General features: G+C 33.2%; 4 protein-coding genes and 2 long non-coding RNA genes across 6 annotated transcripts in view; 4 read left to right on the top strand and 2 right to left on the bottom strand.

The window, feature by feature from the left end:
• Window positions 1–1,037, top strand: part of LOC145564037 (uncharacterized) — a 2,846-nt gene extending 1,809 nt beyond the window's left edge. The window contains exons 2-3 of the long non-coding RNA XR_014094724.1: window positions 213–354; window positions 708–1,037. This is a non-coding gene — a long non-coding RNA (uncharacterized LOC145564037). The remainder of the gene's footprint in view (window positions 1–212; window positions 355–707) is intronic.
• A 5,463-nt stretch (window positions 1,038–6,500) lies between these two features.
• Window positions 6,501–7,225, bottom strand: LOC145565329 (protein DOG1-like 4). Its single transcript, XM_081625370.1, has one exon. It carries the CDS (start codon window positions 7,212–7,214, stop codon window positions 6,501–6,503), a length of 714 nt encoding a protein of 237 aa, XP_081481496.1. The 5' UTR covers window positions 7,215–7,225.
• A 21,944-nt stretch (window positions 7,226–29,169) lies between these two features.
• LOC145565328 (uncharacterized) lies at window positions 29,170–29,946 on the top strand. The gene has a single exon (XM_081625369.1). It carries the CDS (start codon window positions 29,170–29,172, stop codon window positions 29,944–29,946), a length of 777 nt encoding a protein of 258 aa, XP_081481495.1.
• A 2,460-nt stretch (window positions 29,947–32,406) lies between these two features.
• Window positions 32,407–33,243, bottom strand: LOC145565326 (uncharacterized). Its single transcript, XM_081625368.1, has one exon. The coding sequence runs from the start codon at window positions 33,241–33,243 to the stop codon at window positions 32,407–32,409; it is 837 nt and encodes a 278-aa protein (XP_081481494.1).
• Window positions 33,244–46,074: 12,831 nt separating this feature from the next.
• On the top strand, window positions 46,075–48,328 carry LOC145564036 (uncharacterized). Its single transcript, XR_014094723.1, has 3 exons — window positions 46,075–46,311; window positions 46,580–47,334; window positions 47,903–48,328. It is a non-coding gene; the product is annotated as an uncharacterized LOC145564036 (long non-coding RNA).
• A 19,456-nt stretch (window positions 48,329–67,784) lies between these two features.
• Window positions 67,785–72,089, top strand: part of LOC145564035 (protein FLOWERING LOCUS T 1-like) — a 7,516-nt gene continuing 3,211 nt past the window's right edge. Inside the window, exons 1-3 of the mRNA XM_081624397.1 lie at window positions 67,785–67,991; window positions 68,131–68,192; window positions 68,456–68,496. Coding sequence (XP_081480523.1) covers window positions 67,785–67,991; window positions 68,131–68,192; window positions 68,456–68,496 — 310 coding nt within the window. The remainder of the gene's footprint in view (window positions 67,992–68,130; window positions 68,193–68,455; window positions 68,497–72,089) is intronic.

The raw sequence follows: 72,089 nt of genomic DNA, 5'->3' as shown, positions 1-72,089 counted from the left end.
CCCCTGCTGGTAGTTCCCCCTACTGCCTAATGTTTGCTATTTGTTGTCACTCTCTACTGTTGTTACCACTGCTGTCACATTGTCATGTGACATGACGCTATTCTGGTTGTTTATATGTGTACTATGTGCGTGGTTTAGAGGCAAATACCGCTATTAAAAGCATTTTGATTGCTATAAAAAGCATTTATTGTTGTTATGTTGCATTTTTTTAGTGCTAGCATCTTCTTCTAATTGAAGGCAAAGAAAAGGGATGGAGTTTTACCAACTGCTGCTGAAGTTTATGAGAGCACTCCTTTTTTCGATGTGGGCAGTGATGAAATTGAATTGATGGGTGAAAAGACTCATCAAGTCATGGTATGATTATACTTGTATATTTTGCTAAGATTACAAAAAAAGTTATGGTTGTTAATGTTTTGAGATATTATAGTTTGTTTATTTGTTTGTGTGATTGAGTTGGAGGATGAGAATAATTTGCCGGCGTTAATCAAATGATTAACGTGGTATGGCATGATGTGAATTGGAGTAGATTTTGATTCCATACCCTATTGGAGGGAATTGTTCGATTCACAAAGGAGACTACGCCGAAATTTTTACTAATAATTGTTTACATTAATATTATTATAAGTGTGGTATTTTTTTTTTAGTGCTTTAAGTCTTTTAAGTTTTAACAATTGAGACCATAGTTACTAATATGTATCTTAATATAGGGATAATATATGGAAAACTTGAGGAATATAAGAATAAAGATTTTGAGATAAAGCCCCGACAAAGTCTACTTGGAGGTTATAGGTGGGCAAAAAGAAAGGAAAAATTTGCAATTTAGGGAGTGCTACACAAATGTACTACAAGTACGATCCTACTTCTCACCCTACTGCATCATCTACACTCTTATGATTTCTCATCTAAGCTCTCAAGTTGAAGAATTAAAGATGGCGGAAGAAAACCAACTAATCCTTAATTTTTTTAGGCATATTTGTATATCGTCATTAGTTCTTATTGAATTAGTTTTATTTATGTGGGAGGTGATTTTTGAAACAATTAGTCATATGGTTTAAAATATTGTTTTTTAATACATTGATACAAAATTGATGATATTTTGGATATTTGAATAAAGTTAACATTATGGTTATTTGAATTGATGCGTGGGTACCTTTTTTTATTGATATTGGTCGTCGCTTGAATTATGGTCTCCAAATATTGATAGTTAGTTGCAAAAATTTAGCGACTGCATATTTGTTTTAGAGACTGATTGGTTAGTTGCAAAATAATTGGTCTCAGTAGTCGCTAATCCATCGCAAAAAATTAGTCTCTGTAGTCGTAAAAGTTTGGTCTCGTATGTAGTCGCTAATCCGTCGCGAAAAAATTAGTCTCAATAGTCACAAATTCGTCGCAAAAAAATTAGTCTCCGTAGTCGCAAAAGTTTGGTCTTGTAGTCGTTAATTTGTCGCAAAAGTAGTCTTAAAACATTGGTCTCCGTAGTCGCTAATTCGTCGCAAATATTTTACGACGGACGATGATTTAGTTGCAAAAATTTGAAAGTTAGTCGCTAAATGGCAGTTGCTAAGTCGTTGCAAATCCGTCGCTAAATTTGCGACTGTTCAAAAATTAGTCGCAAAAATGGATTTGCGACGGAGCTTTGGCAACTAACCAAAGCAGTTGCAAATCCGTCGCAAAGTCATTTTTGCGACTGATTTGCGACTACTTTGGCCGTCGCTAATTCCCCTTTTTCTTGTAGTAATGTTAGGATTTGTTATTAATCATGTTAGTATCATGCCTAGGATCTTGCTAATATTATGCTTTGAGATTATTATTTTGATGATGATGATTTGTTGTTTCAATATTATTATGTTGCTTGATATATTATTGTTGTTGCTTGATCATGCCCTCTCTTGCAGGTTTAAAGGGAATTTGTACTTTAAATCATGCTTAATAAGATAATTAATAATTTTGTTTAGGCTAATATGATTTTAATTCAAGTGATCGCCAATAATAGATTTATTTGTGCATTAATAATCAACCAACATAGATTAAACAGGTTTAGGGTTAATATATTGATTTTATGTTAATAGAAAAGCGCACATGAATATGAGAAGAACAAAGTAGAGGCCTATTTAGGGTAGGTTCAATCTCTTTTAGATTGGATTTGTACCATCATCCCCGAATATCCAGTCATGGTTCAAGACCACTATGGAGTTAGCGATCTCTATGATCGTGAAGGGGTGTAACCTTTGCCTCGTGAACGGTTTACAAGTTCCTATAAACTTGTTGGCAACTCTTTTACTCTAGCTTCGTTCCCTTTTGGACGCCACCATGCTTAAGTATATGAAGTGGGGCTCAAAGTTGGGTGTTTGAAATATTCCCCGGTGGTGGTGGCGGCGAGTGGCGCTGGTTATGTGGTGGTCTGATGTGGGTGGTACTGGCGGTGGTGGAGTAGTGGTGGTCTGATGTTGGGGTTAGGGTTAGTTAGGGGTTGTTGGTGGTGATACGCGGTGCTGGTGGTGGTGCGACATATTTTTTTTTAATTTCATTAAAGCAATTTCCGACGGAATTTCCGTCGATAATTTCCGACAAAATTGTGTCCGTCAGAACTTTCTGACGGACTTTTCCGGTGCCGAAAAACCTCTTCCGACGAAAGAATTCCGTGGGAAAAGTGTTTCCGACGGTATTTCTTTCGGAAGAAGACGTTTTTCCTATAAAAAATTTTCCGACAACCACAAGCTTCAGGGTGACAGAAATTCTGTTGGAAACGGGTTTTCCGTCGGATTTCAGGGTGTTTTCGACTGAATTTTTCCGTCAAAAATGAGCTATTTTCTAGTGGTCTCTTTATATCATCTCTAAAGCTGGTTTGTTGGGTTCTAAACCTGTTGGCTTCCCAATTGAACAAAACCACAAACTTGGCTTAGCTAATGGTGAAGTACTTTCTTATCTTGAAACCTATCGAAGACTTATGGGCATGTTGATTTAACTAGCAATCACACGACTAGTTTTGGCTTACTCGTTTCATGTCTTATCTCAGTTTAATTATGCAAGAACCAAGAACCGAGCACTGGGAAGCAGCCTTAAGGGTTGTGCGATATTTGAAAGGCACTCGTTCAGGGATATAACCCTATAGGGTTGGTGTGATTCTGATTAGGTCGTGTGTCCTATAACCCGTAGATCTTTGAGGGGATGGTTAGTTTTTCTTGGTCATTCCTCTATTTCAAGGAAAACCAAGAAACAAAATACAGTTTTTTGTTCTTCAACAAAAGCAGAATATCGCCCCATGGCTGCTATAACTTGTGAACTGAAATGGTTGAAAGGTCTCTTACTAAGTTTGGGTGTGCATCATCCAAAGGCAATTAAAATCTTCTGTGATAGTCAATCTGCTCTTCATATTGCAAAGAATCTAGTTTTCCATGAACGAACAAAACACATAGAACTTAATTGTCATTTCGTTCGTGATTCTAAAAATTAAGGATGGTTTGATTGATCCCTCTTATGTTCCTACGCATGCACAACTAGCCAATGTGTTCACTAAGGCTCTCGGCAAATTCAGTTTGATAATTTACTTTACAAGTTGGGCATCTTCATTCCCTATGCTCTAACTTGAGGAGAAGTGTTAGGATAATTAGAGATATTTTTTAGGAGATGTTGTTTCCTTAATTTTAGGATTGATCGGGTATTGATATTATTATGTATATCTTTTGATTTGATCATATCTTTTTAAAATATTGTAGGAAATATTTCAAGTATCCCACACTTGAGCCTCACTTTGATCATATACTTAAGCATGGTGGTGTCCAAAGGGAAGAAAGCTAGAGTAAAAGAGTCGCCAATAAGTTTTATGAACTTGTAAACCGTTCACAGGGTGAAGGTTACACCCCTTCACGATCCATGAGATCGCTAACTCCATAGTGGTCTGGAACCATGACTGGATATTCGGGGATGAAGGTACAAATCCAACCTAAAAGAGATTGAACCTGCCCTAAAAATAGGCCTCTACTTCATTCTTCTCGTATTCATGTGCGCTTTCTGACAAACATACACTCAATAGATTAACCCTAAACTTGTTTAATCTATGTCGGTTGAATTTAATGCACAAGCAAATCTATTATTGGCGATCACTTGAATTATAATCATATTAACCTAAACAAGATTATTAATTATCTTATTAAGCATGATTACAAGTACAAATTCCCTTTAATCCTGCGAGAGAGGGCGTGATCAAGCAATAAAAATAATAATATCAAGCAACATAAAATAATCATCATCTTAATAATCTCATTAAAGCATAATATTAGCAAGATCCTAGGCATGATACTTACAAGATTAATAACAAATCCTAATATATCACTAAACATAAAAGATCAAATCTTTATCCCTAACATGATACTAACATGATAGAAGAAATAGGAAGCATAATAGAAACATGCATGATATTAAAAATAGTAATTATTACCCTAAACATGATACTAGGAATCAAAACAATCAAATTAAAGCATGATTTCTATATCAAAATAATAACAATTAAATTACTTACTTGGATGCTTTGTATCTCTTTCTAATAACAAAATACATGCGTTAGTAACTTCAAGGAAAATAATAAATCAAACAATTAAATTGAATAATTGAAATAGGGATTTGGGATCAAACCCTCAGAAATTATCAACCTTTCACGTCTAGGGCGAAGGCAACTTTGAACTTGGTTAGGTGTGTCTCGAACTAATGTATGCAGTATGGTGTTTGTGAAATAGCTAGTTTAGAAAGATAGAGAGAGAAAGAATAAGCTATTGCTTAATAGAGAAAATTAGAGAATTCTGGGTGATTTGAAAACGGAGGTCTAGGACCCTATTTATAAGAAAACAGTCCGAAAACCGATAGAAAGAGTAAGAATTCGAATCGGAATAAAATTGGTTCTATCGTCTTGCGACAATTAAAAGGTAAAACGCGCTTTGTACGGAATCCTTTTCCTAATATAATTAAGTAATTAGAATTCGCGTTAAACAATTTTAAGATCAGATTTATCATAAAACACTTATTTTATTCCAAATAACACTCTTTAAAATAATAATTATCAATCCTAATTCTATTAGAATTTAAAAGAACCTTCTAGATATTCTAAAAGACTAAAATAAATCCTAACAACTTTTGGAATAATAATTAATAGACCCTCCTCTAGATCATTGGGCCACATATAAAATTCATTTCGAGCCCAATTTAGTATTTTGACCACAACTTCCTCATTATTCATCGGAATTGGACTTATAATATATCGTTGGAAACCTCTTTTCCAGCCCGATCCAACTACACTATTATTGGACCCTTATCATGGACCAAACTAAATTGGGCTGGCTATTTTCATAAATAGAGTATAAAAAGAAATATTTTCAAAAATAGAAAGAGAGATATTTTAATAAAAACAACCGTATCACTAGACTTTTTACACTTTCACTTCGTTCAATAATCAAATGACGTGAAAGGTATTCATCACTGGGTTTGGTTTTGGGAAGACACATTTGGGTGTCTACAAATATCTTGTATTTTTAGTGCACCTCCAATGGCAAGCTAATTGTCAAATTAGTTCGCCATGCCACATAAACTTTTATACTAATTGTCATTATAGCTAATTTGAACTAGCTATTAGCTTGCTTTTAAAATGACCTCAATTACTAGTAGCTTCTTTTTATTTTTATTTTATTTTATTTTATTTTGGCAAGTATTTTTTTAAAGCAAATTAGCTTTTTAATTAAATGAAGGGCAAACTTTTGAGCCTTTATTAAATTCTACAAAAGAAACATGGTAGCCAGATATGAACATAACTGACCAAATAAAATGACATTAGTATGCAGGTTATGCATATCTGTTCTATGATTCATAATGATACGCATTTACTCGATGAATCCCGGACTCCTTAATTAATTGGTAGTCTTGAGTATGGGAAGAATCGGAGAATTTGTGGAAATTAGCTGCGAATTGAGTATCGACATAGCTTGGAACATTTGGGTACTCTTGAGTTTGCAGCTGTGTCTATTATATTGTTCAGAATGTTATTAAATGTTGTGTCTATTACATTTTTTTATTTTTATTTTTTTGGTTTAGAGAGTAATAAGCACGGGTGAAAATCGATATCCTAGCCTCACACTCACATTTTATTAAATTTAATTGCAACGGAAATTATATAAGACTATTATTACACTAATCCAAAATTATCAAACTTCGAAATTCAAGTAATAGTACATCATCAATTCATTAGAATTGGAAAAAATAATAATAATAATAATAATAATAATAATAATAATAATAATTGCCAGCTTACTGGACTACTGTGTACTAGTCACTAACAAAGCATGCAATTAACCCCCACAATTTTCAGAAAATTTCACTTAAATTTCCTGGCTAAATCAAATTACCACATTAGTTTGAAATTTACTAGCTAGTTTTAGGATCTTACGGTAAATTGATCAAAAAGAAAACATGCATGCAAAACATCACAACTCGATGTGTCACCAAGAGTATCATTATCACCTTTCTTCGCTACGAACCCGATCCTGATGCACACCCCACCGCCTAATCCCCAACTGCAGCTCAGCGGCCGCGATCAAAAACTCGGCCGCTTGTTGTGGGGTCAAAAGCTCCACCACCTGCCGTAACGTCTTCATCCTCAATTCATCCGCTCTAGCCACCACGGAACCAAGCCTAGCCACCAAACAGTTCAGCCCGTCAGGCCCGTTTCCACAAAGCCCAGACCATTCGGGCTCGGACCGGGCCACCTCCTCCTGCCACTCACCTAGCTCATTCCCAATCTCGTTCTCTTCTTTGACGGTCAAACACTGGAGCTCACTGACCCGAGCCAGTTGGGCCGGAGTGAGCTCCCCTAAGTCCCCCGTGCGGCGACCCTGTAGAATGTCTGCTACGTGGGACTCAAACCTAATACTAGACTCAGTATAAACAAGGTGGAAAAGGGTGGTGGGACGAAAACCCGCCACCCAATAAAGTGACCGCTCCAGGGTGGTTGCCCATGGAGCGGCAAATAAAGGGAGGGCATCGGTACGTGCCTCATCGATCTTAGTTTGGTAGTAGAAGACGTAATGAGCGACAACCTCGTCGACGAGTTGTCGAACGTGTTGATGGTCTGAGGTAGAGTTGAGGCGTGGTGTTGGGGTGCTAGCGAGCTCGGCTGTGAATTTGTTGAGTTTTTCCGCCCATGAATCATGAAAGCGGTGGAAGTTCATCATTCTGATATTGTGATTTTTTTATGGGGGGGAATAATACGAGTAATAAAGAGAAATCAGAAATGTATTTGATGACATGAAAATTTTAAGGAAAAAGTTGAGTTGTAACATGACACTTGGGACATAGCATGCTTGAAACGTGTATATTTAAGGGCGTTGATTAGTAGACAGTTCACAATAATCTATACTATATTCTACTAGTGTATCTATACTACTTCTGTAAAAATTCTGAATGAAGCTAAAAGGCACGGTTTGATGAGCCTGCAGAAAACTTGGTTACTGTTGAAATTGAATACTGAGATGACGACCATGACGTGTTTGCCGCTTTGTTCCACGTCATCAATCTGAAGGTGTTATTTATACGAGTTATTAATTGTGATTTAATTGCTTCGTTTAATTTAATTTTTTTTTTCTTTGTCAAATTCAAGCATTAGTGCATTTCATTCTAGTAATTACTTTAGAAATAATCTAGTAAATTTTAGATTATTTGATGGAATAACTTTCAGACTTTTTGTTGTTGTATTTCAAATCAGTTGTTTGCTTATGCACATTTTTCTTCAATGTTAAATTTAAAACTTTTTATGTTAGGGTTATGATCTGCTTATGATGAGTTGATGATGAACCAAACCCAGGTAACAACACTACACACCTTACTACAGTTTCTCATCTAGTATCTTAGTTTTGATCAATCATTCTTTTTTTTATTGTTTTTTTTTTTTGGTGGAAATCCTTCTTTTTTTTTTTTTTTTTTTATTGTTGGCTGTTCTTTCATGATGATTACCATTGTAAGCGGCATGAAAACCCATGAATGAGGCAACTTTGGCAGAGTGGTGGCGAGGTAATTATTTCTTCATTTTTCCGATTCATCAAAAGTTATGATGAAATGTGATTCATCATTGATTTATTGGCAAATTAAATTGGGTTTATAGACTTTTAAACTTTTTTTTATTTAAGCATAAGCTTTTCTTGTTTAATTTGGTCATAAGATACAAATTTCAAATTTGGAAGATTTTAGTGTCAGATTGTGCAATGTGATTCTAAAACACTCATAATAATATGTAGTGGGTTGGTGAGATCATCGGCAGATTTGAGAAGAAGGGTTTCTCTTTGAAATGTTTTTCGGGTATAAACAATTGGACCTTCGGACTGGTTCTTTTTTGTGGGTTGTAGACTGATCTCGATCTGAGTGATGACTAGATTGAGGGTTCCCTGCACAACAAACACACGTAACTGCCTTCGGGGGTTGTACTGAAGAAGGCCCCTCCGATTCCGAAGTCGGTACAGTGTTTTCTAGAGAGAGAAAGCAATGCAAAAGAATTAATTATTTGAGGTTTAATGTGAATGAAGAGAAAGAATAATGAAGGCTTTTATACCTTCCTCAATAGATAAATGGGTCTTGAGGTCAAATGGGCTTGCTATGTGGATTAGGCCTAAACTGACTTGACAATAGTTGGAGAGTTGAACCTTGCTTTGCAATTAGTATTATGTGCACCATGGTGCACCTATGGTCCAATTCGCACCCAACAGAGGAAGCCCAGACAAAAGAAGCCCATGGAGTTCAGTTTTTTTTTTTTTTTTTTAAAAAGAATAAAAGTTCATCCTCTCTCCAACTGTCATATCAATTTTTTATTTCATTTTAAAAATTTTCTCTCTTCTCTCACCATTTTTCTCTCTCTAAAAATTGCAATCTACCATGGCGAAAGACAAAGAACACACGAAAACACCTTAAAAAAAATGATCATCACTTAAACTTCTTTGATTTTCCTACATTTATGTTAAATTTGAATTTAATTCAACAATTGTAAAATTTAAACTATGTTCTACTATATAATTGTCTTTTTGAATTATTTTTATTTATTTATTTACTTTTTTGTAGAAAATCGAAATTATCTACTCCTACGGAAGATGATGAAGATGTGTAAGTAATTTATTGTTTAAATTCGTAATTTGGTCTTAAATTGTTAATTTTTAGAATTGAATACTAAATTGAACCCTAAATATTTTGAATAGTACAATTAGTCAAATGTTGAACGTCAGAACACCAAAAAAGAAGAAATTAGATGATAAATCTAAGAAAAAACTAATTGTTAAAAACTTCTAAACCCCAACCATAAACCACTAAACACCTTACGAAAACCTCTAAACCCCCTACAAAAACTTTTGAACAACCACAAACCACTAAACATCCTACAAAAACCTCTGAACCCCCTACAAAAACCTCTGAACCCCCTACAAAAACTTCTGAACCCAACCACAAACCATTGAACACTCTACAAAAACCCCAACCTCTGAACCCCTACAAAAACTTCTAAACCCCAACCACAAACCATTAAACACCCTATAAAAACTTCTGAACCCCTTACAAAAACTTCTGAACTCGAACCACAAACCACTGAACACCCTACAAAAACCTCCTGCGACTAGTCTACTACTCGCTTACCGAGAGTTTAAAAATGAACTCCGTACAAAAACTTCTAAACCCTAACCACAAACCACTAAACCCCCTACAAAAACTTCTGAACCCCAACCACAAATCATCAAAAACCTCTGAACCCCAACCACAAACCACTGAACACCCTTCAAATACCTCTGAACCCCCTACAAAAACTTTTGAACCCCAACCACAAACCACTAGACACCCTACAAAAACCTATGAGCCCCCTACAAAAACTTCTGAACCCCAACCACAAACCATTGAACACCCTTCAAAAACTTCTGTACTTGAAGACACTGCTCAAAATGGCAAATGTTCAGATATATAAATTATAAAGTAGAGAATGTCAAATTTTTTAATAAAATTAAAAATACATAGATCTAAAACAAAAAAAAAAGTTCATAAGTAATGCATCTCATGTTCAAAATTATAATAAAGATGTTCATAATTTCAAATATACATGTGGGTAAATATATGTATTTATAGGAAACGTTTTATACGTTCATATTTTTAACTTAAATTGTTCAAAATACTAAAATATAATCAAATACAGAACTGTTCATAACAAAATACACAATTATCACTAAAAATTCAAAAGAATATGAACGCTACATATTCTGAAACTCAAACCTAGCCATGGTGATTTAGATAATGAAATCTCATCGGAAAATAATCATCTCCGTCGTCTTAACCACCTTCTCCTCGACGACGACGCCATTTTTAGCTTCACTACTTCATTGTAAAAACTCCATCCATTAACAAAGTTTCAAATCGAAGGTTAAAGAAAACAAAATTTGAATTTAATCTATAATAATGAAGGAATTCAATCTATGGTGATCAACAATGGTGATGAAGGAATTTAATTAAAAGGATGATGAATGAATTCAAGAGAGAGAAAAATAAAATAGAGAGAAAAATAGAGGAGAGAGAAAATAAAAGAGAAAGAAATCATAAATTAGGAAAATAGAGGAGGAAAGAGAAGAGACAGTATATTTTTATTGGTGGTTCACATAGAACTAGATGTACCATGGTGCATATTATAATTTGCCCTTGCTTTAAGCTTGTAATTTAAGCATTTATGGATTGACCCAATTGAAATAAATTGGACCCAAACAAAAAGTATGATCTTAATTTCACAAGTTTCTAATAAGTTGTATGATCTACACTGTAACATAGTAGTATGTCAGTATGTCTAGTATGTAACGTTGTTGCAATAGAAATTTTTTTCCAAACGTAAACTAAGCTACATAAAGTAAAATGCATGACTAGTAATTAGTTGACCACGGAGCAGTATGTCTATATGTGCTGCTCTGCCTAGATGATCCCTTCATTCTCTTCCAAACTTGAGCTTTAGTGTTCAAGATTGGGGTATTGGGGAAGACAACCACTTGTACAAAATAGTCTGTCCCTGATTGAATGTCCAATATAGTCTGTCATTTGAGCAATGTGATAGTTTTTTGTTTGATAAAGTTGTTATCTGATGATCTGTATCTGACATTTTGATGCCGGGTGGTGAATGTTCCCTCTTTCATGGCGAGGGTTGACTCTCAGAAGAACACTGACTTATCGTTGATTCCAGCATAGGAGTATTATCAAAGGAGAGAGCAACTAGCAAGGGTGGTAGGGAATGGGCTATGCATGTGGAGTTGGGCTTTTATATGAGATCCATTTTTCGTGGGTGCAGTTTGCAACTCCTAGACCTTTCTAGCAAAAAGTTTTATGTGTGGCTGGCCACACCGTGTGGCTAACTGCAATTTTTATAATTCTTCTTCTCTCTCTTCACTCTTTCGTTCTCCTTCTTTCTTCTTCTCCAGTTAGCCCACGCATTACCAATCTCAACCTCCAAAATTCTCTATTTCTCTTTCTTCCAATGTCTTTCACCCAATTTTAGCGTCGGGCTGTCAAAAGCCACACCTCCTCCGCTCTCCACTGTCAATTCTCCACCGGGGCAACGCAGAAGATGAAGTTGAATACGCAGAGGTCGATGGAGTGGAATACGTGGCAAGGATGAGGCGAAATCACCATTTTTAAATTAATACTGATTGAAGCTCGCAGAGCACAGAGGATTGAGAAATACTTCGGTTGAATGAAATTCACCAAAAGTTCAGATCAGTGGGTACTTGTAGGTAATGAAATTATGAATGGAGTTTTGGAGTTTGGGGGAATTTTATTTTGTTTATTTAATTTTTTTTATTGTGTTGTGGTGGTTGGAGTTGATGGTTTGGTGGCTACTTTAGCGATGGAATTGGTAATTAGGTTAGGGGTTACTAGGTTTAGGTTAGGGGTTACTTGGTCGATCAAGGGTTACTAAGTCTGGTCAGGGGTTACTAGGTCCGGTCAGGGGTTACTTAGTCGGTCAAGGGTTACTAGTTCGTCGGGGGTTACTAGGTCGGAGGTTTACTTGTGTGTTAGCTGGCCACACACAAAACCCGGTGAAGGTGACAAACTAATCTTTTGCTATATTAGAGCAACACCATTTTATATTACAAATTTTTTCCACATACTCTTGTGTGGGTAACACTATCTGCACCCCTATTCCTTCATAAATACGTTATCTTATATTTTTTTTATGTTCATTTTTGTATATGTAAATGTATAATTTTATACTATTAAATATTCAATCTTATTAATACGATTTGCTATATTAAAATTATTAAATTTTTAATTTTAGATAGTTTTTATTATTTGCCTTATTATTTAGTTGAGTTAGTAGACTTTATTTGAAAAAACATATTTCAATATAGAATAAAAATAATTCAATTACATTGTAATATTATTTTAAATTAATATGTACTTATTGTTTCTTAAGCATAAAAAGAAACATTTTTTTATTTTTCAAATGTACATATGCTTAATTGTAAATAATAATAATAATAACAATAATAACTATATAAAAAAATAACAAAAGTGAAAATCTAAAACTTCTAAAATGTACAATATCATATATGTGTTTTACAAAATGAACATGGTCTTTTAATTTTATACATTTGGTACAAAAGGTATGGGATTCATCCTCTTTCATGTACACTTGTACAGTTGTACCCCTTCTACTCTTATGATGTCTATATGCTTTCCTTGATAAATATTTTTTTTCTTAACGTATACATCATCGTCTTTCACTTTTATTTCAATATCTTGTAAAAGAGCAATTTTTGTAAAGATCGAAAATGTAAGTTACAATCAAAACACACTATAGATAAAACTAGACAATAAAATAAACATTTATAAATACAAATTTGAACAAATTGTTGGAATGAACGTAATTCAATATGAGTATGAACAAGTATTAAAAATTAAATGAACCTCTTTCAATACGAGAATACATGAACAAATATTAATTTAACCGAGTTTTTTTCAATATGATAACAAATAAGTATTAAAATTCAAAGGAATTTCTTTTAATGTGGGAATACCAAGTATTAAACTAATAACTAAACATGTTTAGATATGAGAATGAATATCTATATCTATACTCAGTATTTAAAAACACAAACCACAAATTTTTTGCATGACACATGTCATCATAAGTCACTCATTACCCCGTATGCCACATGTCACCTCCCTTAATATTTTTGTTTAAGTCTTTTTTATGCATTCTATAACTTGCAAATTCAAGGAAGAAAATGAAGCTTTTCATTTCCACCATAATTAGTACACATTACATAAACATAGGAATTATAATTAAAATTGTCTTTTCATCTCCTAGATTTAAAATATAACTTAAGCTAATATATCATTTCATATCTCACAATATTCATGTATATATGGTATACCTAACCAAATTCCTTCGTCTTCTTTCACATTTCTTTTAAGTTTTAGCAATGAAACAGTTACTCCGTATATTATATCAAAAGTTTTAACCTTTGAAAAGCATACCTATATATGAAAATAATTAACCCAAGTAAAAATCCGTGCATCAAATGGGCCAAAAGGCTAGTTATATTAGATTAGAAATGAACATCTTTCAATATGAGAATGAACATGTATCAAATTTAATTGAACTATATTCATATGAAAATGATCATAAATAAACATTAATTTCATCGAAATTAATCATGGTTCCATAAAAAAACGAACATTTACGATAAATAAAATTTAATAGCAAAAATTAACCAAATAACAGTTTTTATTAACAAAATGAATAAATTTAATTAATAATTAATGATTCAACTCCTTAAATCAAATTGTAATTTTTCTATAATTTAGTTATTAAAATTTGAATATTAATCCTTTACAAATGAATATAAAATCCATCTAAATTGAACATTTATAATGGATTAAATATACTAGTAAAAATACATTGAACATTAGTTTAAATTGAATTATTTTATAATTAATGAAAGTTCTTATAACATAATTAAAATATCATTATAATAATTACTTCTATGATAAAATATAAGAAATCAAAAACTTTTATTGAAATTCCTTATTACATCTATAGAAATTTATGAAAAAATGGTGAAACGACATTTATTACAACTCCAATGACCGTTTATTGATATATGAATGGTTGTATACTAATATATAAATGAACATTCATCAAAATGAAAATGAACATTCATCAAATTGAAAATGAAGAATCATTTAAAAGAATTTTCACTATAAAATAAATTTAGATTTCTATAATCCTACAAAAAAATGTCAAATTATCCAGATAATTAGGACTTTTAAACTCTGTATTCAAGTTTTTTATGTCCAAAAAATTTTTAATCTAATCATTCTAAAAATGAACATGAATTTCTTTTAAAATGAACATTTCCAATAGATTAAATTTACTAGTCGAAATTCACCGAATAACAATTTAATTCACTAATAAGTAATTTTAAATTAATAACTGATAATTTAATTAGTTTCAGCTATCCAATATTCAAACATTGTAATTTGTAAATACTTACGTATTGTCAAATTCTTTATTATTGGTCTCTGGCCATTCTACAAAAATTGTACATATGATAGTAAATTTTAATTATTTTTGGGCAACAATAAATATTTTCATAGTAGATTACATTTTGTAAATTACATTTTGAGAACATATAATCACAAAATGATGAAGAGGGAGGTTTATACAGTTAGGTGGGGCCCACTGACGGAAAAGCCACCGGATTTTAAAAAAAGGCAGAAAAATAAATGCGTTTTTAATTTAAGGGGTGGTAAAATAAAAAATTAAAAAAAAAATTAACGGGTGGGGATTTCAAAATATGTCTACTATTTAAGTGGTAATTTACTAATTTTCCTAAAATTATATCACTATTTACTGAGACTCTGAGAGTACTGACTACTGCACATAATTTAAGAATTCACACAGTTACTCCTTATGGATCGCCGTTAGTATCTTTTTACTCAATTACTGCTCCCCAACTCTTCATTATTTCTCTCTAACTTTTTTTTTTTTTTTTGACAAAAGAGGTATCAAATAAATGGAAAACAAAGAAATACAACATCTATCAACAAAAAGCTAGAACAAATAAATACAACTAACGACGCCGGGCACAACCAGCTAACCAGTGAGCCGGAGTAACCCACAAACGAGGAACCTTTTGAACCTGGCAAACCAAAAGGGATTGAACCAAAGCCCGCAACTTCTAAATGAGCCACCAAATCGAAATTTCCATTAACCCAGATGGAGGAAAAAGAGCAATGAGGGCAGCACAATATGTATAAACCCAGATTTTCAAGAAGGCTCTACGGATAGCAAACTCCAACCCCAAACACAAGCTTGAAGCTCAGACCGCAACGCTGAACTTGCCATAAAAGCCTGACATCCACCTCCTAGCTAGTACCTCAGAAGAATGTAGCTCACGGACTATCCAGCCTGCTCTAGCCCTATAAGTAGAACAATCCCAAGCCCCATCTATGATCAAACAAACCGTTGGAGAGATATTAGGTAATCCCCGCAGATAATGCCACCGGACATCCTGCTTATCCTCCAAACGAACCAAAAAAGATGATTTCGAAGACCTCTTCCAATTTTGAGCTTGCATAGCACGAAAAAACCACTCTGACACCAAACCAACAATAGTCCTAGGCGACCAAACAACTTTCCTAAACCTCAGATGATTACGATAAATCCAAATCGCCCAGAGAAGAGCAAATAACGAAGCAATACCCTTCCGGTCTCTCAATGACGAAAAATGAGAAATAATACTCGAGAACCAAATACCAAACTAAGGAAACTGCATAAGATCCCATTGAATGCCCAACGCTCCAAACAGCCAAAGACTGCAGATAACAAGACAATCTCTAAATGTATGAGACACAGATTCCACATCCACATGACAAAAAGCACAAACTGGCTCAATCGGGAGACCTCAAGCATGGAGAATAGTCGCTAAAGGAAGAGCGTCATGCAACAATTTCCAGCCAAAGATTTTCCACCTTGGAAGAATTGGTAAAGCCCAAAACTTCTTCCACCATGCTGGAGAAATTAAAGATTGACTACTAGACAAGACCCTATGCTCACAAAGAAGTGCATAAGCAGATTTTGTTGAAAAACACCAACCCTAGTGAACTTCCAGTAAACAAAATCACCCATCAACCGCACTGGCTGATCTAACGAAAGAATTCTAGCAGCAGAGCTAGATTCAAACAGGCCATGAATAATAGAAGCATCCCACGCACAAGAACATGGATCAAGTAAAGAAGACACAAGAGTCGGTTGAACCGACTCAGTCGGAAGATCCTTAAAATGAACCGGTCCCCCCAGAACCCAGGAATCCTCCGAAATACGAATACGAGAACTTGAACCAATCTTCCAAAACATACCCTTCGACAACACGAAATATCCCGACATAAGACCCCTATAACTCCAAGAAGGACGAGAAACCAAGATCGAATCAATGGAACAAAGAGCCGGATATTTCACAAACAGAAGCTGGAAAACCAATAACTGAGGGCACTGAATAAGCCGCCAAATCTGCTTAGCTAATAGGGAGGAGTTAAAAGGGGCAATAATGCGAATTCCCAATCCTCCTAAACCCTTAGGAAGATGGAGCAACGATGAAGGACGAAGAGCTATTCCTCGATTAAAAGAAGAGGACTTCCACTAAAACTTAGCTAACAAATTATCCATTCTAGAACATATAGAATCAGGAATTTTGAAAACAGACAAAATATGATTAAAGGAGGCAATGAGCACTGAGTTGATAATAACAAGCTTCGCCGTCGGCAAAAGCTGCAGAGCTGTAAAGGCCTACAAGCATTTGGCCACCTTGTCCAAGAGGAACCCAAACTCAGAGCATTTACTACGGCCCAAATCTATAGGAAGCCCTAAATAAGAACCCAATCTAGATTCAGACCGCATTTTCATACAACCAGAAAGATAAGCACAATAATCCTCTGGAGTATTAAAACTTAACTTGACAAACGACTTCTACAAATTAAGAATTTGACTTGAAACAACACAGAATGCCGAAAGCACATTCAACACCTGTTCATTCGCAGGAGCAGAGACCTAAAAAAAAAGTAAGGAGTCATCGGCAAAGAACAAATGTGAAATGGCTGGAGCCCCTAGCTATTTTAATACCCTGAAAATGGCCTTTAGATTCTGCCTTACAAAGCATTGCTGAAAGAACCTCCATGCACAAAACAAACAGGTAGGGAGATAGAGGATCACCTTGACTCGGACCCCGCTGAGGACGAAAACCCTCTGTAGGAGAATCATTAACTAGATACTAATAAGAGACGGTAGAAACACACTTCATAATCAGATGAATCTTGTAGGGAGGAAACCCAAAAACTTGAAGTACCCGACTTAGAAAGTCCTACTCAACTCTGTCATAAGCTTTGTTCATGTCTAGCATCAAGGCTGCGTAAAAATGTTTCCTAGCTTTGGAAGCATTCATAAATGAAAGGATCTCATGCACCATCAGGCAATTATCAAACATCAACCTACCGGAGACAAAGGCATTTGGAAAATTCGAAACTATGTCCGGTAGAATCCAACGCAGATGACGAGCAAGACACTTAGCTATGCATTTATAAATGACATTACAGAGACCTATTGGTCTAAATTGAGAAACAAGTTTAGGGTGATCTACTTTAGGGAGAAAAACTAAGAACGTCCGATTCTAGTCCTTAAGTAAATAGCCATGAGAAAAAAAGAATTGAACAGCATTCACAACATGATCACCCACCTCAGTCTAATAGGTCTTGAAAAAGGCTGAAAAAAAACCATCAGGACCTGGAGACTTACCATCAGCAATACTAAACATCGCCTGCCTAATATCATCAGCCGAAAAGGGAGCTAGTAAGGACTGACGATGTCTATCAGACAAAGAAGGGAGGTGAAGGGAATCCCAAGGGAAGTGAGAAACTGAAGGCCGATCTAAATGCCTACTATAGAGTGACTTGTAAAAATCCAAAACCACGGAACAAATGTCCCCTGCATTTGAAACCCAATAACCGTCGTCAACCTTAAGACCATGAATAGTGTTCTTTCGACGTAGAGCCTAAACTACAGAAAAAAGTAACCGAGTATGCTCATCACCAAATGCATCCCACTTCACTTTTGCTCGTTGTCTCCAAAAAAGAAAGGCTGCCTAAGCCTCTTCAATCTTCTCCCTCCTAAAAGTGCTAAACAAACAACGGCTACTCCGAGAATTAAGATTAAAAGAAGCATTAGTAACATCCGCAACCAGAGCTTTCCAATCAATGCCCCACGCCTTTTTATGAGAAACACACCAAGCAAGCAGACGATGACGAAGAACACATAGCGCTTTTGATAATGAAAACATAAGAGACCCCGGGATATGTTCAGCAAAAATAGTCTGAACCATAGTAGCAACATCCTAAAAGTGTAGGCACCAGTTTTCAATTCTGTAGGGCCGTTTATAACTACCAGAAGGCAAAGAGTCACACAAAATAATAGCCGCATGATCAGAAAATAAAATGGGCAGGTGATGAACTGAGGTAGCCGGCCAATCCTGAAGCCAATGGGAAGTAGCTAATGCTTTATCTAACCTCTCAAAAGTGGGGTCCATAACTGTTCTCCCATTAGTCCAAGTGAAAGACGGTCTAGAAAACAAAATATCAAGTAACCCATTGTCCAATTTCATGTGTATAAAATCATGACGGCCAGGAATGTCTAGATTACCTCCGACCTTATCCGATAAATATTCAACATGGTTAAAATCGCCAACTAACACAACATTCGAATAAGAAGCTAAAATATCAGATATTTTCGACCACACGGTCATACGATCAAAAACCTGAGGCGCTCCATACAGAAAAGGACATGTTTTATTATCGAATTCTCCACAACTCAACACAATATTAGATGTGGAGAAACTAAAAGAGGTTCAACCATAACTGGGGCCAACCAAAACACACATGACAACCAACACCCACAAAATCTGAACATGACAGGGAAGATAACTTATGCATTACAGAATGTACAGACACCATGGTTTCAGCTAAGAATACAATATCAACAGCATAAGAGGAATAAGGACGCGATGTAAGGAACTTTAGGGGAGTTCTCCTGACCCAAACCCCTACAGTTCCAAGCCACAGTACAAGCTTCATCTATCACCTGGTGGCCTGAAATGGGCGGCCACCAAGCCCTCAGAGAAAGAGCCAGAATGAGACATCTAAGTTGGAAAAAAGTACCAATTCCTTTACGTTTCTTAACAGAGAGACATGAGAAACACCTAGCAGCAGCAGCCTCCGCTCCATTCTCCTTAGAGTAAAGCACTAAATTCTCAGTAGAACCTGAGGGCGATCTCTTCTTAGGACAAATTGAATTCACCCTCTCTAATGGTAAAGTGCTTTTAGGCCCCTTTCGCAATGAAACTAACGAAGAGACAGAGAAATTTGGCCATTTACGAGGGTTTAGCCATGAGGGTCGAGGAGATTGAGCAGAATGGGTAGTAATATTGGAAGGTGATGGTGGATAGGTGTCAGGGCAATGTCGGTTGTTTACTGGAGCGTGTAAAGGTTCTTTGAGGGCTGAGATATTGGGTTGGGATGATGTTTGGCACAATTCATTTGGAATAAGGTTAATGTGGGTTGTTTCTGATTATGATTTCTTCTTTTTCCAAGGTTAGAAAAATGGAGTAGCAAACTCACGGAGTCTTTTGTTAGGTTGAAAGTTATGAGGTTGGGGTCGGTCGAAGTGTTTGAAAAGGCTCATGAGATTCACTGCGGTAGTTCTAAATTTCTCTGTTCTCTTTAGGCCAATATTCATATTTGATATTCTGGGGAAGAAAAGTAGCAAACTTAAACGACCTGTTCTTATCAACAAAAAAAGGAGCAGAGCTATAATGATTCATAGGGAAAGTATTCTGCTTATGGCCAATTCTATTACAGTTAGAGCACAAAATAAACACATTCTCATATTTGAAATTAATCCATTTAAACTCAGATTGTCCAAGGTCCAAGTAAATTCCGGGTAATAACGGTTCCAAAATATGAATGTGGAGTTTTACTCTAACCAAGCATCTAATTGATCCTGGAAGGGGTTCACCGACACACAAAATTTTCCTAACCAGAGCAAGCATTGAATTAACGACATTATTCTCGCATAAGTTCTGAGGTACCTCATGGAGATGAACCCAAATATCAGCCTCGTCAAATTTCATATCTCTGATTGACTTACCCCGAGTTCAAGGTGTAAAGATCAAGAGAGCCGCTTGGTACGCAACCGAGCCTTGTTGTAGCATAGCATCTTTATCACGAACATCCTCACAAAGAAAAAGGAAAATATTATCGAACTTCTGAATTGTAATTTTCCCAAATTTAATCCACTGGTTCGAAACCCTTTTTTTGATTCGAGTCTCTGAGAAATTCCTGTAATCTATGAACTTACCCAGTACTAGATGATTGAGAAAATAGGGATTATGGCTTGAGGATGAGCGACTTCGACATGTGTGAGTGTAGGGAATATTTCAAGCATTATCCCCAAGCTTGAACCCCACTGTGATCATACACTTAAGCATGATGGCGTCCAAAGGGAAGGAAGCTAGAGAAAAAGAGTCGCCAACAAGTTTTAGGAACTTGTAAACCGTTCACAGGGTGAAGGTTACACCCCTAAACGATCCATGAGATCGTCAACTCCAAAAGGTCTGGAACCAAGACTGAAAGTTCGGGGATGAAGGTACAAATCCAACCTAAAAGAGATTGAACCTGCCCTAAAAAGGCCTCTACTTTATTCTTCCCGCATTCCTGTGCGCTTTCTGACTAACATGCAAACAATAAGTTAACCCTAAACCTGTTTATCTATGTTGGTTGAATTTAATGCACAAACAAAACTATTATTGATGATCACTTGAATTATAATCATATTAGCCTAAACAAGATTATTAATTATCTTATTAAGCGTGATTACAGGTACAAATTCCCTTTAAACATGCATAAAAGGCGTGATCAAGCAATAACAACAAATAAGCATCAAGCAACATAATAATCATTAATCACAATTATAATCATAGTAATAATAATCATAATCAAAATAATCATGTTAAAGCATAATAATAGCAAGATTCTAGGCATGATACTAACAAGATTAATAACAAATCCTAGCATGTCACTAAGCAATAAAGATCAAAGCTTTAGCCTTAACATGATACTAACATGCTATTAGGAAAGACAATAAAAGGCATCGCAGGAATCATAATAAGCATATTTGATAGTATAACCTTTTCCATAAACATGATATTAGGAATCAAAATAGGAACCTAAACATGATTTCTATATCATTATATCAATTAAACAATTAAAGTACTTACTTGGATGCCTCGTATCTCTTTCGAATAACAAAACACACACGTTAGTAACTTCAAGGAAAAGTAATAAAATTAAAGAATTAAATTAAATAATTGAAATAGAGATTTGGGACCAAACCCTCAGAAATTATAACCTTTCACGGCTAGGGCGAAGGCAACTTCGAACTTGGCTAGGTGTTTCTAGATCTCGTGAATGAGGAATTTGGTAAGAGGGAAGGTTTAGAAAAAGAATAGAGAAATATATGATTGATGATTGTAGATTATTGTTGATGATTGAAAACGGAGGTTCAGGACCCTATTTATAAGAAAACAGTCCGAACATAGGTAGAATTTGATAAGGAATAAAACTCCACGCTGTCGCCGCAAAACCAACCATGTCGCTTGGCGACAGGGTCTGTCGCGTGGCGACAGGCCTGTCGTTTGGCGACAAGGTCTGTCGCGTGGCAACAGGCCTGTCGTTTGGCGACAGCCTGGATTCCTACGCGCTTTCAAACACGGAGTCCAATTATCAATAAAAATTTATTTGTAAAGTCCGTATGAAAACTGAAATCGTATTTTTCATAAAATAATATTTTATTCCAAATAAAACTTATCAAAATATAATTATTAATTCTAATTTTATTAGGACTCAAAAGAACCTTCTAGAGAATTCTAGAAGACTATAATTAATTCTAATAACTTTAGGAATAATAATTAACATTTGGCCCTCCCATAACTTCCTCATTATTCATCGGAATTGGGCTTATAATATGTCGTTGGAAAGGTCTTTGCAAGCCCCATCCAACTACACTATTATTGGACCCTTGTCGTGGACCAAACTAAATTGGATTGCACGTTTTCATAAAACAGGAAGAGAAAAGAAATATTTTTGAAAACAGAAAGAGGAATATTTTAATAAAAACATCCTCATCACTAGACTTTCCACACTTTTACCTCGTTCAATAATCAAATGACGTGAAAGGTACTCATCACTGGGTTTGGTTTTGGGGAGACACATTTGGGTGTCTACAGTGAGCAAAGGGTTGAGTTACTGTCATCTTAATTGAAACAAGAGAGCAACAAAAATAGTGGAATATTTACTATTAAATTGGTTACCGCAAAGAACAAGGAAATTGTAGGGAAAAAGTGGTTATCAAGCAAAAAAAGTATCAAACTATTGAACTTTAAGAAGATTGAAATTGAACTTTAAGTACTCCTCTGTTTTCGTTCTGTAACCCCTTCCCTTTTTCATTTGTATTCCTTTTTTTTTTCTTTTTTCTTTTTTGCTTTATTGATGATTGAAATTGTGTTAAAGATGAATGAAGCAGTTGATGAAGGTGGAAGACGGTGGAAGCGGTTGGGGATAAGGCTCTAGTTTTCTAGAGAGATAAGCTGTCAATTTAGAAAGATTTTTTTAGGGTTCGTTTGGAATCACTGTGGTTTTCTGTTTTTTGGTTTTTTGTTTTTCAAAATCATATGATATATGTCCTATAATGAATAAAAAATTAGTCAAACTTATTAAGAAAATGATATTTTTGAAAACTGACAACAAAAAAGTGAAAACACCTTTTTCTTGTTTCCTATTTTTGGTTTTTTGTTTTCAAAAAAACTAAAAAGTGAAAATAAAAAATGGTGCCAAACAAGCCTTTAGTTAGTTCCTTTGGTTTTTTCTCTCTAACTTTTTAACTTACAATATTTGAATTTCACTCAAGGGATAACCATTATTCTCATTTCATTGCGTAGCTTTTTTGTTTGATTTCATTCAATTTTTAGGTGTATTATGCGAATTCCAAAACATTATTATTTTCGTTCTCTAATTTATATTTCCTCCGTTCTTTTTTACTTGACCCGCTTTGACTTTTACACTATTCACCACCCCTTCTTTAACCGTCTTTTGTGAATTATATACAAGTAAAAACATATTCATGTGGCATCTTGTTAGATTTCCTTCAATAAGTACTATCATAATGTATAATTTCTATAATTTAAAAATATAGGGAATTAAAGTAAGTTATTGATTGTTAAAGTTTGCATTTGTAAGTGTGATAAATGAAACAGGTCAAGTAAAAAAAATGAAGAAAATAGATTATATAGCTTATACTACTATTGTATTCATCCTATTAATGAATTTGCTTGTATAAGAGGTTAAAAAAAAATTAAAAAAATAAAAGGTGTTAGGGTATCAAAATGGATTCCCATTTTGGGCCTCTAATGTCCATTGGGCCACCAAGTCCAATAGCTCTAAAGTCATGTTCCTTATATTCATACTCAGTCCAAAAGCATATCAAGGTCCATCAACGGAGCCCACGCGCTCAGGGCTTAGCACGTATCTAAGCCCCATGTTATTTACTATCCTATGAACATAAATAGTCCAAATTTCACCATAATCGGGTATATATTATTATGCACTGTTTAGTCACCTTAAGAAAAATAATATTCAATAAAAATAATTTCATTTTAGTAAAAAAAATATTCAGTTTGTAAAAATAAGTTCAGTTCAGTAAAAATAATTTTAGTTCAATAACATAATTTTAGTTCAGTAAAAATCATTAACTCTAAAGAAGAAATATAATAGGGAATCAATAAAAATAATTTCATTTCAGTACAAATAATTTCTATTCACTAAAATAATTTCAATTCAATGAAAATAAGGTTAAGTAAATAGGGCCTTAAGCGTCAAGTATTTATACTCTTGCATAGCACTAAATACTCTCCCATTGTATTAAAAGGACTGATTTAGGCTTTAGAGGGGCATTCCTCGAATAACCCACCAAGGTCAGTTAAATTAACGTGCTTTGCTGTGTAAGAAACCCTATAACCGTCTTTGGCCCATTTGACTAAGGACCCTCTTAGATCACATTGTTTATTCCGAAACAAAGGGTATTGTAGAAGACAATCTTATATGTAGTGCCACGGAGTATGAGATATCCTAACTAATTTTGGGTAAAATTGAGTATTCTTTTTTACAAAATTATGTAACTTATTAGAGAAGTGTAACTATTTTCATATACTTAATTTTTTCCTTTTTTAATGTAACTTTTGTTACTTTTATATTCAACTAATAGACTGTTTTACATAATATTGTCTCAAAACGAGTTTTTGTGCTTGACGTATTTAACAGAATATAATCTACATAATGGTCTTTTTGCCAACTACATATATAATCTACCTATTTAAGGTCCTTTTGCCAACCTTTGTCCACATCACTCTAAATCTTTAATATATTGACCCTTTTTGGTGGTAGCATTTGAGATACCGATTAGCGTTTTGACTAGTTAAAACTCTACTGGAAAAAATGTGAGTGTTTGGTAAGGTAGAGGTTCGAGTTGTGATTAGCGGTAGAGGTGGTGTTTAGGTAGCTTTTCTCAAACGTTAAAAATAGTAGCGTTTAGAAGTAGTGGATAGCGTTTGATAATTTTTTTGTTACTTTTTTAACAATGTGTGTGTGTATATTAGTTTTGTGCCGCGTGCGATGCCCGGGTTGTTTATTGAATTTTAAGATAAACTTTTATTTATATGCCAAATGTTAAAATATATAATTGATACAAAATTAAATAGGAATTTATGTGCTTTTTGTGATGATTTAAATAATGTAGTAGGTATGTAATGACTAATAATAATAATAATAATAATAGTGAAAATGTTCGATTAAAAAAATTATTAAAAAAAAATAGCAAAGTAAGGTTGAAATATTAGAAATTTCTAAAAAGTGAGCCAAAAATAAATTAATTAAAAAAAACATTCTAAGCCCATTAGATTGATCCGAACCCGAAATTTTAGGCTAGGGTGAACATTTCTTGACCTAGGACCTGAAGTGACCTGACTCTGTGATCCGACCTGATTGATAGATCTACATATAGAATAAAATTATATTAGATTGTGAAGTATTTAATTTCAATCGTTTAGAATAGATTAGTAAGGTTACATATTCCTTAAAAAAATGTATTATAAATGGATGTTGTACGTTTTGAACTACTTCCGTCGCTCTAAAAAAAATTATGATATAAAAAATAAATTTATATGATAATATTGAGAGTTATAATCTAATATGTGTTATGAATAAAATTATAATTTAATTTGTACATATATTAATATTTTATTGAAAATAAAATTCTACACTAACAATTTTATCCTAAAATTCTATCCAAATTTTATTGAAAATAGAATTTTTAAACTATCTTTTTTTATCATACAAAGTCTATCTAAATCTATCCAATTTTTTATTAAACAAATAAATCATATGTGTCAAAATAATTTTTATACATCGCCAATGTGGCGCGACACTTGGCAAAAAGTTGGGACGTCAAGTGTCGCTGTCTCGTGGCCTGGCTAAAAGTTTAGCTTTATATATATATATATATATATATATATATATATATATATATATATATATATATATATGAATTTCGATAATTTTAGTATTGCATGTCACCGCTACTTTTGCCAAACACTATCAACCATTACTTTGACAGCTAATATCTAACTACTACTAATTGACAGCTACTCGCTACTTTAACAGTTACCCGCTACTCAACTGCTAAAAGTTACCTGCTACCGCTACTTTTGCTAAACAGGACCAAAGTCTATTATGCAATCCAACCATGTATGCTTGGTAGAGTTGGTGAGGAACTCACCTTGTGATTTTGAGATCACAAGTTCGAGCCCCAACAACTAAACATGCTTGGGAGTGGGGGATTTCCTTACATTCCGCTCTACTTTCATCTCACTTTTAAAAAAATTAAAAATAAAGTCTATGCAATCCGCTTTTGTTGAGTTCTTCAAAGTGAGTTAAATCCCTGCTAGGGATGAAGTTCGGTTTAAAGTGTGGTTTTAAGCCCAAACCAAAATCAAACCATATAAATTCGGTTTGGGATTTTTCAAACCGCATCGCACCATATTATTATTCGGTCCAAACCAATTAACCAAACCACACCACATTTAATTCCTTTTTTTTTTTTTTTTTTTTTAACAATTTTTGGACCTAGTGTTCTTGGCTTTGATTTGTAAAAAACAATTTGGGCATAATTTTCAAAACCTGTTTTTGGGCTTGGTTTATTTTAGTTTTCCAAAAGTAAAGCAAACAAAAGATATACATTAGGCTATTAACAAATAACAAGTCCTAATGATAGCGCAAGAGTTTAGGTTTTCTTTTTTTTTTTTTTTCCTTATATATGAAGGGGATTAGATTCTAGGTAATTAGGAATCCTAAATTTTGGTTTGTAGTTCGGTTTTTGATTTTTCTAAACTTAAACCGAAACCAAACCGCAAATCATATTTTTTTATTTTTCAAAACCAAACCGCACCATATTAAAAAAGAAACCGAACCGTATTACTTATTTAGTTTGATTTTTGGTTCGGTTTGGTTTTAAACCGAATTACTTTCACCCCTAATCAATGCCTTATAAAAAAGTTTGGCAAAACTCTTATAAATAGTGTATAGACATTTATATCCCTACAAAATGTTCTTTTTACATTTCGCCACCATTTGATTTCGAAAGCTTTAAATTTGTCTCTTCAATTCCTTAAATTGATTTAAAATGTTATGTTTAATTCACTACTTAAAGCAATCTTTTACCCTTTCAATTTCTATTTGTTTAATATTCCTATTTAGAATTTATTATACATTTATATTTCTAGATCGAACTCAATATCTTTTTATCATTCAATCACTAAATCAAATAACTCAACTAAAGCTATAAACATTGTACAACTAGACAACATCCAATATATTTATTGTCTATATGAAAATAGTTTTAATAAAATACACCCTCCGTTTTTTTTATTTTTTTAATTTGCATTACTTGAGAATGCACAAAGTTTTAGAAGAGTAATAAAATATTGTGAGTAGGCGAATAAATTATTATAGTAAAAGTAAGATGGTGACCATGAAAGAGAAGGTATGTGAGAGAAGATAGATATTTTTGTTATTTAAGTGGGGGACCATGGAAGAGAGAGAAATGATAAAATAATTTGAGTGGGGTTTAAAATAAGAGAAAGGAATTATAAAATATAGTATAAAATTACCAAATATAGAAGTAATGCATTTATAAAAAAAAACACCCATAAAAGGAAAGTGATGCAAATAAAAAAAAAGGAGGGAGTATTATGCAAACAGGCATAGAGCATAGAGGTCATTGGTAAATTTCTTCTATAAGCGCTAGCCATACCTGACATATCACGTGTGTTGGAATTTGTAGTATGATAAAATTAAAATGAGTAAAAGATAGTCATGCATAAAAGGAAGGAAAAATTGTCAAAAATAATACAACTTTTGGCCAATTCTTTTTTAATAATACAACTTTTGGATTATTTTATAGTAATATAACCTTTAGGGGGTGTTACTTTTAAACAAGACAAAATCGAATTTTCGGTAGAGTTTGAGGTGGGAGAAGGGGAGGGGATATTCCCCTTTTCCCCATCTCCACCACCAAAACCTCATCCCCTTCCCTTTCCTAACCTCAAAATTCACCGAAAATTCAATTTAGTCTTATTTAAAAGTAACACCCCCTAAAGGTTGTATTATTACAAAATTATCCAAAGGTTGTATTTTTTTGGCAATTTTTCCTAAATAGAATAAGGTTAAAATGAGTAAAACTTAAATAAATAAAAAATGAGTAGAAGTTCAGAAATCGGAGGAAGTATGATTCTCTAGTTTATTTCGTCCATTTATTTTAATGACTAGTTTCATTTACTAGTTCATAACACATTTGCCAATGCATAAATCTAAGGTTCAATATCTTTAATTCCTAATAAGTAAAACTTATAACATAGATATTATGATAGAATTTATAGAGACGAATTAAATTAATCAAGATCCCATATAACTATGTTTTCTCTTACGTATAAATAACAAAATATAATCGAAAGTGAGTTTATAAATAATGCAAATTTCAATCTAGGTCAAGTAAAATAAAACATAGAGTATAATTTTGGGAAAATTTTGTCAAATGCATACAACTAACAAAGGTGGAAATCTTATCCTCCTAAAAAATTTGTAGTAGTTGAAAATTTCTAGACATCGGTCCATTTCTACTGTCTTTGTACCTTTGTGGCATGTGCCACTATGAGAAGATAATTCATGAAATCGTGATTCCCTTGATCTTCTAGGATTGTTCTGTAGAACCCTGGTGGGTAAGGTGGGTCTATCTCAGGTGGGGTGAAACTATCTTAGAGGATCACAATTCATTGAGGCTAGTTGTTCGTGTTCTGTCACAGCCACTTTAATAGTGGCTTGAATTGATTGTAGCATCACTATACTTGTACGAGATAGTGCCGACACCGTTAAGGATTAGTCATTAAGTTACAGTACACAGCTAATCATGTCTTGATTAGCATGCCGGCCTAACACCCATGTCGACCCTTTTCTCGGCCACGTGGTGAGCTGCTTAAGGCCACGTAGGCACCTGCTGCCTACAAGGTCGGTCTGCCACCTATGCTGATAGGTGGCACCAGCTTGGTTATCTTCCTATAAATACCCAAGCATATTTTCATTATAAGGTACAATCTTTTTCTCTCTCTAGAAATATTTTCTTACTTTCTCATTTATTCTTCTCATCAAATTGCTAACTTTAGCATCAGAGCGGTTATTCCCGGATAACCCCCGGGTTAGCTAATTTGTGCTGACTGTGCAGGAGATGAATTGGACTGTAAACCTTTACCTACCCTTACGGATTTACGGTACCGGAACATAGAAGTGTATGTCGATGACTCGATTGTAAAAAGCCGACTGGTCGCAGATCACGTCGCGGATCTAAGGGAAACCTTTGAAACCCTTAGTCTACCACTGCCAAAATCAATAAAGGACATACAGAAACTTACCGGTCGCATGGCAGCGCTGACAAGGTTTATCAGCAATTCAGCTGATAAGGCCTTGCCGTTCTTTGTGGTATTACAAAAAAACAAGACGTTTGTTTTGGGAAAGGAACAAGAAAAAGAACTAGAGGTGGTGAAGAACCATTTAAGGTCCTTACCAACAATAGCGAGGCCAGAACAGGGAGAAAGCCTGCAATTGTATATCTCGGCATCCCTAAAAAGGGTAGCAGCCGTATTGTTAGTAGAGCGGAAGAAGGTCCAAATGCCCATTTATTTCGTGAGCCATGTCTTAAATGCTGCGGAAAGACGGTATCCCCTGGTAGAGAAAATCGCGTATGCGGTGGTTATAGCTGCACGAAAGTTATGGCCTTACTTTGATGCACACACTATTGAAATCCTAACGAATCAGCCGTTAGAAAAATCTCTACAAAAGATGGAAACCTCTGGGCGCTTGTTTAAATGGGCGATAGAGTTATCGGAGTATGTAATAACTTATAAGCCGAGAGTGTCAATAAAAGCTCAAGCCTTGTTCGATTTCATCGTTGAAACCTCCTACACTGAAGAAGAAGAAGAAGTCGAGTTATGGAAGGTTTCTGACGGCTCTACAGCGTCAACAAGTTCAGGGGCCGGTATAATTATGGTTTCCCCACAGGGAGATGTGTTTGAATACGCCATCAAATTCAAATTCAAAGCCTCTAACAATGAGGCTGAGTATGAGGCAGCCGTGGCGGGAGTACAATTGTGCATAGCTGCCGACGCAAAGCGAATTAAGTTGTCAACGGACTTGTAGGTAGTGTCAAGCCAGTTTAGTGGGGAGTACGAGGCTAGAGAACAAACAATGATTGCCTATTTGGCCAAATTAAAGGACATAACGCCGAATTCTTTCCTGAATTCTTTGCTGAATTGGAGCTTTCCATATTGTATTCCAACAATCATCATCAATGACATCAGTATCATGGCACAAAATATTAAGCACTGACTTGATAGTAAATTTACCATGAGTACTGTCCTTCCAGTAGACAAGGTCTTCAGCTGCTGGGTCAATTCGAAGCTCATGGCTTTGAATAATCTTCAGCACATTTTCAGGCAGAAAAGGAGCAAAAATAGCCCACCTCCAACCTACATCAACCTCCCACATTTCACCAATTGTCGCAGCTGCTAACTCCATGGGTAAAGGCTGTGTAACTAAGTTACTCAAAGGTTCATCTGGGCACCATAAATGATCCCAAAAGAGAGTCCTCTCACCATTTCCTACAGCAACCTGCACTCCCTTCCCCAAAGTATTTGCATTTTCAGAGATACCACTCCAAACATTAGAACTTCTAGCCTTAGGATCGAACATGTCTACATCACATCTCCCCTTGCAGTACTTTTCTCTCAAGACCCTTGCCCAAAGAGCATTTGGCTCAGTAAGCATTCTCCATCCGAGCTTCGTGAGGAACGCTGCATTTGCTTGCTTTGCTGAATATACTCCAACTCCTCCTTGACTCTTTGGTTGTTGCAGCATCTCCCAAGACAGCAGATGGACCCCTCTTTTCTCCTCATGGCCTCCCCATATGAACTTTCTAGTTTTCTTGTCGATTGCTTCACATGTAGTTCGGGGTATCTTTGCAGTTTGCATAGAGTAAAAAGCAATTGTAGAAATGGTAGACTTAGCCAAAGTGATCCTTCCAGCCAGAGAGAGATACTTAGTCTTCCACCCCGCAAGTCTACGATCGATTTTTTCACACAAGTGATTAAAGGTCTCTTTAGTCACTCTACTAGTCAACGTTGGCATGCCAAGGTACATACCAAAATCTTGAGTAACCTCCATATTCAACGCACTGCTAATTTGAGTTTGCTCCTCACTGCCCACATTAGCCGAGAAATATACTCTTGATTTAGCAAAACTCACTTTTTGTCCCGAGGCCTTGCAAAAACGATCAAGACAATCATGTAACACTTCGGCTTGCTCAACACTTGCTTCCGCAAATAATATAATATCATCAGCAAAAAAGAGGTTAGATAAGGAAGGACCATCCCTACTTGCACGAATAGGCTTCCATCTATTTTGAACAATAGCCTCTTGAATGACTTGAAAGAAACGTTCCATACACATAACAAACAAGTAAGGGGAGAGGGGGTCTCCTTGGCGAATTCCACGACTAGGCTTAAAACTTTGAGATGGTTCCCCATTCCAAAGAACTTGCAAGGAAGCCGAAGTCACACATTCCATTATAAGCTCAATCATAAAAATTGGAAGATTCATTTGCACCATCGTATCTCTAATGAAAGACCAACGTAGTCTATCATAAGCTTTTTCGAAATCAATCTTGATGGCCATATAACCTTTCGCACCTTGCTTTCTTCTCATGGTATGAATAACCTCTTGGACTATGATAATATTGTCCGTGATTTGTCTACCCGGTACAAAGCTTGATTGAGTATTAGAAATCAAGTGGGGAAGAACCGGTTTGAGACGATTGACTATAACCTTGGTGATCACTTTGTAAGCAACATTACATAATCCAATAGGCCGGAATTGAGATGCAAGCTCTGGTTTCTCAAGCTTAGGAATTAGAGCTATAAAAGTGTCATTGAGATGATCAGGCAGCCCCTTTTCCTCCAAGATAGGCATAATGGTTCGATACACTGTATCCGCAATAATTTCCCAATTCTTTTGATAGAATAAGGCTTGAAAGCCATCCGGTCCCGGTGCTTTCAACGCCCCCATCTCCTTGATTATAGATTCAACCTCCACTTTTGAATATGGCCTAACCAAACCACTCCAATCAGCCGTGGAAAGCTCCGGGAACACATCTTGAGGAACATCGAAAAAATCAGGTTCACCCTCCTCTGTAAATAAATTCGAAAAATAATTCACTATGTGGTTCTTGATTTCTTCTTTGTCTTGAATCCAGTGATCATTCTCTCCCTTGATGGCAACAATTTTATTTTTCCATCGACGCACAATTGTTCTTAGATGAAAGAAGCTTGTGTTACGATCCCCATGTTTGAGCCATTCAATCCTTGATTTTTGATACCAAAGAATTTCCTCCCTTTCAAGTACTTCATCAAGTTCTCTTCTTAACCTTGCCTCCAATTTTAAAAGACCTCTATCAATTTTTTCGGTCAATTTCTTCTGTATTCCTGCTATTCGAGCCAAGAGCAATCTTTTTTGCTTGAAAATGTTACCAAAAACATCTCTATTCCACACTTGCAAATCAGAGGACAATTTAGACAGAGAGTTCATTAAATCACCTTGTGCATCCTAATTTTGTTCTACAAAGTCCTTGAAATTCTCATGAGTCATCCAAGTAGCTTGAAAGCGAAAGGGTCTGTGAATGGATTGTAAGGGAGCAAAACCATTTGGTGAAACAAAGATGGGACAGTGATCAGATTGTACAGCAGGGAGGTGCTTCATCGAAGCTTGTTCAAAACGCATAGCCCACTCATCATTACATAGAGCTCGATCTAAACGAGCACTTTGTCGAGTTTCAAGAGTCTTCCCCTGGGCCCAAGTATGTGCTGCTCCTGCAAATTCAACCTCAAGAAGTTCCATATCTTCAACCCAATTATTAAACAATGCAGAACGACGATTGGTTTCATGACAAGACTTATTACGTTCAGAGGGAAATCTCGTGTCATTAAAGTCACCAGCCAATAACCAAGGCTTATTATGTGTGGCTGCAAAATTTTTCAATTCCTCCCACAAGTCTTTCCTTTTCAAGGGGTCTGGACTTGCATAAATAGCAGAAAAATACCAAGGAACTGCTTCAACACGAGTGATCTCCATGGTAATATGCTGATTGTGTTTTATGATCGGGTTAACAGTCACAAATTCGGGTTTCCAATAAACCCAAATACCACCGCTAAATCCCATAGCATCCACTCTTTCATGACCATTATAACCCAAAATAGCTGCTATTTTGAGTGCTTGTTCTCCTCCCATATGTGTCTCGACTAAGGCTAGAACATTGGGTTGATTTAATCTTACAACCTCTTTCAAAGCAGAGGTAAAATTCGAATTGCCTTCCCCTTGCACGTTCCATATCATACAAGTAATAGGCAGAGTATCAGTTGCTAAGTTAGGTAATCTATCTTCCATGGAAACTAGGATTGAAGATAAGGTAGTCAAATAAGCATGGCTTAGCAATCTCAGCAGGCGCTGAACTTCAATTGGTGGACTCACTGTCACCACCAGATCCGGAGGAATCGAGACAGGTGGTAACAAAGAGTCCATATGAACCTCCATTATGTGCACCAGGGGGTTCATGATCGTTAGGTAAGGTTGCTCCATTGGCAACCCCACACATAGGGTCTTCTTCGGGGGAACATTCAAGGTGATTGGGTAGGGAGGATAAGACATGAGTGATGGCATTTGAAGAGTCATTGGCATCATGAATTTGCTTCTCAAGTGCTTGTGTGATTTCTTCAATAGCTTGGGGAGGTGCTTCAGTATTAGCTTCTAAGTCAATAATCGAGTTCTCTTTACCTTGCTTGGACGTTGCTACGGTTTTGGAAACATGAGAATCATGAGAAGAAATATTGGCAGAAACTTCCTTAAGTGGGGTGCTTTGGTTCGAAGGAAATATTTTCCTCTTTTCCTGATAAGATTTTAAGGGAATCTTTTTTGATTTTGTATGGTGTGCACTTAAATCACTTAAATTAAAAACAGAAGGAAACAACTCAGAATTTTTATCTTGCTGAGATTTTTCCCCCAAATTAACCGTGCTATAATCCATCCCATCTTTATCTTGGAAAATATTATCTTCCAATTCCTTGTTTATCTCTACCATATTATTCCCAAAATCACTCTCTTGATTTTCCAGAATATTAAATCTTGAACCACTCCCATTATTTTCTCCTAGAATTACGACAGATTTATCCTTTCCTGTATGCACTCTGAAGTTGTTAGCCACCACTGGAATATTCCCTGCCACCTTAGCACCACCAATGGCAGTTTTCCCTGCCCCTGCATTCTTGTCCTGTTTAGCAGTCCTCTGTCTACCAGGTTTTTTCACTAGCATCCATGATCCAAAATCCTCCTGCTCTTCTGGTCTAGGAACTTGATTATGTAAAGGGTTATCATGAACCACCATAGCAGATTGCCTAACATTCTCTGGTTCAAGATTACAATCGTCAGCCACATGACCAAGCTTGCCACACTTGAAGCAAACTATTCTAATTCCCTCATACTGCACTCTCCAAATTCGACCCTTTAGCCAAAATTTAGACAATAAAGGCTTTGATAAATCAATCTCAACACTTAGCCTAGTGAATTGGCCTCGTTCAGCTTGAGCAGTGGTTTTATCTACTCGAATAACCTTTCCAATTTTTTCCCCAATTTTATTTAAAAAACTGATATCAAAGTATTCCACAGGGAGGTTTGGGATACGAACCCAAGCAGTGAGAACTTTAATTGGGGCATCATCTGGAACAAAATTAGGCACCCATTTCCTAATTGTCAAGTAGTTATCATCAAGGAGCCAAGGACCTTGGGTGAGTACATAATTGTAATCTGCCTTGTTCGTGAATCTAGCAATAAAATAGTTACAACCAATGTCTGTCAGTGCGAGTTCACCCTTGATATTCCATTTTTTCTTTAGTCGTCTCATTAATCCCATGTAGCCTAACTTCCCACTAAACATCTTGATTATCAGTGAAGTTTTCCAAGGTTGTCTCTGACATTTCTTTTCTTCCTTGGTAAGCTTAATGACAGGGCACCTATCATCATTTAAGATATCGTCCGGAATATCCTCTTCATCCTCAGAAATATCTGCTTCATCCTCGTCATCCAGTAATTCACCAAATTCTTGATGCGGTGAGTTTGCATGACCTGATCTAATCATATCACGGAAAGAAGGCACTCCCTGTTGATTGGAGAAAACCAACGGAACTTGTTCCCTCTGTAATACAGGGGACTTAGCATTATCCCTTGCAGTTGCATCAGCCATTTCTTCATCTTGAGAGCTCCTTGCACCAAAGATCACATGGTTGATCTTACTCTTTGGTTTCTTATTCGAGCGATCAAACTGATCTCGCTCCTCAGTTGAGGAAGGGATACCATGGTTGCCATTGGGGTTTTCCTTAGGGTTTTTCATAGAGAGCATTTTTGTTTCTATTGATTGAAGGGCTTTTCTAGTATCTGTATCTACATACATATATTAAAAATCTATTTTATTTTTTAGAAGAAAAGGAACTTTAATCATTAATTAGAAATAATTCGAAAACACATAGCTGGCAAATACCAACTGATAAACCAGAAAGGTATCATGTTCCCTTTGGAGGGGGAAAATAAAGGGATACAACCAATATTATAGCAAAATAAAAAAAAATAGTAGTGACTCCACATAACATCACTACTATCGCACAAGCAGAACTCAACCAGATCTACTCCCTCTCGTGTAATCTACTTAGGCCTTGTTTGATTGGAAAAAAAAACGAATAATAAAAAAATATTGGGAATATAAAAACGGGGGGTTTGTTTGGTTGACTATAATAAGTAAAATATGTAGCAATTAAATTACCAAGCTTGTCAAAGCAAAAAAAAATCACTTTTAAGGCAAATTATCAACTCATTGGTCGTAATATTTGAAAATCTAAATAGGTCAAACTTATTAAGTCAATCAAATATTTTGAAATCTTTTGTTGCCTATATTATTAGTAGCTAAATATCGCAACTAAAATCTTTCCAACTCCAGCTACTAAGTATTCTCGTCAAAATCTACCACTAATTATAGTATTCACCGCCATATACTCATCAATATAATCCTCATACAATCACTAATTTAACATTTTATTGGGAGAGACACCATTATCAAAGCTTTATTAATTTACAGGTATTAGCTACCTCCAAACTTGTTTATTAATTGATTTTATTTCTTTATCGAGCCCTTGATTAGGTTGCTTGTTTATTAATTGATTTTATTTCTTTATCAAGCCCTTGATTAGGTTGTACTTTGTAGTTGACAATTAGTAAAGGTATTTTTATGTTGTTATAATACTTACAGATTTTCTAGCTTTACTATTAAATTTAATTAGATTAAATCCCGTGCCATGCACGACTATTTTAATTACTCCATATTTTCTTTCTATAAATTAATTTATGGCATACAAAATAAAAAGTCAATATCTTTGTAGAATAACCTAGATTCCACCATAATTACATCTTTTGTAAAAAGATCATTTATTTCCTTATTAATCCGTACTTAATTGTGTAATAACAAAATAAAGGTAAATATTATTGCTTGTTTATTTGCTTGACAAAAAAAAACTTCTCTTTTAAATAAATTCCTTAAATAAAATTTTCTAATTAATTAAAAAAAATACTAAAGACACACTAGAAATTAACACGTGTCATTGTTGGTGTGTCTTTTAGTATATAGTTATTGATTGATGATTTGCCATTGAAACAATTTCACTTTTACTTTTTTGAAGTAAGAAAATTACATCAATGATTTTTCTTTTTTTTTTTTTAATTTTAAATACCACTGTGCTTGTATAGTAACGTGGGATACTTCTATATTCAGACTCGTAAAATTTAGCTGCTGGGCTTTCTTAAAAACTGGTTTAGTTTTTAGGTAGACAAACATACAATTGCATCTTTAGCAGATTATTGCTAATCAATCAAAAATCAATAACATAATACTAAAACAGACACCAGGAATGACACATGTCAAATCCTGATGTAGTTTTTTCCCTCCAAAAACACCCCTTTCCTTTTTTACTAGAATCTTCTTTTAGAATTTTAGTACAATATTATTCCAAATCTTAAATACGTATCTTTTATAACATATATTTTCCTTTATAGCTATCACTTTATTTCTCATATCTTTTATTAATAGGACAATGTATCATATTAAACTAGGTTAGGTCCCGTGTCATGCACGGTAATTTTTAATAATTGTTTCATATTAACACTACATTTAGTTAATAAAATTAAAATTTGTCTAAAATATTGTGCTAAATTTATGAAAGAGCCTGTTATCCAATATATTTTCTTTAAAATTACTTTTGGCTACACATACCTCTATATGTGCATTCGGGTGCATATAAAAGGTGATAATTGGCCATTGACAAGACATGATTTTAATATACGCATTTGTTAATATGCATATATTTTTGTATAAATTTGATTTCACTAACAAATTGCATTGGTATAATTTATTAACCAAATGAATTTCTTAAAATGTAGGACATTAAAAATTATGTTAAGAAACTTTTTTTTTTTGCTTAAATTTAAAGTTGTTAATTTTTTTTGAGGAAGGATACATCAAATCTTTTATTTTAAGTAATTTTTTAATATTTGATATTTGAATTATTTTCTTGGATCTTCTAATATATAATTAAATAAAAGCAATAAAAAAAATTAGAATACTTGTTGTAATATTTGACACGAATTCTATAAAAAAATCTAATTTATTTTTTTACTTATGTTTATATAGTTGACAATATGTTATGGGAATATACGTCAAATCTTTTATAATCTTTTATATATGTATAAATTTGTTATTCTTTATTTATGTACTCGTATTATATAAGATTTAAATCCAAAATATTTTCTAAAAAAAAAAAAAAAAAAAACTAATGATGTACTAGAAAATGACACATGTCATTGTTGGTGTATCTTTTAGTATATAGTTATTGATATTCATCTATATCCCTTATCTCTAATACATCATATTTTATTTCTTCAAATAATTAATATATTTTGAATAAAGTAATAATATTTAAAATGATGAATATATTAAATCATAAATTCATACTACACAATTAATTTACTACACTGTATTATGATTGTTGTTGTTGAAAAAAATTGACCAAATATCATTAAATTGGAGTTATTATTCCTGCACATTAGGTGTATGTAATACATAATTTTTAAAACTTATTAATTAATAAAAAGAAAATTGATACTAATTTATCATTAAATTTTTAAAACACTTATATGGTCATCTAACATGTAGTTTTAATGTACTCATTTGTCTAATTGAATCTTTTGTTATATTTCATTTTCATTTCATTATATATGCAAAATAAGAAGATAAAATATATTATACTTGTATTTATCTATGTTATTTTTAATACAATTTTTTTTTATTTCATTTTCATTTCATTATATATGCAAAATAGAAGATAAAATATGTTATACTTGTATTTTATCTATGTTATTTTTAATACAATTTTTTTTCTTTTATTGTTAAAATATAGTCGAATTACCGTGGGTGGCACGGGACCTAATCTAGTAAAAAAAAACAAAAACGAATCCAATAAGGGTCTGTTCACATTTAATGAACTGAGCTGAACTGAACTGATTGGAGTTGAACTGAACTGAACTGAACTGAACGGAACTGATTAGAGTTGAACTAAACTGAATTGAGCTGAAATGAATATTTTATGAGAGATAGAAATCAGGAGCTAAACTGAACTGAACTAATTAGAGCTGAACTGAACTAAACTGAACTGATTGAAGCTGAACTGAACTGAAAGCTGAACAGGCCCTAAGTAGGACTAAAAAAATGATAAGATGAAGGTAGATTTTAAATCATGATCGTACTCATGATTTGGTATATGCGGGACTCAAGCAATTTAGGGTCTGTTCTCTTCAACTTATTTTTAGTTCAATTCAGTTCAGTTCCTAATTTCCTTCTCTCATAAAATATTCAGTTCAGTTCAATTCAGTTCAACTCAGTTCAGTCAATGAGAACAGGCCCTTAGTTGTTATCGGCATAAAAGATTATTAAATAGAATACAGTATTTGATTGAATTAATAAGTGTGAGATGCAATTCTCAACAATTATGAGTAGCAGGTATATAATTTGGGAGTGATTTTTTTTGCCTTGGCAATAACAGAATTTAATGTGAAAGTTAAAGTCAATAGAAGGCAATTGCCTATAAGAAATAAATTCCTATCAATCAAACAAATACCTTACTAATCCTTTTGTTATAGTCAGTGCTTGAGGATCTCTCGCCTCTCCTCTCCTCTTCTCTCCTCTCTCTTCTAGGATTTCTCTAAAATCTTGGTCGTTTAGGCCGAAAATAGTCTAATTTCTTTGAAAATTAGACTATTTTTGACCCTTTTCCCTTAATTTTATTTAGTTTTGCAATTTAGGTTTCAATAAATCCACACAAGTAGTGTAGATATTCGTCCGTCTCCCTATGGTGGAGTCGTTTGTGTTTGTTGCTTTATTTGTTTGTTTATGTTTAATGTTTGTTTGCGTGTTAGAGTTTATAAAAAAGGTAATCATTTTTTGCCCTATTGTCAGTTCATTGGTAAAGATTTCTTCGGGATCGTAACGGTTGTCAAATTTTCAAATGTGTTCAAGCGAATCAAATGAAAATCATCTTTACGGCTACAACAAATTGTTAGACCGTCTCTTCGAAAAGGTTGTATATTCCAGTGATGTGTGCGAGAGATGTAACACAGTTCAAGATCTTTTCAACGATCGTAGCTTTGATGAAAGAAACCCTAATTTGATTTAATTTTATGTATTTGTTAATTTAGATTTCAATTATAGATGACATATGACTTTTTATTAATGAATTGATTTGTTTCAAAAATAAAAAAAAAAAAAAACAAATACCTTACCCCTTAATTCTACCATAGTAAGTTTATTAAAGCACGTAAACATTTGGTGAGGTGGCAATTGACTAATTCAAGTTTTCGTCAGTTGCTAATGTTTGGTTAATCGGAGACAAATCAATAATCAATCAATCCATAATAATAATAATAATAATATACTAATAAAAGACACACCAACATTGGCACGTGTCATTTTCTGGTGTGTCTTTTTGTTTTTTTTTAAAAATCTATTTAGGAAACAAATTAAATCTTATGCATAAATAGCACATTTAAAATATTTAATATATCCTTCCACAATATATATTAATACCATAACTTTATTGAGTAAAAAAAAATATTCAAATTCTTAACATAATTTGTGGCATACTTTTGATTTTTGATCTAATTATTTATGAAAATCTTTCCAGGAAAGATAAGGAAAAAATATTTTACGCCGGTTGATTATTAAGAAAAAAATACTATGCAAGAGGTAACGAATTAATAGTGCGTAAAAAAGAAATCTATTTGCTAGATAAATACATAGTTTTTAAATATTCATTTGGTTTACAAGAAGAAATGATATAAATTTGTTGGTGAAATATATATATATATATATATATATATATATATATATATATATATATATATATATATATATATATATATTAAAGTATCTAACTAGTTTTTGGCCCAAGCGATGCCCCAGGTCATTTTGTATATTAAAAATTGTAACAAAATAAAAAGAAATATATTGGTGGTTTTATAAAAATAATATCAATTTTTAAATTTTGTAAATATAATTGAACATCAAAATTCATTATTGAATTAATATTCAATAATCTAAATGTTATATTGTATCAGTTTGTTTTAATTGTTTAATGGATTTTTTTTTATTAATCAGCTGTTATAATAAATTCTTCGAGTAAATAAATTTTGTGGTAAAAAGAAAAAACTTGTAAAATTGTTATGCATTTTTAGGTGATAATACGATAATATACACGTTTTATATGCCATATTTATATGATATTGGTCGTGCTTTCTTCTTACAATTGCTTATTTGAGCATCATTTTATTATATATTTCAATATTGCTCTCCTCGGGATATTTTCTTTGTTTTGTAGGAATAAGCCATTGTGTGAGTTGAGCTATGTATTGGAGATGTTTTAATATGACAAAGAGAAGGAAACTACATAAGGACAACCTACTCCACAACCGAGTGTGGCATATGACTTTCTCCACAGCCTACCCGCGGAAGCACATTATAAAAAGAAGAAGAAGAGTAGTGTGGCAGCCTACTCCACAGCACGCCTGTGGCCAGTGAGTAGTGTGGCAGCCTACTCCACAGCACGCCTGTGGCCAGTAGGTGGCAGCCTACTCCACAGCACACTTGTGGCTAGTAGAGGTGCGCCGTAACCAGGTTTTGGTCTGCTCGTGATTGGTACTTTGTACATGAAATTGGGCTTGTATGGGCTGAATTTTCGGGAGTTTTAATTGTATTCAACTACTCCAATATTACCTTTGGCTCTTGCTAATATATGAGCTGTGCCCAGTTAATTCTCCAGATAAAAAAAATTTATTTATGTGGTGTATAATCGTCTTTTCAAGTACCATTGGAGGGGTATATGCGTCTTTTCATGTACTAGTTGTGGGGTACATGTATAATTTCCTCACTAAAAAGTAAATGAAAGTTGCAAACAGTAATTGACAGCTCACCTAAAGTATTGAAAAAATGACCACGTTTTTTCAATATATTTACAGAAATGCCACCAGATTAACGAAAATTCGTTTATCTAGCAGATAAACTTATATTTGCCGCTAATATATAACTAGTTATTAGGGATAGTATTGGAGGAGCCGCATGATATATAACTAGGAGCAGCAACCCCATATAGAAAAGCTAGTTAGTTGTTCTTTAATAATTTTCTTCTTTGCTTAATTCTCTATTATTTTATTATGTATTTCTAGTCTTATTTTCAAGATTTAAGTTGAACCCTAATATGATTAATACTTGATTTATTCTTTTAAATTCTCAATTAATTGTTATATTGTTCATGCTTTATTGATTGTGTTTATTCCAATACTAGATTAGGGATAATTGGTATTGTTATTATTCCATTGTCTTGATCACAACGGGAGTTGGGTTTTGACGAATTCTAAAAGATCAATTAAGGGTATGAAATTCTCCACGGAAGTAGGTAGAACGGATTATTAGGAAGTTAGGGTGCCGTACTTAATGTCTTTAATTTGCATGATTCCACGGAAGTAGGTTTGATTGTTAATTAGGAAAGCCATTGACAACTCGGATCGGAAGAGATCTTTGGTATTTTAAAGGGTGTACCTTTTCCTTGTGAACATATAATTAATTGGTTGGGGTAGGAATTTGTCTTATATTGATTATGCTAGTGGTGATACTTAATTCTAGATGTTTTTATTATTTGATTTTCTTGCTTTAGTAGTATAATATTTTCAACCCTATTTTGATTGACTCACCTAGTTATAATTCATAGCAACCCAATATTGATACTACCTTCTCTATAGGATCGACCTTGACTTACTCTACTACATATTAGGAGGATAGTTAGGCTTTTATTATTTTTGTTAGGTGTGCGACCGCCTATCATTGGGTTACATATTTTAATTAACACCTATATGCATTATGGTTGAGTAACTAAAAGAAACGAAAATAAATTTGTAATCATACGATTTCTTCAAAAAAAAATGTTATTGTTAAAATACCTACTTATGAGTTCACAATTATAATTTTATAATTTATGAACACAAATAACTCTTTTTAATACAACTTTATTATCATATAAGATGTGTCATATCACTATTAGAAAACAAGCCATTTTCGATAGAACCGTTCCGACAGACACAAAAATCCGTCGGAAAGTACGAAATTTCCGATGGATTTTATTTTCGTCGAAAATCCGTCGCAAATTAGGAATTTTAATTCGTCGGAAAATATACCATTTCCGACAGAAAATCCGTCGAAAATGTTATATTTTCCGACAGATATAAAATATGTCGAAAATTTCCAACCGAAATTAATTCCGTCGGAAGTTTGCGACGGAATTTAACCCCTTTCCTACGGAATTTAGTTATAAAAAAAAAAAAAAAACCCAAAACCCAAAACCCTAATTAAAACAGTGCCCCTCCCCCCTACCCCTTTCATTTCACATTTCTCTCTCTCTCTCCTCCGCCTCTCTTCAGCTTCTCTCTCCTCTCCTCTCTTCCTCTCATCTTCTCTTTCTCTTTCCTCTCCTCCTCCCCCTTCTCTTCTCACGCCCCTTCTCTTCTCCTCTTCTCTGATTTTTTCTCATGCTTATCTCCTCTCCTCTTTTCTGATGATGGGTTAAAGTCGTTTATGGTGATGCTTTAAAACAAATTAATGGTTTTTAAGGTCAAATTCGACCATGAAAATGCTAGATCTAGGGTTTTCATGGTCGAATTTCGCCTTATTAAACCAAGTTCGAGATGAATTTCGAAGCTTTTTGATTTTTAAGGTACATTTTAATGTTTTTATTTTTGTTTTTGATTTTTTTATTTAATTTTTGGGTGGTTTTAGGTGGGTGGGTTTGAGTGTCGGTTCAGTCAGGGTTTGGGTGTGTTAGGTGGGTGCATCTGAGTTTGGGTTCGGTGGTGGTGGTGGTGGTGGTCTTTCGTGTTGAGGGTTTTAGGTGGGTGGGTTTGAGTGTGGGTTCGGTTAGGGTTGGGTGTTTTAGGTGGGTAGATCTGGGTTTGGTGAAGGTTCGGTCAGAGTTTGGGTTAAGTGCGTTTGAGTTTGGGTTCGGTGGTGGTAGTCTTTCGTGTTGAGGGTCATTAGGTGGGTGGGTTTGAGTGCGGATTCGGTCAGGGTTTAGGTGTTTTAGGTGGGTAGATCTGGATTTGGGGGTGGTTCGGTCAGGGTTTGGTTAGGTGGGTCTAGGTTTGGGTTCGGTAATGGCCTGGTTGTTCGTATTGATAGTGGTCTGGGCTTAGGGTTAGGGACTAGTGGTGGTCGTTCGTGCTGGTGGTGTTTGTTTGTGCTGGTGGTGGTCTGATGTAGGGGATTGTGGCGGTGGTTAGGGTTAGTTGAGGCGGTTTGTTTTTTTTTATTATTTTAAAAGAAATTTTCGACAGAAATTTTTTCGAAAATTTATGAATATAATATTATAACTTATGGGTTCAAATATTAATGCTAACAAATAATAAATTTTTATGAGGAAACATTGGTAATTAATAATAATAGGTGACGTGGCAACACATGGCAAGATTGACAACACATGGCAAGGTTAGAATCCTTGCCATGAGTTTCAATATATATCTTTAATAAAGATGGATCTAGGTCGTGGCGGGTCGTGCCTCGTGCCCGGCCCACGTGCTTTGGGGTTAGTTAGGCCGGCCCGACCCATGGCTCGACCCACAAGTTTTGTGTCGTGTTAGGCTGAAGTTTTCAAAAGGTTGGCCCGTTCACGGCCCATGCCCACGTGCTATCGTGCCGGGCCGTGTCGAGCTTGCGTGCCTAAGAAAAATTGCATTGATTTTAGCATGTTTTGTCATCCTGCGCCCGATCATGCCATACCTTATCGTGCTTCTCCCAAATAAAGTCCACGGCCCACACGCATAATACCGTGTCATATGCTTTTTTCGTGTTTGTGTCGTGCCATACTTTTTTCGTGTGGGGTTTCGGGTCGGCCTGGCCTAATGCCATCTTTACTCTTTCATGATAAATTCATATGAAGTAGTAACTTTGACTTATTTATTGTTGATATTATTAAGGAAATTATAACACTCATTTTTGTAAAAACACCACCTTATAAAAATTTTGTTGTGAAAGCACACCTAAAACCATTTTTTTTTTTGCAAAATAACACCTTAACCTGGTTTTCGGTGTTTGACTTGGTTTTCCGGCGTTAACTTTGCACGTGTGGGTCACGTGATCTCATAAAACCATCTTCCATTATATTTTTCCCCTTTCCCTCACCACCACCATCTCACCGCCACCTTACTGCCACCCCCGCCAACACCACCTCACCGCCACCACCACCTCACTGCCACCCTAACCAACACCATCTTACCCAATAAATCTACTCCCATGAAAATTCCTGCCTGGTTAATTCACCCTCATCCACCCAAAAACCCCACCCACCTCCTCACTCTCTTCCTCCATTGAAGCCCAATATTGTAAGCACATAAAAAAAAATATTTAATCAAAGACCATACCATATTGGTGGCATACTAAACACATTGGCCCCTTGAAATTACTGCTAATTTCATCATAAACACATTGGTGGGCATAAATTGTTGCAATTAACCTAATTTCGAGGCTAGTAAGTTGTTTAATCATTGAAATTGCTTATTAATTTGTCAGGTTTTCAAAATTTCATAAATTAGTTGTTCAAACTTTCATAAATTCCAGCCTGGTTAATTCACCCTCATCCACCGAAAAACCCCACCCACCTCCTCACTCCCTTCCTCCATTGAAGCCCAATATTGTAAGCACATTAAAAAAAATAAAAAAATTGAATCAAAGACCATATTGGTAAGCATACTAAACACATTGGCCCCTCGAAATTACTGCTAATTTCATCATAAAAACATTGGTGGACATAAATCAATTCCACAATAGTAACCTAAATTTTCAATTACAAACCCTAATTTATGAAATTTTGAAAACCTAACAATATTAATAAGCAGTTTCATTAATTAAACAACTTACTAGCCTCGAAATTAGGTTAATTGCAGCAATTTGAGCTCAACAATGGAGTTTTCTTCTTCAATTGAGAGTGATTGAGGCTTGGTTGGAAGAATAGAGGAGAGAGAAAGTTCAATTGGAGGAAAAATGGGGAAAAATTAAGAAAGAGAGGTTTTGACCCACTAGTACATAATTGAGTTTATGTACACGTTTTGGGCACACTTTTTAAAATGTAAAATTATTAGATTTATAAGTAACACTTTGGTAACATATTTTGATAGTGTAACACTCAATGTAACACTTTAAACACAGGTAACATTATATAGTAACACTTTAAAAATAGGTAACACTTTATGGCAACACTAATAGGTGTTACTTTAGGGTCTGTTCTCATACGATTATTTTCAGTTCAATTCAATTCAGTTCTAATAAGTTCAGTTCAGTTATGTTAAGTTCAGTTCAGCTCCTAATTTCCTTCTCTTATAAAATATTCATTTCAGTTCAGTTCAGTTCAGTTCAATTCAGCTCATTTCAGTCAATGAGAATATGCCCTTAATTTTTGAAAATAATTAAACCTTGCAATTAAAAAAAGAAGGTGAAAATCAATTCATTAAAAAAGCCAATTAGCTGCCAAAGGTAAAAGAAATAAGTTAAGCTAAAAAACCCACCAGCTTAATTAAGAAAAAAAAAAAAAAGAAGTTAATATCTCAAAGTTTAATTTCCTCCTCGCTTGCAACAGGCCATAGCAACTATTCATCGATAATCTCTTAGGTTTCAGCATTAAATCAATCGTATTGCGCAATTTCATTCGAAATTTTAGCAGAAAATCATTCGTCTTCATGCAATTTCATCAGATATCAATCATAATGGGCAATTTCATCAGATATCAATCGAATTTCCTCGTATATCAATCGAATTTGTGCTTTTAATTTCAGGTTTTTTTTTTATTGTGGTGGATTTTTAATTTTTTCGTTATTTAATCATGAAATTTCAAGAATGTATGAATTATAGCATTTGTTTTTTGATTGGATTGAGAATAATTATTCGCTATAGGTTTGCTGTTTCTTAATTTTTTTTTTTTTTTTTTTTGGAAGTTCTTGATTCAGTATTTCGACTTTGGTTTGTTGATTCTGAATTTTATTTTGTGTGTGTTTTTGGCTTTTTGTTTGATGTAGTGATAAATTTTTTTTTTCTTTTTTTTAGTTCATGGATGTTGTATGAGGGCATTATCGAGCATTCGAGCTTTGTCACTATATCCGTTGTTTTCTGGGTGAATTCTTGTTTCCTTTCGATTTTTTGTTTTTCACTCACAAGGTAACTTATGCTAGTCTTCAATTCGTAAGCAGTTTGTATTCTTTAATAATCTTGTAAGGAAATTGAGTTAAGCTACAATACCCTGTGTCTGACTCAATGCTGGTCATTACATTGGATTTGATTCTTCCAAAAGAGGAGCCTTGGAGTCTATGAATTCATGACCTTCAACTCTCACCGTCACTTGGACTGGCCTTTCTATAGTCGGTTGGTATCTCAATTATTGCAAGGTTGGAAAAAAGGACCAAATTTGGTTCCTATACTTATATATATTTGTAGGGACATGTGTGCTACCTACAGTGAAAGAATGTAAGACGCGATTATCTAGAGAACATCCAGAAGATTATGACTGGAAAGTAAGGTGTATGAAAAGTGTGAAACTCAAAATAGTGGAGTCTCTTTGACAGCATTGACTCCAAGCTTCGCGGGTAGCAAGGATCACAATCCCGTTCTTGGTGATGTTATAGTGGTAGTTGAATACCCATGAGCTGTTGAATATTCAGAGGGTCATTCTTATTTTCATAAGGACCCAAATTACATTTAGTTAACTGTTGCAATACCCTTTCTACTTAGAGTTATAATCTAGACTTTATTTTATGTGCAGTCTGGTGCTCTTTTTGTGCTCGGGTACTTGAATCTACAGTGAGGTGCTATTTCTTTACTCATGTCTGATCTTTATCTATCATTTTTTAATTTTCAACTTAAATTGAAACCAGCGTGGAAAAAAAGAATTGATCATGTATATATGGGAATTGTGATTTGTTTGTAGTTACTCTGATAAGGTGCAATTTATGCTTTTGTTAATTTTTACTTTATGGAACACATTTGCAAAGTAAATTTGTAGCTGACATGCTAAATTATTGGTCTTCTGAGCACACCATTTGTGATACAACTTGAATAAAATATACTGAACACGACCAGTTAAGACCTGTTATGAACATCCTGAACAGGAAAACAGGTATGAATCTGAGTCCCAGAAGAACTTAGTTATTTAGCATAGACAGTAGCCAAAAACTGGTTTTGATATAGATTGTGATGATGATATAGCCTGGTACTGCTCTAATTCAAAGCTTGTTTCCATGCTGAAAGATAGTTAATCATTAGTTTGTGATTTTTCGAATACGTGCTAAAGTTATCTTAATTACAAGATGATTTATAATTCCATGAATATGATAGTTTTATATGTGTCTTATCTGGAGTTTGTTTGACCTATAGGTACGGCCTACTGGATGGGAGCCATCAAGTATCAGTTCATAGTAAATATTCACAAATAAGAAGTTCATAAGGTCGTATTAATCAAGAAAGTTTGCTGCTACTGCTATTTTGCTGCTGAGTTTTACTGTCACTAATGTTTTTTTTTTAGCTGCTACTGTTGTCTGTTGCTGACCCCTGCTTCTGCTGTTTGCTGCCATTGCTATCTGCTATTACTGGTTGCTGCCACTACTACCTGCTATAACTGGTTGTTGCCATTGCTATCTGCTACTGTTGTTTGGTGCTACAAACTACTTCTGGTAGCTTCTGTTACTGCCGCTGCCGTTCTGCTAGCTAGTTGCTGCTATCCGCTGTTATTGATGCTGTTTACTGCTATTGCTGACTGTTTCTTAAAATTTGGAAGTTTTTCTTATTTCCTCACTTTTTCTAAGCTAGAGATCAAAGTTGATTTTCTTTGTGTTTGGATTATTATATTGTTTGGCCAAACATTAAAATAGGTCTTTATGGATTTTGTTTTTTTGTAAGAATTATGAAATTATTTCTATCTAAATTGTTGTTTATCATATATATTAATTTCTCATTCTTAGTTGTTATACATATTTATATTATTTTTATATTTTAAAATAATAATAATACTAATTATAATAAATGTTACCTATTAATTAATAAGGTGTTATATCAGTTTGCAATAGTGATACATAATGTCGAATAAAGTGCTACTATATGTCAAAAGGTGATTGAGAAATGTTACATAATAATCAACCAAGTGTTACAGTAGTTCGAAAAAGTGATACATAATGTTAGATAAAGTGATACTATATGATTGAAAAATGATACTAAAGATAAGTAATTGTTACATAAGGAATAAAAAGTAACACTTTAAAAATGATACTAATAATATAAAAAGTGTTACATAACCATACGTCACCCAAAGTGTTACATAATTATAAGACCTTAGGGAACATGGGCGAAAGTATCACCAAATAAAGTGTTACATATTGTCTGTATATAATAACACTTTTACTTCTTTATGTAACACTTTCTGGGTGTTACTTGAGCTTAGTTTTGTACTAGTGACCGGACCACGTACAACTCACGTGAGGGTCAATGCCTGAAAACCAAAGTCAAACATCGAAAACCAAGTTAAGGTGTTACTTCGCCAAAAAAAAAAAAAAAAAAAAAATGATTTTAGGTGTGCTTTCACAAGAAAATTTTTATAAGGTGTTTTTTTACAAAAAAGGTGTTATAAAAGGTGGTTTTCTGCAATTTTTCCTATTATTAAATATACTGTTAATTATAAAATAGTTATTAAAAATTGTCGTGTATGGCACGGGACCTAACCTATTCAAGTAGTGAAGTACACATTGGGTGAGCTCTATTTAGATTATTAGAGTGTTTATCTTTCAACGTTGAACTCTTTTGAAATTTATCTTTTAATGTTTACCTCTTTGGGTATTTATCTTTCAACGTTTACCTCTTTTGGAAGTTTCACTAAATTGCAACATAGTCATTTTAGGAAAACAAATCCGCCCCCCATCTCCCCTGGAAATATGCAATGGCAAGAATTGTAATCTCGACAACCATCAGTTGACAAATGATGTGGCATAATGTCATACTAATATCGATCACCAATGTTTCCCCCCAAAAATTATAATTTGTCTGTATTAATATTTAAACTGATCATGACCATTGAAATTAAATTTTAACCACCATTCCAATGACATATTTTATGATAAAAAAAGTTAAATTAAAAAGAGTTATTTGTGTTCATAAATTCTAAAATTTTAATTGTTAACTTATTATATGTGTATATTTTAAAAATAATTTGATTTTAATATAAAATTATTTTTTTTCTTTTACTCATTCATAATTCATATAGGTTATAGATATGTAAAATAGGTAACCCATAAATGCGTAGTAATTTAATTTTTTTTTCTTTTAACCATTAATATATATTTTGTTATCAACTGAAGAATAAAAATCCTTTAAAAAATAAAATAAACTAATACGACGAAGTATTAAATCTAGGTTATTGCATATGGAATTATGAATTTCGATGTTCAATAATATTTGATTATTTGCAAAAGTAAACAATTGATAAATTTCTTTTAATAAACAACCAATATATTTCACTTTATTTTATTATAATTTTTTTCTATATATAAACAATGACCAAGGGGAATCGCGTGGGCAAAAAAGTAGTTACATTTTAATACTCATTACTTTTTAATATTCGTTACATTAGAAAAATCATGCAATCCCTTGGACAACTTTGTAATTGTTCTTTTCTCTATCATTTTCCACTACCTAAATTCTTAGCTTGTAGATTCCTCCTATGTTGCAATATTATTCTTGTACACTCCTCCTAGGTTATTTTATACTTTCTCCGATTTATATTATAATACATATTTCTGTAGGCACGTTTGTCAATGCATAGTTTCTAATACAAATATCATATATTACATATTAACAAAAATTTTAAAATTTTGATATTTAAAAAATAGATATTGAAACGAATCTAACAAGACCCCACATAACTATACTTTTTCTCAGCACAAAATCATTAAACAAAGTCAAACAAGTTATGTGAATAGTGCACAAAATCAAAATGTGTCATCTAATTTGAAAGGGAGAAAGTAAGAATGAATGAAGTATTAAAAGTACACATATTATAATAGTCACTATTAAATGCATTAAAGAATGTAATACCAATGGAAGTATGGAACTAAAGCAGTTTGCAAGTAAATATAAAAGAAGAAAAGTAATTATCTCTTTAGGTCGGCTAGAGACAAAAAGTGTATCCAACTACAAAAGGAGTGAGTTTTAAAAAATATGAAAATTCCAACTACCAAAAGAAGATAGTCGGCACATATAGAGCACAAATAAATTTCTATTATTGATACCACCAATTGCCCAATTGGAGTAAGGGAGATTCGACACTATTGACCACACACTTTCCACTTACGTCAAAATACTTTTGAAGTTAGCTATTGTATTGGTGGTCATGGTTTTTTTGCAGAAATAAAAGAAGAAAAGAAAAAAGAAAATAATTTGCATGTTACAATCAAAGAAAGAACATAAAAACTTTTCAACCTTGTGAAAGAATTGGTCCATCCTAATGTCGGTATTGATCCTATAAAACAAGTTGTGCACATTATAAATTATAGTCTTGAAATTATATGAAATGAAAACGAAGGTTCTATCTAATTCCATCTAAACTTTGCATGTTATTGTTTTCTAATTGTCAAATGGTCCACCCTAATGGACCTTGGAGTAGTACATTATATTAATTGATCTAGCTTAAATTGTATAGAATTATAGGTTTGTTGGTAAAGTTTAAAAAAGGTGAAAAACCTATCTAATAAACTAAATTGAATCATAGTGTATGGATACCATTTCATAAAATAACCTCTTATTTCACCTAATTTTAAGCCAAAGTCCAATCTTATATGAAAATAAATGCTCTTTCTTAAAAAGTTTTCTCTATTAGCGGTTGTGGGCATAAACTTTTCAACCAAAACCCATTTAGGGCCTGTTCATATTTACTTAATTTCAGTTCAGTTCAGTTCAGTTCAGCTCCAATCAGTTCAGTTCAGTTCAGTTCAGTTCCAATCAGTTCAGTTCAATTCAGTTCAGTTCAGCTCTTAATTTCCCTCTCACATAAAATATTTATTTCAGCTCAATTCAGTTCAGTTCAGTTCAGTTCCAATCAGTTCAGTTCAGTTCAGTTCAGCTCCAATCAGTTCAGTTCAGTTCAGCTTAGTTTAGTAAATATGAACAGGCCCTTAGGCTCAATATTTGGTCAAGTCTTGATGAAGTATTCCACTGAACTTGCATTTATATATACAAAGAAGTTTAAATCTTCACCTGTAAAATTTAATATTAAAAGATTTCCATATTCTACAATTTTTCAAAGTTTTTTGCTCTATATGTTTCTTTTTCGTTTTTTTCAAAGTTTTTTGCTCTATATGTTTCTTTTTCGTTGTCTTATTTTTTATGTTTTTGCACAATTTTCAAATTTTAATACAAATATGTATTCATAATATTTTATAATTGTATATATCATAATATGTATTCATAATATAGTATTCATAAAACCAACAAAGGAGATAGAAAATTTTTAATTTAAATTAAATATATAAAAATTGTCTTTTAACATATGGGGTTTAATCTTATAAGCTAACAAATGACAAAAGTGATGTACATCATATGTTCCTTTTTGTTATACATGTATTTTGCATGGTTTTTAACACACATGTTTAAATATTAATTTTTATAATGTACTTTAAGCAAAATTGAAATTTGGGTACCACACATTATAACAATTAATTATAACAAGATATCACATGATAATTTTAATTTTTGTACTATGTAGAAATATATGCACAAAGATTTATTTGTTTGACCCCATCCGTGAATAATATTACATTTGCTGCATTAAATTATTAATACAGTCAAACTTAGAACATTTGCCAATGCACTATTTTACAATAAATGTAAGTAAGTAATTATCTATATCTTAATAAAATTTACTATGAAAAAGTTTATATTATGAAACCTTAATACCTATCTGTCAAAATTGTATATAATAACTTATGCGTATTTTTATGAGTTCTTTTGAAAATTTCAAGAAATTCGGGGATATGAAACTATTCAGTATAACCAAGAGTAAATAACAACCAAATTGGTAGCTTTCTCAGCCATTATCATATGCAATTCTCTTGCTAAAACAATTCATACGAATTGATCATTGATAACTCAAAACTTATTTGCCTTCATTAATGAAAATAAAGATTATTTATAGGCAAACATTCCATGCCGTTAGGATAACTAAAAGATAAAATAAAATATATAAGATATAAATACTAAATAACTAATCCTAAATAGTAAAATATATCTTCTAATAATAATAGAAAATAAAATCTTATCACTTACTAATTCTACTCTAATCAACCCCTAATTTGATTAATCACGCGTAGCTTTTGGATTGACGCCACTCAACCTCATGATTAATAAACGACTCGATAAAAATAATAAAATGATGATATTGATGCCTTTGAATCGCATCAATAACACTTTGTTAAAAGACCAACTCAACCAAAAGTTTAAGCGGATGGTTGAAGCCAATGCTTGATTTACATACTCTATTATGTTCCCTCACATGAGAGCCCTTAGGGCTTAATTGTAGATATAACATGAGCCTATTTCATTTGAAAGTAGGGGTTGATGATATTTGAATCCGTGACCTTCGTGTCACACTGACTCTTGATATCATGTTACCATATTAAAAAAATAATCCAACCAAAAACTTAATCTAAGGATCGATTTATATACTATATCACAAATTTTTAATATATATGTTAGTTATAAACTATAGCAAAACTTGATATATGAATAGTGAAAGTAAGTTAGAGTGTGCCAATTATTCCTATAATAGAGGGAGTAAAGGAGTTGGACAAAAAAAATATCGAAGGTAGTACAATTTATATATTTTTGCATTAAAAAAAAATCAATTACCATATTAAAAATAAATAGCCAAATTTTAGCCAACCGGCAGGCAATATGGTATGTGCCTTTAACTTATTCCTATCTTAGCAACTTTTTGGTGCAGCAGGCCATACTATGTGGCAGGTGTTATTCGAGTTATTTTTTTAGAGGTTACACAAGTTATTAAGTCAGTGGTTACTCGGTCAGGGGTTACTTGAGGGGTTCAGACAGGGGTTACTTGAGGGGTTCACTCGGTCCAGGGTTATTTGAGGGTTACTCGAGTTACTCGATCAAAGGTTACTCGAGTTACTCGGTTAGGGGTTACTCGAGGGGTTACTCGTTCATGGGTTACTCGAGTTACTCAGTGAGGGATTACTTGAGTTACTCGGTTAGTAGTTAATTATTTATGGATTTTGGTCAGAGGTTACTCGAGTACTTCGGTCAGGGGTTACTTGAGGGTTCAGTTAGGGATTACTTGAGGGGTTACTTAGTCGGGGGTTACTAAAGGGGTTACTCGGTCAGGGGTTACTCGAGGGGTTTGGTAATGGATTACTGGAGGGGTTACTCGGTCAGGGTTACTTGAGGGGTTACTCGATCAGGAGTAACTCAAGTAACCCCTGATCGAGTAACTTCAGTAATCCCGGCAACTCGAGTAACCTCTAACCGAGTAACTCGAGTAACCCATGACCGAGAAACTCGAGTAACCTTGACAATTCGAGTAACCCCTGATCGAGTAACTCGAGTGTCCCTTGAATGAGTAACTCGAGTAACCCCAGCTACACAGTACAGCAGGCCGCATACAAAAAATTGTGTTCCCATTTTCTTTGACACATTTATTGATGAATATTTTAAATCATTAACATCTTTAATCAAATGTTATTAAAAATTACAAGTATAATTCCTCAACAAAAAAAAAAAAAAAAAAAAAAATTACAAGTATAAAATTTTCAAATTGTAAAATTATTTAGAGCAACGCCAATGGTTATAATTTGGGAATTGCTTGCAATATTAAATAATCTCTAGTTACTAGCTGACCATTGAAGCTAAAAAAATGCAATTAGTTTGGCTAAGCAAATTAGTTTTGCAAAACTAATTTGCTTGGAAAAAAAATTGTCAAAATAAAAAAATTAGAATAAATAAAATGAAGCAATAAAATGTTAACTAAGGGAGGTGGGGTTAGGCTAATAGCTTTATGATTATATATGTACTACCTCCATTACATATTAGTTGCAACTTTTGCCAAAACACGATGCTACACATTAGTTGCAACTTTCCATTTTTTTTCCTTTTTTTAGTAAGTTTTTTAAAATAAAAGTACAAAAATACCCTTACTAAAAAACTCATAAAAATAATTAACTACCTAAATCAGATTTCATTAAACTCTTAATCTAACTTATAGCAATTCAATTAAAACAATTGAACTTCAAAAATTCATTCAACTAGATAACTCCCACAAAATTATGAACACCACATTCTCAACGTCACCGTCGTCATTGCCGCCGCATCTACCAGACCACCACCGTCAACATCACCACAGCATCTACCAGACCACTAGTCAAAATCGCAGCTGCATCGACCACACCAACACAGTCAACTTTGTCGCCTCCTCCTTCAGTGTTCCTTTCTCTCTTTTCTATTTTTTTGTTTTAAAAAAATTGGTTAGATATGATGGTTTAAGGGGTAAATTAGCCAGTTTGGGGGTGGTTTCAATGTGTTTCAAGGAGAGTAAGGGTAGTTTTGGGTTGCTTTAGGGTGAGTGTGGGTGGTTTTGGGGCTGAGTGAGGGTGGTTGTTTTGGGTTGGTTTATGGTGAGTGTTGGTGGTTTTGGGGTGGTTCGGTTGAGAAGGGTTGGTTTTGGTGCGGTTTGAGTTAAGAGGAGGTGGTTTCAGTGTCATTTGGGTTGAGAGGGGGTATTTTGGGGTTATTCGAGCTAAGAGGGGTGGTTTTAGGGTTGTTCGAGGTGCGTGTGGATGATTTCTGGGTGGTTCGCGCTGAGAGGAGGTGGTTTCAGGGTGCTGGTAGGCGGTTTTAAAGTGGGGCGACGGTTGCGAGGTGGCTGCTGTTGGTGGTGACGTGGTGGTGGTGTTGTGGTGGTATTCAATTTATTAATTACCTTTGCATTCTCTCTCCTATCCTTAATTAACTCATTAATCAGCTATTATGAAATTTGTCTTAAAAACTGTGCCAAGATGAAAGTTGCAACTAACCTGAAATGAAGGTAGTACTCCCTCTGTCCCTTAATTACATTCCTATTTCTAAATTTACATAGGAATTAAGGAACTTGGAGAAACCTTAAAACCGATGATTAGAAAGTACAATGGGAATTACAAGACATTTATTGTTTTCTTTGAATAAAATAAAGATAGAATGATATTCAAGGAAGCACATGTCATCAATCCTTTGAAAAAAAAAAGCAACAATCACATTCGTTTATGAAAAATAAAAGGACAATCATATTCAATTATAGTGCTGCACATGGATTCAGAATGTTATGAGTGAGAAAATTATGGTTTCTGTGTAACCATTAATTGCAAAACAGAAAAATAATTAAAGCAATGCTACATAATAACTATTTAGGGATAATTTGGAGATATTTGGTAAAAATTCACTTACTAAAAAGGGAAAAGTAGGAATGTAATTTTGAAACACCCAAAAAGAAAAGCAAGAATGTAATTAAGGGACGGAGGGAGTATTTAATATCCCGTTAAAAAAAAAAACATATACGGAATATGTATTTACTATTTATGGTGTCTTTTATTCCTTTTTTTTTTTAATTAGACCTTATTATTCGCAATTATATTCATTTATTTTCATGTTTATAACGTGGTGATAATTGACTTAGATGGTTAAATAATCATCCTCCTTATCCTTATGTTTTTATATGGATTTATGTATGTAGTTTGATTAGGTGACGTGGCATAAAGGTTAAGGTGATTGGGTGGTGATGAGGCATGATGAGAACTTAAGTAGGTGACATGGCGTAATAAAGGGGGTCTACGTAGCACATAAATGTTCTAAGAACACCTTTTATTAGATTAGTATAGATAAGATAGTGGAAAACAATGATTAGATATCACATATAGTATGAAATATTAAGACATTAATTAATCTAAAATAGTGTATATATATATATATATACTCCCTCTGTCCCCAAAAGTTTGACCCTTTTGTCCTAATTTTAGTCTCAAAATGGTTGACCCATTTGCATTAAAATACCCACTAATTTACAACAATATTTGTGCAAAATTAGCATCCCCATATAAAATGTGAGAAGCAAAACAACGCCCTTATTTTACCAGGTAACGCCCACATTTAAATATAAATAGACAAATATACCCTCGCATGTATTCCATGTTCTTAATGAATCTAACATCTTCTCCTCCTAACAAACCACCACCAATCAAGAGTAAGGTCATCGGACATATCGCCGGAATTAAAATCGTTTTTTTTTTTTTTTTTTTTTTTTGTGGAGGGGGAAAGCTCCTAATTTTTTTCAAAACTGTAGGGGAGAACTATAATTTTCAAAAGACCCTCGGAGATATGAAAATTCTAGGCGTTTTACCCCGTAGAATTTTCCAGTTTATTTGCATTTTTTATTTTTATCATAACTTTTGATTCCAAACTTGGATTAAGGAAAATAATATATCCTTGGAAAGCTCTAGAAGTATACTTTCCATCCTATTTGGAAACAAGTTAATATCATTTTTAGACTTTAATATATGATCGAAATAGTGCAAGGGTATTGATTTTGGACCAAACATAGTATTTTAGCCATATCTTAAGATCTAGAAATGATATTGATCTGATTCCAATTGGGTTAGAAAGTAGACTTCTAGAGCTTTCCAACGATATATTATTTGTCATAATCAAATTTTTGGATCAAAACGTATAATAAAAACAAAAAACACAAAAAAACTGAAAAATTCTATGGGTGGAAACGCCTAGAATTTTCGAATCTCCTAGGGACTTTTGAAAATTCTAGGCGTTTCTCCTCTAGAGTTTTGAAAAAATTAGGCGTTTTCCCCCTCCAAAAAAAAAACGATTTTAATTTCGGTGATGTGTCCGATGGTGGTGGTTTGTTGAGAGGAGTGTTATTAGATTGAGTTAGAGGCCAAAGAAGAAAAACATGGAATACATGCGAGGGTATGTTTTTCCATTCACATTTAAATGTGGGCGTTACCTGGTAAAATAAGGGCGCCGTTTAACAATCCCCTATAAAATTTTGTTTTTCATGTACTTTTATTACTTTCACTCTCTATTTTTTTACAAACCCCATGTAAATTTATCTTTCCAATATACTTTTACTTCTTTTTATTCAACTTTCTTAATAAGGCAGGGGTGAGAATCGATCTCAAGATCTCCCGGAATCAGGAGTGAAGCTCTAATCACTTGAGGTAACCGCCCAAGCTTAAATCTAGTAGATCAATATATATGTAAATAGGAATAGTTGCATTAAGAGCGAATAAGTAATTACTTTAATAAATGAGAATAGTTGAATTGAAAGTGGGTATATATAAAGGGAAATGTGTAGAAAAAATTTACTTTAATGTAAAAAATGATTAAAACATATTAGTAACTATTCAAAGAGAACACTTAAAGCGGCAAATGTAAATCTCTTTAAGAAGCAGAGCGAGTGAATAATTAATGCATAAACAACTAGTAACAACTAACAAGTATTGAAAAACTATAGAGTATTCCATTATTTCTCCATTGGCCTTCCTACTTTCGAATTAGATGTCTTTTTCGTACTCTATAGCATGGAAGACAAAGAAAGATTTCGTTCTTAACCCTTTTTTAAATAAATAAATTAATAAATAAAACACAAACACTTATATATAAACGAGCCCGCTTATAAATTTGATAAATTTTTATCTCTAAACAATTTTCTATTTTCTAATTTCTACCTAACAGAATTTGGACCATATGAGTTGTGCACCATGAGCATCATTCTTTTGCTATGAAGATAATCAATTCTCCGCAAAGAAGTTCTTTTGAATACACAAAATTGTATTCAAAAGATTACACATATTCATTTATGTTGTAAATGAGTTTAAAATCTATCTGAAGAAACTAAATCAAAGAATTTACATCTAATTTCTATTTGTTTGACCAATTCATTGTATTAAGGGCTCATCGACTTTTAATATATTCTTATTAATTGTGTAAGATTACGTCACGTTGAATGTTGTTCGATTTATCTTTATATGTATGTATGTGTTTGTGAATTTTAACTACACTATTACTATGTTCTCATCTCTCATTTGTTCGGTTTTTTTTAGTTTTCTAAATCTCTTTATTACGTTAAATTTTATTTCTTGAATCTTGATGATAAAAGAATATGATATTGGTAAAAGTATTTTATGGATTTGGGAATTGGTTCATAATATTCTTTCGAAGCCAAGTTTCAAGTAGATGAGAAAGTACTGATGCTGAAAATGTGGGATTGTTCAATCATCAATATTTGATGCATCATGACAGTTATAATTGAATCTTGAGTTGAATTTAAGTTAATTTAAACGAGAGGATGAAATGAGAGTAAGAGTGGAAAGAACAATGGTGAGTTGGATCCATGTTACTTAGGGCTGATAGTGTGACACATGCCTTACAAACATGATGTTTTAAAAACTTATGGACCTTGCTATTTCTAGCTATTGTCCTTTATTTAATGCACTTTATATTCATGGCTATTACTTGGTACTATCTATGTATTTTATTACTTTATTTATTTGTAATTTTTGCATTATACTTAATTTGTTTCTAAATACTTGCTTCATTTCTACATATGCGGAGTTTTAGGAGAAAATTAAAAAAAATAATAAAATATGGAGGTATGTGCCTGTCACTTCAGCTTAATTTCAGTTCATCAGTTCAGTTCAATTCAGCTCCAATCAGTTCAGTTCAGTTCACTTCAGCTCCTAATTTCCTTCTCTCATAAAAAAATTATTTCAGGTCTATTCAGTTCAGTTCAGTTCAATTTAATTCAGCTTCAATCAGTTCAGTTCAATTAAGCTCAGTTCAGTAAATGTGAACATGCCCGTAGTGGGGTAGGTGGAAGAATAAAAAATTGTAAATAACAAAAGTAATAGAGAGAATTGGAGGAGAGGGAATATGAAATTAATAAAATATAATTTATGCTGGGTCCACTAGGTGAGAGAAATGAATTAAATATTGTAAAAGTTTTCCAAATAAGGAAATGAATCAAATATTTAAAAACGGCCGAAAATAGAAAGTGGAGCAAGTATTTAAAATGAGAGGAGTGTTGTTCAGTTGACCTAGTTTGACTAGTGTTTGTGATTTATACATAAGGAAAAAAATATAGTCCTGTGATTACTTGGTGGAATTTTCTAAGTGAATAGATTATTAATTTTCAATTGTTAGAAGATATACTTATTGATAATTAAAAATATACTTATTGATAATTAAAGATATTACAGATTAAAGATTTGAATCGGCAAACGTGCCTAACAAAAAAAGAGCAAGTATTAAAATACAGGAGTATAATATATGCTGGTTGCAAATAAGCTACTCCCTTCGTTTATAAATACTTACTCCATTTTTCATTTTTCATTTTTCAGCCATTTTTAAATATTTGCTCCATTTCCTTATTTGGTTACAATATTTAAATCATTTCTCTCAACTAGTGGACCCAACATAAATCATATTTTATTAATTTCATATTCTCTCTTCTCCAATTCTCTCAACAACTTTTGCTTTTTAAATTTTTTTATTTTTTCACTTACCTCACTACCTCCATATATATTTTATTACTTTATCCAATTTCTCCTAAAACTCTGCGCATAGAGAAATGAAGCAAGTATTTTAAAACGGAGGAAGTATAAAAGTATATATATTAGTCTACTATTTTGCTAACCGTGGTTATACTCTGTAAAATTTTTTGTTTTTTGAAATACATGAAAAAATCAAATTTTATGAGTTTAACTACTCCTGCAGGCTTCCTAGATTAGTGTTACTCCCTGCGTTTCATAATGTTAGTCCCATATGGAATCAATAACATAAAATAAGAAAAGAAATATATTTGGAATCTAATATTAAAGTACAACATAATTCATAATTACTTTACCTTATTTAGCTTTCTGATTTTTTATTAGAAAAACACAAGTCATAATTGCATAATTTAAGGTTAAAATTTCCTTACTTAGAGTCATGTCATCAATCCACAACTAATTAATTCCAAAAAAATCAAGTTATAAATGAAAATATATTTAATATGGGTAGATTTTTTTAAAACACCCAAAATAGTATATGGGACTAACATTATGAAACGGAGGGAGTAATACTTTGTACTCCCTCTGTCTCTTTATTAGAAGCCTAATTCTGATGAGTGACATTTATGGCACTCATTTGATCTCTTTTTGGATGAATTTCATTTCATTTTATTACTCTTTTCTTTAGTTTTCCTTAGTTTTATTCTTAATTTCTTCATTTTATGCTTTTCATGGTTAGTTTCTCTATTTTGTGCATTTTCTAGTTTACTTGTTATTTTTCCCTTTTACTTGCTTTTTATCCTTTGTTTGTAGGTTATGATTGATTGTCCAAGAATTCCCAAGCTTCCTCTCCATGATCTTTCATTGTTTTCATGCCTAAAGCTTGTGCAAGAAGTTTCAAGTCAAAGGGGGATCCAAGGAGCATGCTTCAAGGCCTTGCATATGCTCTTTCCATGGCCTATATCCTTCAAGAATTTCAAGAAAGTTACTGCCTACCTTGTCCTCCATCACCATCATCTAGGATGTGTGCACCACATGAGCTAGGACGAAGAAGAAGAAAGGAGGCTGCAGTTTTGTGCGGGCGCACACGGGGAGTGTGCGGCCGCACATGGAGTGTGTGCGGGCGCACCTTTCTGGGTGTGTCCCGTGCGCACTTCTCTCTCTCCTCCGAGCGCCCGCACCTGCGTGGGTCTATTCTTGGGCGTCAAAACCGACCTTCTCCTTTGTATATATAGTTATTTCCTTCTATTTTTGTGGAGAGAAGTTTCATAATAGAATTAGATCATATTCTTAGCTTAGTTGAGAGCTTCTCTCTCTAGATCTAGGGGTTAGTTTTAGGAGTAGATTTTAGAGAGAGAAAGTGAAGAATTTCAATGGTGATTGAGAGATTGAAGATCCAATGGTGACAATTGTATTGGAGATCTACTCTATTATCAATGAGCATTTCTAACCTCTATCTCATTTCTTGTTTTGTTTAGTATTCATGTTTAGATTGTTTGATTTTGATTAGATTTTGATGATTTGATCGTTGATGTTTGATTAGAGTTATTGTTCTTCTTTGATTGTTGATTCTTTGATTGTAGATTGTTGATTTCTTAGTTGTTTGTTTAATTGATGATGTTGCTAGAGTAGTTGTTTGGTTAGGGATTTGGTGAAGCTTGTATTATGTAATGGATTGATGTAGATTGGGGATTTTGATGGAGTTGATGATGTGATTAAATTGGTTAATTGATTTTGTGCATGTGTGTGTTTGATTTAGGCTTGATCACCCTAGTTATTCACACTAGATTGCATTGTAAGTTCACATTGATACGGACCATTGATTTGTGGCTTGCATTTACACGATTGAGGTGTCTTGTGATGTTTCCTAGCTAGAGTTTATCGTAGTTGACGCTAGTTAGACCTCTAGGAGAATAGCTTGATATGCTCTTTTGGTTGCATAATTGATCTTCCCTCACATTGCTTGACTTAGTCAACTTCCTAAACCAATTTGCATTGTTCATTGCTATTATAAGTGAATCCTAATCCCTAGCATTTAATTTGTTTGATTTCTTTGTCTTAGTAGTTGTTAGTGTCCTCTTTTACCCTTTGTCTTCGACCTAGCTTAGGTACATAATTGAAAGCTCTTAGACATTACCGTTCCTTTGGGTTCGACCCTTAACTTACCTCTATACCTGTATTTAGGTTTGTTGAGTGTTTATAAATTTTGTTTGGCTTAGGAGGATTAGTCCAACGACCTAATTTTCCCACGTCAAATTCTAATATTTATTACTCACATAATAAAGAGAAATAGGTTTCTAATTTAGGGACGGAGAGAGTAATTCACAATCTTAACTTCTTAGTTCTTACGATTCTTATATATATTTATTTATTTGGTTTAGTTCTAAATTACATTCACTATATTTAATATTTGGCAAATTCCATTTGTTATCTTATCTCTTTGACCACACAATACATATTTTTTTAAAGACCACACAATACATATTTGGCATAGATTAAATTTTTTTTTTTCTGGAAAATTTAAAAAGAAACATTCCACCTTACCACGACCTGCACAAAACTAGTCAACCTTTACATATTATGGGAACAGACACACCTTTATCCCTTATTTTCTTTAAACGACCCTTTGTATAGGTTACCTGTAGAAAAGATTAATTTTTTTTCATTTTAAATTTTTTTTTCTATAATCATCTCCTCCCTCTTCACCACCATGATCACCAGCACCATTCAGCATTACCACCACATCACCACATAACCCCACCACATCCCTGAAAAAAACTGACTCCCACACTCACAACCATTGCCCCACCACTCAACCCATAACCCCCTTAACTAAACCCCATCCTAATCCTTGTCCCTAAGTACTGACCACCACCCCTTCTCACCGGATCAAAACTCCACCTCCACTTCTAAACCCATTGCGCCAACCAGAACCCCACCCTACACAACCCCAAAACCCCTTCGAAACCACGCCAACCCTAAGACCTTTCCAAACCCCACCCAACCCCTAACCCATCGAAACCCTACCCCACCCCAAACCGAAAAGGGTGGGGGGTGTTGTATGACGAGGAAAGGGTGTGGGGTAGGCCCGATGGGGCTACTCTGGAAGGGAAGGGGGTTGAGGGTGGTCATTTAATTTAGAGGTGGCAAGCTAGTTTGGTTCGGCGGAGCACGACCAAGGCAAGGAAGGGGGTCGCCGTTTAGGCAAAGGCAGTACAGGGGTAGGGGAATGGGAATCGTTCAAGGGTGGGTTGGGTTTTAATTTTTTTTTTTAAAATATAGGGCCAATTAGAAGGTGATACAACAAGGGGAATTGTGTAAACTAATATAACACCTTGTATATGCCTCTTTCGAATATTGCAATGGATTTGAATTTGATAGGTTGTGTCTAGGATGAAATAAATTTAGAATCTTAGAGGCGAGGGCAGTAATGAGATTGTAGGAGGTTGGAATGAAGTTAAGTTGGATTATACGAGGTTCTGATCCATAACATTAATATCAAACCAAACATTTGAATGGATTTGACTCTATTTCAATTCATTATTAAAATACCCCTTCGCATTAGAGCTCTTAAGGCTTGAAGTGTAGGGTTTTAAGTCGATTTAATCGATGTGCGGAAACCAAAACTTGCCCTGGATCCATGCAATAATTCATACAATTAGTACATAAACACATACGAGGTTAAACATATACCTTTGAAGTGTGCTTGAACCCGAGCCGAGAGCCCCAAATGTGTCCCCTTCAACGAAATCTACCCACACGTCCAACCTTGGTCACACACGTTAGCTTAGAATGTGTCTAACGACACTAGTCAAGAATTTAGACTCTTGATTCTCACGTTTAGATGGAGATCTAAGAATCAATTTTCTCTTGAAAAATCTCCAAATGCCTTTGGGTATTTATAGAGGAGGATACTTATCTAATTCCCTAAACCTTAGATATTTAATTTAATTCTAAATTAAATTAAAAAGCACAAGCAAATAGTCAAGCGCCACTTGTCTCCACACAAGAGCGAGTAGGTGAGAGGAGCAATAAGCTTGCTTAGCCCAAGGACAGCTGAGCAACTGTCTTGCCTTGGGAAGCAACGCCTCCCTTGCTGGCAGCTTCGCTCCCAAGTTTGGGCCTGCAAGCTCGCACCAGAAGCCCATAGCAGGTTATTAGGTACTGTTTAGAATAAAACTACCCTCGACACGTGGACCAATCAGAGAGGGACACGTGTCAATCTTGGGTGGGTCCAACGTGGACTACTCCTCAGATGACACGTGTCAACCTCAGATAACAAATAGAATGGCGGCCTTTAATTAGGGCCCAATTCCTAAGAACGCCGCAAAACAGCGTAGCCCATTAGGTCATCCTGACCTAATGAAGGGCACATTTTCCAATGACCCTATAAATAGGGAGATTTCCCCAGTTTGGGAAGACCTTCAATTACCACAACCACTGTACATTCTCTCACATCAGAGAAAAACACCTGATTTCGGAATCCGGGAAGATCTCATCTTTAACTTTTCCGCACCTTTTCATCTTTTACGACCAATACTAACTTGATCGTCGGAGGCGGCGGAGCTCCTACCAACCGGAGTCTCCGTGTTTTGCAGGTACAGATCGTGCCGGACCAGTCTTGGTGACGTAACTCTCCCGAGGGACCAAAAAACACCCAAAACAGGTACTACCTGTTACTGTTAGCCTTGCTAACAAGGCCTGGTGAGCAACGTTTGTAGCTATTGGACTTGCTAGCGAGGCATGGTAGCATGAGATGGTGCCCACTGCACCAGCCAGCCCACAAGCAAGGACAATAGCGCACTGGGCCTTGTGAGGGTCGTTGATGCCTTGGATGGGCCTAGGTTTGTGGTACATCCTTGCCCCTACATGCGTGGTGCGACAAGGCCTTGTGCATGCTGGGATTTTGAGCCAAGGATGCCTTGTCACTTGATGAATTTTCTGTTTAGTCGATTCCTCAAATCGACTATAAAGCTCGAAATCCGACGTTTGAGTCTAAAATATATTTATGGACGTATTTACGTCTTCCGGCTTAATCCGTCGCTCCGATTCATTTCGTGCTTGGGTGTGACCCGTCGGGTTTAGTCAAGAGTACGTAAGTTGTGGGATTAATTAGATTAATCTTACTGATTAGAAGCGACCTCCATTTAGACATGCCGATCACTTGATTTTACGGAATAATTAGCTTCGTAATTAATTCTGAACCCTTTATCGGAAAAATATAGACATCATTCCTTTCAGTGAGCTCTCGGATCTCATTCTTTGTGCTAACATGCCTTATTGTAAAAAATAATTGAAGATTGGATGCGATTTAAATTCGTAATAATATTGTTGTTATACTCACTCTAATTCCATGTTAATTTAAAAAGATCGCATTCATCAAAAGCTTAAATTAGATGATAATTAGAGCTCTAGGATTGGTTTAATATATAATTTATCATTTTCCTTTTTAACTTTAACAATATAAAAAATTAAGAAAAACTTAGTATTGTGTTTTCCATTATTAGAAATAAATGCTTTCCGAAAAACAGAGAGCATTATCTTTGTTTGCAGCTGTGGGATATAACTTCCTGAAGGAAGTCACGTTTGGCGTTTTTTCACGATCAATAAGAAAAATAAGATACTCTCTCCGTATTTTTAAGTGTCCCTTAGGACTATAGGCATTATTCATTAATTCTACTTTGACCAATTATCATTAAATCTTGTAGGTACTTGTTTGAATTATCTCATTGAATATATTATTAATATCAAATTGTTATAATTTATAGTTATTGATAATTAAAGATATTTTAGGTTAAAGTTTTACATCATCATGTGTATCTATCGTGTGCCATGTCACTATGGGGCAATTAAAAAAAACACAGAGAAATGAAGTAATAGAAAGTAATAATTAGATGTCAATCATATCAAGTATTAAGACAATAAAATAGGAATATTTGTATTTGTGTTGGTAAATATTTTTGTAAATAGGAATACTTGCATTGGTTCATACTATGCAAATATTTTGATAATGAGGCCAAGATAGTTACATGTGAAACATTTTTTGTAATACTTGCTACGCTTCTCTTTACATGCTTGCCAATGCAATTTTTTAATTACTAACTAGTGTGTGACCCGGGCTTTGCTCTGGAGGCTACTTTGAGATTTTTTTTTTTATATTTTTTTTATTTATAAAGTAGAGAGACTTTGGTGATTTTTTTTTATTATTGTGAATAATTATAATTAAACGACAACCGTAAATAATTTAATTTTATTTGCTTTTATTCTACATTCCAATATGTATTTATATATTTGCCTGGATTAGTAGAGCATGATCTATTTCTAGTTAAAATGGTCATAAATGATGTTTTCATTGATTGGGGTTTGGTGTTCAAACCTCTTTGTATGCGTTTTTAGTTTATGATGACATAAAATAAAAATTGTTGATTGGTGATGTGGTGTGATGCTAGTGTTGGTGATGTGGCATGATGAAAGTGTAAGAAAAGACACACATGGAACATATGCGTTTTTAGGAACGCTTTTTAATATATAGTATTGATATTGATATATTTAATTACCAATATGTAAAAATTATAAACATTTGATATTTATAAATATTTGATATTAAAATAGTATAAATCGACAAAATTTAACCATAACCCACTAACTCAAGTGACTATATTTTTTCTAAGTTATAAATCATCGTGGTCAAAGTAAAGCAAATAAATAGTATAAAAGTCAAAATTTTGCAAGTATAAAAAAATCGGAGGATGCATGCGGGAATTGTGTTAAAATAAATACAGCAATTTCTTTAATTTAGAAAATAATTGAAATGTAACCATTATAAAAGAAAACACATGAAATAACAAACGTAACTTTCTTTTAGGAATGTACTAAATTACTGTAACTTATTTACTACTTTTTTTTTCTTTTTTTTTTTTTGAGGCAAAACAAATTTACTACTTGGTATAAGCGAAACTTTTTTTTTTTTTTAGTTGAAATTTTACCACGAAAGAGAAAATGGTTAACTGAAATTACACATAGCTTTAGGAGGGATATACACTCTTTAACCCATGACACATATGTATACGTAAATACGGAGTATTTGATGAAAAAAGTGGAAAGAACTCGTTAAAATTATGAATACGAATCTTTATATTGTTATCCACTGTTATTTCTGGCAATAAGCTAAGGGATAAACCTCATTGGTGCACTTATTTTGAAGTGAGGGACCATTAAGATAAAGATAATCCCCCATTCTTAAATATATCACTTCTTTACATTACACCATTTAGATATAATTGGCCATCAACCCATCATCTTCTATTCTTCTATACTTCTTTTGATTAATTTTATTGTATGCAAATTTTGATATTTGTTCTACTTCCTCCATTTTATTGTTATTATGTCTACATTTTAAATAAATAAAAAAAAAATATTAAGTCAAAGCAGAAGGGAAAGAAAAGTTTAGATTTGAAGAAAAGTAATAGTAACACCATTAAATGTGGCCAATTATTTCAATAACGCGGAGAATAAATTTGATGCTTACACAAACCCTATAAAAAGGCATATATAATTTTTAAAACATCAATGTGCACACGTCGGTAGCATAGGTGAACTCAAAAAGTGTAAGAAACAGTTAGTGTGGTCTTTTACTTTAACCTTTTCATCATCATCATTATTTGTATATGTCAATGCCTAGAAGTGGAACAGATTCACTTGTTCTTGGAGAAGTAATCGGAGATGTTTTAGATCCCTTTATTAGGTTTGCAACTCTTAGAGTTAATTACGAAAATAGAGAAGTTATCAATGCTTCTGAGCTTAGACCCTCTCAAACTATCAATCCACCAAGAATTGAAATTCAGGGTAACGATCCTATGGCAAACTATTACTATACACTGGTAATTTCATCCAAATTATATCTATCTTTATTTCATTAACTTGGTATTTATATACATATATTCCGTAGTATAAAATGTGATCAATTTTATGTGGCGCAGTCCATAATATTTGCAATTTTCTTATCTCAAAACTATAAAGGTTATGGTAGATCCTGATGCTCCAAGCCCTGGTAATCCGACCGAAAGAGAATACTTGCATTGGTAAGTTATTACAAAATTCTTTTGAATTGATTATCGTAGTGTCTATCATGCACCCGAGAGTATCCAAAACGGTAATCCTAGTAGTGGTGCAGCCTCGTGTTCAATCCGAGATCCGACCACTAGTCTAGCTATTTACGTTTGTGCATGCATGGAGGCTCTACATCGATCCGGGATTACCGTTCTGGGTTATCATCAATGGTGCATTATTGATGCACCATACCGCAAGTTGGGATTACAATTGTTGTTGGTTCATGGTTATTCAGGTTGGTGACTAACATCCCGGCAACCGGAAACATCAGTTATGGTAAGTGATTAATTTTTTGCAGAATTTCTAAATGCATAAGTTTCATAGGGCACATTTGTAAGAATGCAATTGTATGTGCTAAGCTGTTTACTTTTCGGTCTGTAGAATTGAAAATTTCAAGAACATAGAGCAATAGAAGATCGTGTATGTATGACACATAGAAAAAAAAATACTGATTGGCAATCCACAAAGACATCATAATTTTTTTCTTTTCTTTCCTAGATACACCAATTTCTTGAAATGAGCAATATATTTTGTCTAATGATAATAAAATAATAATAATAATAATAATAATAACAATGAAGATAATAATAATAATAATTATAATAATAAAATAATATTTTGTTTCAAAATAATAATAATAATAATAATAATAATAATAATAATAATAATAATAATATTATTTAATCCATTCATTAAATTTGATTGAATTCTCAATTGATTTATATTCAATAACCAAGATTATATTTTATTCATCTTATACAAATTATATTCAGTAAAACAAGTTAAGTACATTAGAAATAAATTTTGTATGATTAGTGAGACCTTATTCCCTTCACATTCTTTTTGCTAAGATGAAATAATATTAATTGAACTCAAATTATTCTTACATAAATTTAATAATTTTTTATAAATTGATTTTATATTTACTAATTATTATTTAATTTTGCTAAATTTCTATTATACTTATTCTTCAAAATTACTAATTTTTACTAATTAAAAATTACTTTTACTAACTGAAATTATTTTCACTAAACTGAACTTATTTTTACTAAACATAGTTTATTATTACTATACTGAACTTATTTTTACTAAACATAGTTTATTATTACTATACTAAAATTATTTTTAATAACTTAAATAACTTTCAGTTAATATTATTATAATAAGGTGAAGAGACTAGGGGCCTAAAAGAGAAAACATGTTGAAGAATCAGTAAAAAAAAAAAATTATTTGTAAAAATAATTTTATTTTATTGAAAATAATTTGATTTCTGCAAATATTATTAAATTTCATTAAAATAAATTTGTTAATATATAAATTATATTAAAAATTAAATTAAATTTCCCTAAAAAAAATTTAAATTTGTTTTAAATAATTTTAGGTTTGTTTACTTCACCTTTTTTTAGCTGAACTTGAATTATTTTTACTGAATTAAATTATTTTTGCTGAATTTTATATATTTTATTAAACTTCCTAAGTATATTTCTTCATTGAAATTACTAAATTTTGCTGAATTAAAATGAATTTTACTAAACAAAATTATTTTTATTAACTTAAAATTATTTTTATTAAATTAAAATTATTTTACCGAATATTTTTTTAAGGTAAACTGAACATAAGGCTTAGTTCATTAAATAAAATTTTACCTCAGATGAAATGAACATGACTTAGGGGAACAAACTATGAAAATTTTAAGTTTAAAAAATCATCTTTCTACTTTTCATTTAGGCCTTTATGTGTGTCCCTTATTAATTATCATCATTTTTTAAATTTATTTCTTTCTTGGCAGACAAGATTCTCTCCATTTATTTCCCTTAATAAGCAACAATATAGTTCCACTTGCGCAATTTAAACTATACTAATTGGTAATGCCCCTATTCTTTTGAAAAAAAAAAGGGTATGGTAATGCCCGTAAAAAAAAAAAAAAAAATAGAAAAAAATAAAATAAATAAATAAATGGTTATAACTTTTTATTTTTTCTTCCTTTAAAAAAGTAAAAAAAAAAATTCCACTTTTTACTAATTATACCATAACTTCTATAAATATAACTAAAGTAATTACCGCTGATGTCATTACTTTTCACATGTCGACTTCTTATAAATAATTTTCCCGCCAAAACTAATAATGACATTATTTTTTTTTTTTCAACATAATTAAAATTTAAAAATGGTAAATTGAAAATGGTAATTTAATTATACATTTTCCTAACATATTTTGTATTTAAATTGACTAATTATGCAATATCCATTGGAGAAATTAAAGGAAGGTCGGACTACTTCATTTTCTTATAAACATTATCTTTTTCTCCTACTCCGTATATTTTATACAGATTATAAGATTGGGGTTTCCACTCTTTATTAATTTATCAATTTATTAGATTTTGCTTAAATTGTTTGTGCTACATACATATTACACACAAATAAGCTAAAAAATATTGTAAAAATCGTAAAAATAATGTTAAAAATCGTGCATCGCACGAGCCTAATCTAGTTCCTTTTTTAAAGAAAAAAACCTTAGCTCCGATCCTTTTGTTAGGTTTTGTTGCTAAATACTCCGTAGGGGATTTACGAGATACTTTACTAGTTTTTTTTTTTTTTTTTTTTTTTTTTTTGCTCCGATCATTAAGGAAAATTAGTTTCGAAATATATATTACTATATATTACTTCACTAGTTTAGTTCCCGTCCGATGAACGGTTTTTAACAACCAAATTGTGAGACTTGTTTATAATTCAGAGAAAGAAAGTTTTCTATTTCATTAATTTATTATTTACATAGTTTTACTATAGTGTATTATTTGTAAAATATACAAAAAAAAAAAAAAAAAAATTTACAATGAACACAGTTGTACATTGAAATATTAACATTACAAAAAAAAGATTCAGTAGGGATAATGAGTAAAGTATATGAAAGGTTTATTAAATAAAATTTTTTTTTAAGTTAAATAATAATAATAATAATAATAATAACTAGAGGAGTGGGGGCTCAAATTGTATCTCGGATCCCCACTAAAATCTTGTAAATCGATTGACTTTGTAGGTTTTTGTTTATAATAATAATAATAATAATAATAATAATAATAATAATAATAATAATTAATGATGTCATCATATCAAATTGGCTGGAAAAAAATTTCATGTTAGAGTGACATATATACAATTTGGGAAAGGGATGATGTCAGCATGTTTTGTTTTAGTATTAGTTAATAGATTTGATTCTAAAAAACTTTCACTTCTTTCTTAAAAAAAACTATTGTGAAAAAAATTATAATAAAAGTCCAATCAATGTATACTAAGAATAACTTTTGTATATATCCAGTGTACAGTAATTGACTATACATCGGGAGTCACTTTTTATCAAACTAGATTAGGCTCGTGCAATGCACAATTTTAACAATAATTTTTTTGGCTCATTTGTGTATAATATGTATGTAGTATAAATAATTTAAGCAATATCCAATAAATTGATAAATTAATAAAGAGTTGAAACCCCAATTTATATCTCTATGTATAAAATATATGAAGTAGGAGAAAAGATAATGTTTATAAGAAAATGATTAGTCCGAGCTTCCTTTAATTTCTCCAATGGAAATTATGTAACTAGTCAATTTAAATATAAATTCTGTTAGGATAATGTATAATTAGTTAACCACTTTCAAACTTTTATTTATGTTAAAAAAATTAATGATGTCATTATTAGTTTTGGAGGGAAATTTTTTTATGAGCGGTTAACACGTGGATAGTAATGATATCAGCGGTTATTACTTTAGTAATATTTATAGATTTAGGGTCACTTTTAAAATTTTTTGGGTAACTTTTATCAATAAAGCATAAATAATTCGTAACTTTTATTTATGTCAGGGTAATTTTTAT

Source organism: Chenopodium album, chromosome 10, assembly GCF_948465745.1.
Source record: "Chenopodium album chromosome 10, dcCheAlbu1.1, whole genome shotgun sequence".
In the NCBI taxonomy this organism is placed as follows: Eukaryota; Viridiplantae; Streptophyta; class Magnoliopsida; order Caryophyllales; family Amaranthaceae; genus Chenopodium; species Chenopodium album.
The sequence above is the reverse complement of the archived record's forward strand: the minus strand, read 5'-3'. Positions and strand labels throughout refer to the sequence as shown.

Excerpts from the sequence above, each read along its gene's own strand:
- LOC145565329 (XM_081625370.1), bottom strand. The coding sequence starts at position 7,214 with ATGATGAACTTCCACCGCTTTCATGATTCATGGGCGGAAAAACTCAAC.
- LOC145565326 (XM_081625368.1), bottom strand. The coding sequence starts at position 33,243 with ATGGAAGATAGATTACCTAACTTAGCAACTGATACTCTGCCTATTACT.
- LOC145565328 (XM_081625369.1), top strand. The coding sequence starts at position 29,170 with ATGGCAGCGCTGACAAGGTTTATCAGCAATTCAGCTGATAAGGCCTTG.